Source organism: Rhipicephalus microplus, chromosome 5 (assembly GCF_043290135.1).
Source record: "Rhipicephalus microplus isolate Deutch F79 chromosome 5, USDA_Rmic, whole genome shotgun sequence".
Taxonomy (NCBI): domain Eukaryota; kingdom Metazoa; phylum Arthropoda; class Arachnida; order Ixodida; family Ixodidae; genus Rhipicephalus; species Rhipicephalus microplus.
Window position 1 is genome coordinate 165984657 of NC_134704.1, and position 72089 is coordinate 166056745.

Here is a 72089-nt window from a genome sequence, read left to right on the forward strand (position 1 = left end):
GCTAAGCTGAGGCAAAATCAGCTGTGCGAGTCAACTAGGTTCATAGCATCGTCTAGTTGAGTTTTAACTCCTGTGTCTGCACAGGAGTCAGGAGCGCATGCAGCATAACAAAGAGGAGATGAAATATCTCCCGTAGAAATAGGAGACGTTTTAGAAACTCTTAAAAACTAAAGTAGAGAAAATGCCTGGATAACTAAGGCAATGCCACAACAATTCGCAGGTTTGCAGTTGCAGCTTGAAGAAATAAAAGAAAGAATAGATAACATGAAAAGTCGACTAACAGTGGTGGAGAACACGCAAACAGGTTTAAGGTCTTTATTAGCAGGACTGGTTGATACTACTAATAAATCGTAGAATCAGGCCAATTATGGCCGAAGTAATCAAAGTTGCAGGGAAACGGTGGTTCCTAAACATGGCAAGACGTGACCAGTATACAATTAGGCAGTGTAATTGTCGCGGGTATCGCCAAAACGGATTAACTTACAAAAATTGATCACCTAAAAAGAGGCGCCTGACGCCATCACCTTCGTGCGAAGAAGCCTGACGGTGATAGATCATGATACATAAATCTGGGATGTCGATTTGTTCTTGTTGAATTGTGTGCATTGCAGAACAGTCATGACAGTTTATTCATAACAAAAAGCTATAGCAGCCCCAGGCAAAAGACCAAATGTAGGTCGCTTTTCAGAAAAATGATCAGCATTACAAAAACCGAGCACTTGGTATAGCAAGAGATTTTATTGCGTCGCATGCGGCGTGCGATTATGTCACAGAAATTATCCAAGGTAGATAGAAATCTCTGACTTGACACCCAACAAGGGGGCCTTAGCGATCCCTTTTGCCGACCGGAATAAAGACAGCGTATCTAAAGACACCTCTACAGACCTCACAATTTCTAAAAACATTATCCAACCTTCTTTGCTGAACGCACAAGAAAATATGCACAGTGAGCACTATACAGCAGAGACCACGTTTAAAGTGGATGCACGTAAAAGAAGAGGCAAATATTTAAAGATATTTGAATGGGACAGTTTTACAAAACCTTCAGGCTTGAGAGTTTCACAGAATGTTTTGAAATGACTTTTAGAGCTTGCCTGGAAACGCTAACCTCGCTTGCCTGAATTAATGGCAACGTTGCTTCCCTGTGGTGAAGTTGAGTTTTGCCTCGCGGAAGTGATAGAACTGGTGTGCCACTGCAGCGTCTGCTTGTCTGCTAAAGATTGTGTGGGTTTGTTCGGCGCTTTCTTGGTTTAGCATGCGATTTCTTTTTCGGTGTTGGTGGGTGTGCGATAGGTAATAAGCAGTGCTGCATTGTGAGCCATACACGATTCGCCATATATTCACCATAATAGCGTAAGTGCTTTAGCCGATTGCCGTGAACGGTGTGGGCAGAAAGTGTCTTTTAGTGGGCATTATGCGAATCGGGCAGGTTTCGGGCACCGTCGAGCAAATGATTGCATCAGACGGAGAAGCGCACTCAGTGGGGTATCGGTTTCGGTGTTGCAGTTTTTTGGCAATTAAAAAATATTTTTGAAGTTTAGAGCATTTCCGCTAAGGGCCCGTGACAAGGTTTTCTCAGGAACATAAAAGACCCATTATGCTGACATGGTCAAAAATCGCAGGAGGTGGCAAACTAATAAATTATCAACTAAGACCGTACCAAAGACAGAAGAAAGAGAAATCACTGACATTAGGCTCTTACATATGTGGAAGGCATAAAAGAGGCTAAAAAACAGTGAAAAACGTAAAAGCACAACAAATGCCTTAAAAAAGATAGGCACCCTCAGTAAAGAGATTGAGTATTGTAAGAAGCAACTATGTAGAGCTATATGGGTGGAAAAATGTAATGCGACGGTAAAACAAATAGGCTTCTCCAAAACATGGAGCCTGGGTAGATGTATGGTTGGCTCGGAAGCGAGCAAGGCAGCACAACGACAAATCTTTGCAAGACTTGCACATAAATAAATTGGTATGGACGAAGAACTGGGTGAAAAAGTCAGGCAGAGACACTCTGGGGACACAGCAAAAGAGCAACTAAGTTCCTACAAAGATGAAGGAAATTATTCTCTAGACTGACCAATATAAACACAGAGGTACCGAGGTACGTTCAGAACTCTTAAAACTGAACACAACATCTGCACTGGGCCCCGATGGGATCATGGATAAAACACTCAGGAAGACGACAAATTCATTAAAACGCTTACCAAATATATCAAGAAGTGTTCGGAAAAGTAAGATACCCAAATAATAAAGAAGGACAATAATTATATTGATTTCCAAACGAGCAGCAAATTAGATCTTGATAACATGAGGATTATTTACCTGACATCCCGTATAGGAAAGTCATTAGAGCATGTGATCGTCACTGGCCTGACAAGTTATATGGAAAACAAACAATAAGCTCTTTCCTCATGAAATGATAGGCTTCAGGGCAAACATGTACACACAGAACAGCATGATTAAAATTGAAACATCAAATAAATGATTCGGGTTTCAACACACAAGAGGCAAAGGGCATAGTTGCCTTACATCTTAAAAAAAGCCTTCGTTCATACATCACATAAAACTATACTTGCTAATCTTCGCGCATCAAGGAAAAGAGTATACAATTATGTAAAAACTACCAGAATGAAAGAAATTCCAGGAATCCACCGTCGCCTTTATGCAGATGACTTTACATTATGGATAGCAGAAGGCAGCGACGGATATATAGAGGAAACTTTTCAAACCTCAGTGAATATCGTAGAGGAATATGCAGCCCATAAAAAAATAAAATGCTTACTACAAAAATTGAGACTCCTTCTCTTCAACCCGACAAGTAGTAGTCGGAAAAGTATGCAGGAAAAGCCTATCAATAAAGTCGTTTTTTTTGGAAAAATCAAAACAAAAATAGTTACGTTCGAAAGCAAAGTAATTCAGGCACTCGCAATCAGTTTGAACCGGCTTAACAGACATGAGACTATATTACTGGAAGCCAGAGCACCTTATAATTTCTTAGGTTTTAGCACCACCCGAGAGAATCGGCTTTGCTTTCTACGCGGGCAGAAGTGCGCTCTGTCAATTATTTTTAAGTTCATCCCAGGAGGAATGTCTCAACCTATCACATCTACTTCTCTACTGACCATCTCGATAGTCTCGTTTATGACCGTGATCTGCTCCTGACTTCCTCCTACTTCTAGTTTATTGTAGAACTTGGTGCTCTTCATGAGTTTGAGCTTACTGGCTTAGCTGCTTGTAGAGTGTCACGCACATCTGTATTGACTAGTTTCTACAATAATCTCAATGAGCGAATTGTGAAGTGACTCCAAGTAAAAAAACATATTCATGCTACCCTAAAATTTAGCCTTTAGAACGCCCTGCAGAGACCCAGCTTGATATTGCTCTTGCTTGATACCGGAAAGATTTACGGATCATTGAGATCCACAGCTCTGCGAAAAAGCAGGAGGAGGAAGGAATGAACGTTAACGCAGTGCTATATTTTAAACATGCATTCGCATTTATATTACCATTTGTCGCTTTCGGGGTTGGTATTTTCATCAGAAAATAGGTCTGTGTGCTCAGAAAAATTGGCAATATTGATTTATAGAGGTAAATGGATTAATTGATTGTACTACCTTTAATGAAAGAACGGTATGACACAGCGTTAATACAACGCAAGCTAATACCAGCTGACGTTGTGACGCATGTATGCTCGCGTCTATATCAGCTGGGTCAAGAGATTGATGAGAAGTAACCCATTTACTGGGTCTAGATGTTTCGCGCAAATGTTTGTTCGTCTTTGGCCCATCAGCAGTTGATGTATGACAAGAGATCTACCGTATCAATCGAGCCTAACATCTAATATTCACTAACTTCTCGGCAACGCAGTATAGTGTGCCAAACAACAAAGGAACAAAAGCGTTTTTTTGCAGTGTCCTACGGCGTAGCTTGAAGAAACATACAAATAATGGTAATACTAACGCTATTACGTTATTGACTCATTGATTAACGTTCTTAGGTTTGCATTCACTGCTCGTACTTACAGTATGCCAGTAAAGGTAGGTGAAGTGCTGCAAGTAGGCCTATCACACAAAAGGCAGCCTTCATTCTTCCAGCGTGCCGCAGGTTTACTTGTTCTTGCACGTACGCTTTCTGGTAAGGGTCTTCGCGTTAGAGCGGAGGTTGTTGATAAAGGCTGCAGTTATTGACGCAGTGCCGTCATTTTGAGAAATTGCATGTCATTCACTGTCATGCTGGCAAATAGGTGTATGATGTCAAGGCTTCCTAAATCATGTGTGTACGTAAGATATGCACAATAACCTATATTCAAATAAGCTCTCGAAAATCTAGCTCTTGACAGGTAGGAAACAGTCTGATAACTCATTCTAGATGTATGAGGTGCTTGCCGAAGGACAGAAAGTTGGAAGCATCTTGCGTACGGTTGCTTCAGCTAAAGAAACAAATGTGCGGTCATTTCACGCAAGCCACCTGCCATACCTCGACGCTGTACCAAAAGCATTATAGTCCGATGAAAAAAAGCGACAGCAAACAATTATTGAGACGAGTAATAAATGCTAGTTTGGATTTAGTATTGGACTCAGTGAGCATATTCTGAGTTGCAGAAAAAACGTATTTGTTGAGGGTTACATGTTTACAGAAGTCTTAATATGCCAAAGTGGGAGCAATTTTTTGCATGACGTCAAAGAGTGTTTGGTATTTGCTGCAAGAAGGCAACAGAAACTTAGGTGAACCTTACGTTCATACCATCAAAAAACTACATGCGTTAGAATTTATAAAGTGACAGTGTTCAAAACTTCTTGTCGCAGAAATTTTGGTGTCACTGTCGATGTCGTTGGTTGTAAAAGTGAACTAGCTATGCTGCCCGAGGCTTGAAAATCGAGAATTATGCAAAGAAATTTGCTGGTAGAAGAAACCTTGGCTCAAGTCATGTTAAATATGGTTGCCTTCCCGTGGCCGCTTGTTATTGCATCTTCGACCGCGAAAAACACTCATGATAAATAGGAAAATGAAGCAGAGCACACAATTACAGTGAAGTTTTGGACTCATATAAGAAGAGCATATGCACAATGCATGTGAGATTCAAGAGGAAAAATGACCCGGCCTCCCCGAAGAGAACTGTGAGCGAATGCGAATGCACTTGTTGCCCCAAGTGTACACGGCGTAGTAATTTTAAGGACGTAATTTATGACGAGTTGAGGATTGGTATCTTATTTTTTTACACATTCATCAGCACCTACTTGTGTCGTGATTGTACCTTATGGTCATAATATAAGCCTTGTGGTCGCTAAAATATACAGTGAAAGGGTCTTTGAGAAACATGGGCACGTCAAAATTTCGGGTGAAGGTGATATCAATGCAACTTCCTTGAGTGGAAGTCGGACACTTGTCAGACTCGGCGGAGATACACTGCATAGAGTACTTTATCGGCATGTATTCCACCAACCACTCGTGGCTCTTCTTGATCACGTGCACGTGGAAGTAAAGAACCTAGAGTAAAGGGTCACATATTTTGGAGCGCACATGCACACTTTCCATAGCCGCGTCCAGTTGCGCGGCAACGGCGTCACAAGTGAAGTTCAGCCCTAGGTACAGTCACCACAACGACTCCATCTGCAGTGTAAGCAAGAATGTACAAGTCTTTGTACAGAGACGTGTCTCCAACGGGCGAGGTGGCAGCGTCATTTGATAGCTTCTCATACACGTTAGGAACGCTATTAACTATTAACGTCGCAATATTCACCATCCTTGCCACTGCCAGCAACTCATTGACAGCGTCGTCGGCACCATCGCCACACATGCCACTACTGACACTTAGGCGGACGCGGTGATGGAGCACAAAAAGCGATGACGGCCGTTGCTGTCGCAGTTCTTCGCTGAAGGCCAAGTAAGGTTTGAGAAACGCGTCCACACCTCCCACTCGGCGAGTGGCAACGGCGGGCACACATGCAGCAGTGTCGTACACTCGAACTACAGCGTCCTCAACTCAACTACGGGCAGCAGTGCCGTTATTTCAAGTTTCAGTGAGACACAGAGTGTCAACTTTGCCGAGCACAAGGCCTCTGGCAACGTCCAGCGCGTGGGTGGAGAAAGAAAGAACGTTTAGGAGCGCGAGCGTAAACTCTCTGGACCCGCCCTCGTATATTCGAGACAGTTCCTGTTCCTTCAAACGCGGCGAAGTATTGTTGCATGACGGTTTGCAGGCGGTGACGTTCGAGCCAGCGAAACTGGTTCTCCATGGGCTTGTCTGGGTCGGCATCACGTGTTCTTTGCTTCTAAGCCTTGTATTCGACTTCTTCTCCTTTGGTTGATGATGACGGTGAAGCTACTGCAGTGACGTCACCTCTAGCGAAAGGTGTAATGCTCGGGTTGGAGTGTGTTACACTTCTTGCTAGGGGTACCATTGCAGTAGTCAGACGTTCATTTTCACCGACTTCTGCCATCACTTTGAGAGGCGTCCAGCCAGCGAACAGTAGAGATTGAGGCACTCGCTTAACTCCATCGGACGGGAGAGTAGGGCACCGGGAGGAGAGAGACTGAACGGTGAGAGAAGGAGCGGCGAAGTATTGCACCTTTCATTGATTAACAAAACTTTACTAGTGCCCTGAAGTCCGGTATTTTTAGGGCCGCGTCTACGTCGGCACCATCAGGCTGAGCCTTGTGGCGTAATCGTGGACCGTTTGGACTGCCCGCAGGTGATCTTAATAAGACGCCCTTTGCATCATCTTCTGCCAAATAAGATATTGTTATTTGGAGTTGACAACAGTGTACACGACGGCCATAATGTCAGTGTCTCATCAACACAAGCCCTACACAAACGCTGGAAGCACAAATGCTACAAATATGATTCAAACGCATTCCGTTGAGGTGGTGGCCAGTCACGTACAACTCAAGGACGTGGGGGCTCGGGTTGTTAGGGGCGAGGATAAGAGCGCACGTCCACAGCTGTTGTTGACAGCTGCCGACGCCGCAACGTGACATGGTGGGTGCTCCACGATCACAGCTGTTGCTATGGTCGAGGGCTGTGGACGGATCCCGACACACACTTGACATAGCCCGACTAAAAAACGCATTCGCATTTAAAACAACATGAATGCAAAACATCTGCGCTTTGGCTTACACGGACTTTCAAAACGCACTATCTCAAAATACACAGGTATTCTTTATCCAGTAACTTGATACATGGTCCTCCCACGTAAGGCTATGCTGCCTCATTATCCAAGAAAGCTCCATCTTTTCGGTCTTTCAATGTTTCACTGCATCCTAAAATAATTTTACAGTCATGAAAAATACACGCACATTTTACTCATGCCAGTGGCTTGTATGGTGGCCACACAAATGCTCGCGCAAATGTTTGTGTACATATTCCCGTCATCTGAGTGATATACTAGGTCGTGGGTTGTATTGCGTGGTTCACACAAAACAAAAGCGCGCAAGTTTCCAGAGGCGAGTAATGTTCATTCCCACATACGTAACGGTGCATATCTTGTCCAGATGAGCCCACGCCAGGTTGAGGCGCAAGCCTTCTATTTGTTTCACTTGGCTGTGTATTGCTGACCTGGCGGAAACTACGGTGTTAGGCCAGGCAACACACCAACGTGCGATCTCTCCTATGAACTTTTACTCGAATAGGCAAGGCGATTTAAAATGTTTCTCCAGGTCAAATATTTTTTCGCATTATCAAGTATTTAGCGGCCTAGCTTGACCTTGACAAAGGTGATTTGGTATTGATATGTGGGGTTTAACGTCCCAAAACCACGATATGATTATGAGAAACCCCATAGTAGAGGGCTTCGGAAATTTACACCATTTGAAGTTCTTTAACGTGCACTCAAATCTGAGCACACGGGCCTGCAGCATTTCCGCCTTCATCGGAAAAGCAGCCGCTGCAGCCAGGATTCGATCCCGCGGCCTGCGGGTCAGCAGCCGAGATCTTTAGCTACAATACTACAACGGCAGGGCAAGGTGATTTGGTAACCCACCCGCAAACTTTACAGGAACTTCTTCGTTGTTCTTCGGATAACGTCCTTGGAGAGATGCACCGGGTAAAAGAAAAGCCTAAGCGTAACACAGCAGCCCTTCCACGTGTGGTTAAGATATCTGGTTCTGTTGTCTCACGGGCATACCTTTCGAAAGATTGTTGCCTCAGTTACGCTCAACCCGTCTGTGGCTGCTCACAGGCCACAATAGAGCATCTTAGGTGCTTTATGCCAAAGTTTCATAAGCATGGCACATCGTCTGATAATTTGCGCAGGTCTTCCAACTTAGCGCCCCCCAGACAGCAGCGCACTGGTGTTACCGGTATCCCAACGCTGATTGCAGCGTGCATGGAACATGGATCTGTGCATTGTTTGGCTTCCCACAGGAGTCAATTTTTGTGCTTATTTGAATGACTTTTATTATATAGCGGAGGGCGAGATTTTGATATAAAAGAAATAAAGAATCTCTACGTTGAATACCAAATAGGGCAGTGACATTGACTGGTTACTGAAAGGTAATAAATTTATTAGCGAAGAACAAAGGGTTATTGAAATGCCTCTTATTAAATGGTATACCTTAAACAGATCGTATATTGAACAGCACGGTTTGAAGCAAAATGCCACAGAACTGACTAGTAGTCGCCTTCACCATCCGGACAGAGGTCTCGACTGTGCGGGGGAGCGATGACGCCGCATGTGTCGACAAACTGGTCTATGCAGTGCTGTGGAACATTGTCCTTCACTGCTCTCTGTGTCCACAGAATACATTCTGTAACACAATGAAAAATTAACATTATTAAAAGATTTTCTAATGCTATATTAAGCTGGGTGAGTTGGTAAGAGGGAATACATGGTAGACGAAGCACAAACACCTGTGATAACACAAAACAAAAGTAAGGACGTGAAAATGCTGTAGTGTGCTATTGCGTTTGCTGTACATAGGCGTCACTGTTTGGTGTCCCACTTAAAATAATTTGTTGTCCACGCAATAACCACGGCTAAGAATATGCCGTCATGCAAGTAGGAAGCTTTGCGCAGGGTTGTTCTACCGCGGCATCAGAAAGAAAACCATGTCGATATCCGGCACTGATGTCAAAGGTACAGTGCGATTTGTATAAACATATGCTTTATAGACAAGACAGTGTTTTATGCTGCAGTACATAATAAATTCAGCGACGCATTACCACCACGGAAATGACCTGGGAAAAATACGCATGAACAGGAGACAAAGAAAAGTCGAATTCGAGGCCATGACTCGCGGTTGCGCGCCAACAGAGGCCAGGCACGCTATTCACTGCGTTACGGCTCTATTTTCAAATTCGAAGCATTTGTTAGCAAAGTTCGGCAACTTTGAGCGTATCGATCTATCTATCGAGCTGCCTATGACTTTTAGCTCAATAATGGTGTCGATACCAAACTTGGCATGACATAACAAGAATATATGAAGAACATATTTGACTAGTCATGTCATGCAAATCATGACATATATGTCATGAATGTCATGAATTACATTTCGTCGTCCTGTAGCTCTTGCGGTAGTTTCGTTTGCATGTCATGTTGCAAAACTGGTATGGTATGACATGAGTGCATGGCGAACACAGCAGAAAGACCCTAACATGAAAATCATGACATGCGTGTCATTTAGAGCGTCACATATACAAAATTTTTAATACGGTACCTGAATGGATAAAGGAGGTATGAGACTGGTGCAAATACGGTAATCATGACACGCGTGTCATGTAACAACGTGACTACATGCCAAAATTATGCACTCGCGGTCGTTTCGCTCAATTCACATATGCCAAATTTGGTATTACGTGACGCCAATAGATGACGAAGGTATGTGACTGGTGCAAACATAACAATCAAGAGATGCGTTTCTTGTGAGAACATGACTACATGCCACAGTCGTGGCGTCAATATATTTTGACGTGACGTGGTGCGCGTGCTCGCCGGCATTCATTTCGTCGCGCCATACCGGCGTTGCCACGCCAGGCGCCAGTCCTGCCATATACTCACAGGCGCACGCCATGCTGCGTTGCTTTGGCGCATGCGCGTTTCAGCATGTCCGGCGTCCCTCCGTCACGTTTAAAGGGAGGCGCAGTGTCATCTGGGTAACGCATCGGCACGAAATGCAGAATGTGGCATTTCGCACCGGTCGCCGTCGGGCCGCGCTGACGGACGCTGGTCGCACCGGTAGCGCCTGGCATCAGACTATAGAGTGCTCGCGTTTTACTAACGTAGCGTCGCTGTGCCCAGCGTGCGCGCGCGTCAACGCTACATTGGGGAATATTGGGCCCTTCATGATGCGCTCGTTGGCGTTTCGCTAGCTTCAAATATACCAAATATGGTGTTACGTGGTGTCTATGGATGACGAAATATATCACTGGTGCAAACATGATAATCCTGACTTAAATGTCATGTGAAAACATCACAGCATACCACTCTCATAGCGTGCTCGCGGGTGTTTCGCTAGCTCTAAATGTATTAAATATGGTATCACGTGACGTGAATAGATGAAGGTAAACGACAAATCGAAACTTGATAGTCATGACATGAAAGCCACGTACGGCATTATTTACGTCCACCTAGTAATAGTGTGCTGATTTTAAAGTGGTATATCAACATTTCTAATTAGTGCTTCGGACATCATCAATCCGCACTGTATGTTGGATCTGCTAAATTTTTTTAACTTAGAATTTCATCTTTTTTACTTTGTTTTCAGCGTTTGTGTGGCATTGTTTGTGACCGACGAAAGGCTGTGGTAATGTGTTTCTGAAAAAAAAAGATAAGTGCCTGTCTCATTAACCAGGCCTTTATTGTAGCGCCGACATGCACGTAATTCATCAATGAAAGATTTCTGCTGAACTCTTATTAAAAAATTTTACTGGTGCAAGAACATGTGCGTACACGGGGTAAACGCAGTTTAGCGCAAAGTGCCATGAGCCACTAAGCCTTCCTGAATAAACTTGTCGACTGTCCCACATTTCACAGTGAAGCGACTGAGAAAAAAAAATCATACGCGTATAAGGTGTGAACAATGCTGCTGAACAAATGGCACAGATATGCGTGATTTCTACGATCTTTCGTTCTCGCCCTTTTGTAGTATGCAGATGACTAAGATGTAAGTAAGTAGTTTAGTCACGCTACAGCAGTGCGTAGAAGGTGGAACACAAGCCACCCACGTACAAGCAAAGCTGCAAAGGTGTCATTTAGTTCGAAAGCGTGAAGAAAGGCACCCAGGGTGAGCATCCGTTTGAAAGGCAAAATGCGCTTTACTCGCGGGTAATGTTAGCGTTGCATAGGTGTCATGCACCGAGAAGAGCGTGAATAATAAAAGTAAACTGTAGTCAGCGCATTTTTCCGCCGCCAATCGGCCCAAACCACACGCAGTGAAGCGGCGCCGGTCGCTTATCCACACTTGCGTGGAGACGGTGCTGCCACCTATAGCCAGATCTCACCGCGAATAGTGTCTTGAATATATTTCTAGGCACTACGATTTTACCCGAAGTGTCGGCATCGCTGATAGTATCCATCCATACCAAATAGCTCTGGCTTTCGTCTAGCTTTGACCCGCGTTCTCAATGAACGCTCGCCCACTGACCGCCATTCTATCAGTGCACTTGCCCTGCAAACAATCGTAGCCGGCCAAGAAAAGACACCTAGTGCTTCACGTTCTTCTCGTCGAGTAGTGGTGTTTAACTTCAACGTGCCGCGAGTAGGCGACCTTAGGCAAAATTTGGCTTTGAATCTGTCACGCTCATCTGGCTGTCACATAGCTTTCTCATAGCCTCCCAGACTTCCCTTGCCTGCCGGATGACCGCGAAACGCCGGTCATCAATGGCGGCGCAGCCTACGTAGGGATAAAGGTCTTTGTACCTGGCCTTTGTGATCGGCAATTTTGGCGTTTGCTACTAATTTCAGGGGCTTTGCCTTGAAGAAGTTGACTGTTGAATGATGGCGTCACTTACGTAGTGTAATTATATTTACGTTTATATCTTCTTAAAATTTTTACGTCATTTTTGTTGCATATAAGTTCCAAAAACGTAAAAACTTATTTGAAAACACCCCTACTTAGGTGGCGACACCCCCATAGTTCCGATGACAGCCGCTTTAAAGGGACCGCCGATAATCCGACAGGCACGAGAAATCTAGGAGGCTGTCGCTTTCTGGTGTTCCGCACTCGCACAGGCACCTATGACCAAAAGGGTTTGTTTATTCATAATAGATTGATGTATATCCTCGGGATGGAGAGGTTTGACTAAACGGCAATGCTGGTGCATCCACGTTAAGCAGTGCTATAGCGATCAAACAACAATATACATTATGCAAGCTCTTTAAATCAAGGTAGAGTAAACAATATAGTTATTTTTAGGACACAATTTACTTTTTGCTTTTACCTATTCCTGTGATGGAGGAATCAACCATGTTTGTGTACCACAGTATCAGATGCTCTGCAAAAACACCTGATTATTTTTGGGACTGAGCAACCCACGAAATAATACACAAGACCATTCCACAAAGTTTGGCGTACGAGGAAACATGACGACGAACATTAAGGATATTCAAGAGTTATTGCAAAAAAACTAGGCGAAAATTGTGTAGAGTTAAACAATCTTGGAAAATACACGAATAATGTATTCCATTTAAAATGTATCACAAACTGACAACGTTATAGCTGCAGGTGCCAAAGCATATGAGCGGTGTCAATTAGAACACACACTGATTCAGCAGGCGCGCTGCTAACTTTTTCCATCGCAAGGTCTTTCATCTACAATGATAATATGTCAGTGTGGATGAAAACAACACTGTAATACTTGCTGGCGTGAAAGTCGTGTGTTCGACCTTAGCCACACCTCGGCGGCATCTTGATGGAGCTGAAATTCTTGAGACCAATGTACTGGGTGATATCAGTGCACCTTAAAGAGCACTGTTTGTAACGAAATTTCAAAGCCCCCTAATATGGCGAGTTTCATATTATTATCAAAGTGAAACCAGTACAAGGTTACGAAACGGACCTAAAAGAGGTCGTATATGACTTCCATGTCATATTTGTCATATATAGATGTGTCATTTATTTTCGTCCTTCATACACCTCACGTGTTACCAAACTTAGTAAATGTTGAGCAAGCGAAGGGGCCACGAGCACACTATGAGCGTTTCGGCGAGAACATACAATGGTAATTTTAACGCGTGAGCGTTACATCACGTAGTCATGTTGTCCATGACATGCATGTCATGATTATTATGGTGGGACGTGTCACTTACCTTCGTCAGTAATTCACGTAACGTAATACAAGGTTTGATAAATGTGGAGTTACTGAAACGGCCGCAAGTGCATCATGAGCAGAGTATGTTGTCACGTTGTTACATGCCACGCATTTTATGATCACCATGTTTGCAGCACTCATATATCTTCGCCATCCATTGACGTAACATAACACCAAATATGGTATATGTGAAGCTAGCGAAATGACCAGGAGCGCACTAAGAGGGTAGCAGGTAGTCATGTTTTACATGACAAGTTCATCATGATTATCAAGTTTGGACGTGTCATTTACCTTCGTCGTCAATTCACGTCCCATGAAACTCAATTTTGTATATGTGGAGCTGGCGAAACGGCCCCGAACACGCTATCAGCGTAGCATTTAGCGATGTCTTACATTTCATTTATTTATTTATTTATTGAGCTGACACGTACATCATGATTATAATATTTGGACGTGTCATTTACGTTTGTTGTCTATTTACGTCACATATTGCCAATTTTGGGATATGTGAAGCTGGTGAAATGGCCGCGAGCACATCCCGAGCTAGGTATGTTGTGAAGTTCTTACACAACACGCTTACTTTGCACGCATGTCATGAGTATAATGTTTGCACCAATCATATACTTTCGTCATCTATTGACATCACGTAACACTGAATTCGGTACATGGAAAGCTAGCGAAACGACGGCGAGCGCATCATGAATGTATACGTGAAGTCATGATTTGCATGTTATGATTTTCACGTTAGGGCCCGCCAGTTCTATTCCCCATTCAGTAATGTCATAGGATAACAGTTTTGCAATATGTCATGTGAATGAAATCACGGCAAGAGCACCAAGACAAGGAAATGTAAGTCTTGACATCCATGACATACATATTATAATTTTGTTGTTATCACTAGTCAAATATGCTCGTCAAGCGGTCATGTAGTATAATACTGATTTTGGTATCTATTCCAAGATCGAGACGGCCAGGAGAGCTAGAATTTGTAGATGGCTGGATACCTAGACAAACATGCTCAAAGCTGCCAAAGTTCGATAACAAATTATTAGCATTTAGAATTATTTATACATAAGACTTCAGCCACGTTCACCCTTAAGTTAGTTCACAGCCGCTGAATAAATAGAAGATGCGTCCTGCTACGTTCATTGAAGCCCAAGAGACTGCACAGCTAATACGCCTGTCGTCTACGCCGGCTAGTAGAAAGATTCTGTCCGTTCTAGGCCTCAGTCTGGTACTCGTAGAGAATCAACTACCAAATAAACAGCGAACTGCCATCCAGGTGTCTCCATTTCCGTGAAACGTCCATCCTCAGCATAACGTAGGAAGGCGCTGGGCTAGGACTATCACACTTCTGAAGAACATCAGGAACGATCCTCATTCAGTTTGTTTTGTCGATGCCACTCAGTACGGTCGCTCAGCTAGGTTTTCCGTTATTTCGGTCAATCATATGGGCTCTATTATCAATGCTGCGTCAGTTAGAGACTCTACTCCCTCAAGAGCCGAACAGTTGCTGTAGCCCTTGCCCTTTTGGATGACAGTAGATCGCAAATCTTCACCGACAGAAGGTTAGCGGTCAATGCTTTCACTTCTGGTTCCGTCTGTACTGAAGTATTTAAACTACTTGAAAACGGGACACAATATTCACATACCATTACCTGGTTTCCTGCACATCTCGAACTCCTACTGGACTCTCAAGTAAACCTGAATGACACTGCTCACTTCCGGGCGCGCGCAAAAACCCTCCGCGCTGGGGAGGACGTAGGTCCGCAAGTTGGCAGTGAGTTGTTCAGGGACGCTTTACTTACATTAAGTGAAGTGGCTAAACACTACCAGCTGAGTAGGCGGTCATTTGCTCCACCACGCAACAAGTTGTCTAGACCTCAAGCCATCATGCTTAGAATGCTCCAGACCAGGTCCTATCTAAGCCTATTTTTCCTCAACATAATCTCCACAGAGGCTTTTGACTCTACCTGTACTGGTTGTGGTGAGGTTAGTGACTTAGCACATATGCTCTGGCAGCGCCCATCGTTACGGGGCCCAAGTCAGCTCACAAAAGAAGATTGGAACTCAGCCTTACGAAGTTCATAGTTGCTACCACAACTACGGGCTGTCCAGAGAGCCCACGACGCGGTGGTGAGGGTAGGCCTCCCCGTTCCTTCGTGGGAGCGGCCCGCGACGTTGCTCTAAAGGAGCAGTGTTTCTCAGGATCCAATAAAGTTCTTTGTTTGTCTGTCTGTCTGTCTGTCTGTCTGTCTGTCTGTCTGTCTGTCCTGCTACATCGCGTCGCCGTCAGTGGGCGAGCACGTCTGGGCAGAGTTGAATGTTCTGGTTGCTTTAATTTGGGAGGGCCTTGACGCTCCACTCGTCAAACGGACAGCATCTTGTGTTTTATTGTGAATGCGTGAGCATTTGTGAGTGTCGTTTGCTTTTTCAGGTGCTTTCCATGCTTTTTTGTATGCGATCATGTGTGGGGGGCAGTTTGCTTCATGTTTCCTTAGCTTAAAGACAGTTTTTCTTGTTTGCACCAGGGCAGATGTTTTTAAATGCCAAGCAATTCTTAGCGAACTCCGGCGATTCTGAGCATATCTATCTATCTATCTATCTATCTATCTATCTATCTATCTATCTATCTATCTATCTATCTATCTATCTATCTATCTATCTATCTATCTATCTATCTATCTATCTATCTATCTATCTAGCTCATTAGGACTTTTAGCTCTCCTACCCATTTCAATAATGCTATCGGTACCAAACTTAGTATGTCATAACGTGACTATACAACGAATGTAAGGAACTTGTCCTAACATGAAAATCATGACATTTATGTCATGAAAGTCATAATTTACATTTCATGGTGTTGCAGCTCTTGCGGTGGTTTCGTTTACATGACATCTTGCAAAACTGGTATGGTATGACATGACTACATGGCGAACGCACTTGACAGACTCTAACGTAACGATCATGAACATGCATGTCATGTAAGTAATGAGTCATGACTACATGCCACGCTGATGGCGCGCTTGCGGTCGTTTCGCTAGCTTCACATATACCGAATTCGGTATTACGGGACGTAGAATGGATGACGAAGGTCTGTGAAGAGTGCAAACATGGTAATCATGAGATGCATGTCATGTAAGAACATGACTGCATGCCTCACTGAATGTACTGATACAATTCGACGGGACCTGGGGAGCGTGCGCGCCGGCCTTCGTTTTGTCGCGTCATGACGGCGATGCGACCCCAGGTGCCGATTTGCCTGCCCTATACTCGCAGGCGCGCGTCGCACTGTGTTGCTTAGACGCATGCGCGCGTGAACGCATCCCTCCGTCATAAAAAATAAAGAGAGGCTGACGCAGTGCTGTCTGCGTAGCGTCATGGGAGCGAAATGCACTATGTTGCATTTCGCGCCAGCTGCCACCTGACCGCGCCGAAGAACGCTGGTCGCACCGGTCGCGCCTGGCGTTAGACTAAAGAGTGCTCGTGTTGCAAACGCAGCGCTGCTGCGCCCAGCGTGCACGCGCGTCAACGTTACATCGGGGTGTATTGGGTCATTCATGATGCGCTTGTGTCCGTTTTACTAGCTTTCACACATGCTAAATTTAGTATCAGGTGACGTGAATAGATGACGAAGGTAAATAACACGTTCAAACAGGATAATCATGACAAGAAAGTCTTGTATGACTTAACTTACGACCGCCTCGTGACGTTGTGCTCATTTTGAAGTGACGTATCAACCATCCTCATTCCTGCGTCGCATATCGTGGATTCCCACTGTACATTGTATCTGCGAATTTTTTCATTTTGGTCCCAGATTGTGGCGCGCTATCTACGTTAGAACACATGCTCTGGCAGTGCCCCTCATCACGCGATTATCGGCACATGACCGAAGAAGGATGGAGCTCTGCACTAAGAGCTTCGATCTTGCACATCAAATCTGGGCTGTCCAGAGGGCCCACGACACGGCGGTGAGGCTCGGCCTACCCGTTCCGTCGTGGGAGCAGCCCGCTGCTCTACCTCCTTGAGGAAGTGTTCCTCAGGACCTTAACAAAGTTCTGTGTCTGTCTGCGCGATGCAACGATTCTGTTGTGTCGATGTGCAAGTAGAACGCGATAAGAGACGCTTTAGCTAGCAGTGCCAAGAATTTTCCTGAAATATACAGCGTTAGGAAGCCTGGCTGAAGAGTGATTCTCGACGAGGGCCGTCAGGGATAGGAAGAATGTCCGTGCTCCCGTACGCAAAGTAGACGTGGGTTCGTGCTGCAGTAGGGTCGCCGCAGGATTTATGAGCGTTCGTGTGCTTTGTCGCGTGGATTGTTTTTGCACGGCCACTGCTTTGCGTGACCGTGTAAGAGGGCAGCTAGACACAAGTTTTCTGGTTTTCTGTCCGGCAGTGCAATTTTTCTTGTGTGCGCGTTTGTAGCAGGTATTATATAGCGGTGTGATGCCGCGAAGCTGTTGTGTGCCCTTGTACAAGTCGAACGCGGGAAGAAACGTTACCTTGCAGTACCGTGAACTCCCATGCGATCTACAGCGTCGGGGTGATTGGCTGAAGAATATTTCTTCGTAGGGGTCTTCAGAGAGAAGAAGCAAGTGGAAGTCGAGTACATGTTAGGTCGTGTGCTCTTTAAAGTCTTTTTTATAGTCACTTTCAGTAAAATGTAGATTAGGCTTTTGCAACCAACGGCGTTCCCACTGTGTTTCGCGGTTATCCACACTACCTCCAAAATGACAACACTCAGCCAAAAAAAACAACGGCCAATAAATCTAGCTCGTGACGCAATAAATCACACAATTGACGCGCAATTGATTTGGCGAATGATTCATATTTAAGAACCTACTCAACCTGCCGTAGTTGTCATATTGCGCTCAGAACAGACACACAGGAAAAGCTACTTTCAAAATAAAGGGCTTCCGGGCCCTTCGGCCACATTCCTTAGTGCTTGCAAAATTTACTGATTTGACTTGGAAGAAGTAAAGCGACTGCTCAATGTTTTGGCAATTGAGTACTTATATAGAGTGCAGTTAAACCTAACGGGCCGCATTCATTTAGGCCTTTACTGTACGACATATTGTTCCTCCTAGCACAAACTGCTCACATATGTGGCGTAATAGGTGCTCTTAATAACGATTCAGAATAAAAACTGCGATGCAGAGCTACTAAACGCGTTGCTTACGGCCTACTGCCATGCGTAAAAACGCATGTGAAAGCGTTTCTCCTGGGAGAAGTCTTGGCACCAGAGCGTGCGCGAGTTGAAGTAGGACCATCCCGCCACTTCGACGGACGCAGCAGGCCGCACCTTTTTTTTTAAAGACAATAGTCTTTCTTGTAGCCCTTCGATGCAAAAAGCTTGTGCTGTGTGTCTGTCTGTCTGTCTGTTCACTCCTAACGGTACTTGAAACGGCTGACCCCATTCGTAGCGCCCACCAATGTTGCTACAGATTTAGCATCCACACTTGTGCGATTCTCAAATAAAAATAAAATATTGCGCATGTATGGGACACCATAACAACACGTATATATTGTGCATGTGCGTATTTTACAGAAAAAGGCATACATAAGTAATTTTAAAGACCATAGCGCTTATCACGCTGCGCTGACCATGCAGCGTTTGCACGAAAAGGTGAGTGTTTCCAACGCTTTGCTAAGACGAGACGGAGGTCGCACTTACCCGTCACCTTGCATTCTACGCCTTATCACCTTTGAGACAGATGCGTACACCCGTCTAAGAGCTACGCGTTTTGTTTTACAAGAAAACTGCCAATTGGCGCTCATGTCTCACGTGTGACGCGACTTGGTGCGCTCGTTCGCCTCCGCTGCACGCTCGAGGCACTCTAACGCAGCGTCTTCAGAACACCATTCACAGATGTTTTTTGTGTGGAAGATCAAATAAGTGTTTTGTTCATTCTCTTCGCACGCAAGACTATTGTTTTTCGATGGCAAATGCAGATTAAAATGCAGATGCGGGGCCAATTTTTTATCCAGCGGTCATGTCCGTGGCTCGTTAGTGGTACCAAAATGTCACATTTTCTACTATGTGAAATGGTTCCGTTGGTGATCAAGCTCCTACACCTGCTTTGAAACTAGAAGGATAAGACATATTTAAGCCCGTTCAGTAGCACTGACAGTTGGTTGAGTTCGTGTCGTTTCATGGTCAAGAACAGCAAAAAAAAAAGAACAGGACACAAAATGATGATAACACAAGGACGGGCGCCCGTCGTGTGTTCTCATAATTTTGTGTCGCGTGTTTTTTTTCAGCATTCTTATTTATCGTGAAACACATCATCACACTCAAAAAATTAACTGTGCACAGTTTTGAGAACATGACAAGGATTGAAACTTAAAAAAATTACCCGTTCAACATCGTAGGGGTGCTGACTTTAACGTTAGTCGTTACCATCACTATAGAGCAACAAAGAAGGTGACTGTACGCGAAACAGTGGGCACATTTCCTGTTCTCTCCACAAGTTTGCAAATATAATTGAACTACTTACGATGTCCGTGATATTCCATGTCCAGTACGACGCACGTCTTGTAGTCAGTGTAATAGTAGCGTCCCTCTCTAACAGTCGGGTCTGCGAAAAATGTAATTAATACTTCATGACTTGGCTGCTGTTATGTGGAAATTTGTCACCTAAAATACACCATTACAGACTTAGTCTGAGTGAAAATAACAGAACTACTAAATTAAATGTGGATAATTTTAAAGTATAAAAAACTTCATGTATTTCTTGCCCAACTTACGAATACAACGGCCTGCAGCGTTCATGAGAACATTGTGGAATGTGCAAATGATTACTATTTTAATAAACATTCATACATGATGGTTGTCTAGAACGTTACAGTATGGTTTAAACATCAGTAGGCGTGCTTTCTGAAGTCGTGGGTCATTTCGCTTCTTAGATTCAACCATGGTGAATCGGGAAACAAGTCTTTTGAAAAATGAGACAAATATTGGGGCCACCACTCTATTTCAGGAGAATTGTAGCACATTTGAAATACCACAAAACAGATGGTCAGTGTTATCAAAAAAGAAGGTGGTTGGGTGCAGTGAAATGACCATCCCGTAAGAAGTGCTCAATATGTCCATCATGAGTACTCCCTATGGATGTATTCTAAATAGAAGAAAACCACAAGAGTTTTTATCTGACGAAGATTGCAATCAATCTATAGAATTCAGATACCTTCACGCCTAAGTATGGCAATAACGGAATATAGAGTGCAACATACAAAAAATTTTTCTGGCGCAATGAGTACAAAGTAACATGTTCAGCTCTCGGCAATGAAATATTGGCGATTTGATTCTTTATCAGTTCGCCCATGTGGGCTTATGTGGAATAAATAAGAGGTTTCCTTTTGGACAACTCTACAAAATAACTTTGGCTGTCCACTTGCTAAATGGCTGCTGCCTGCCTGAGAAACTATGCGAATTTCACAGCGAAAGCTGTTATGAGATCACAACTCGGGTCACGCACAGTTGTCCACTTCCGCCGCCACCACCGCCGCCGGTGTCCTTAACCACATCACGCGAAATTAGAAAACAAACATGCTAGGCATGTGTGGAAAGTGCAACACAGTCACAGCAAAGCAAGAAGAACGGCATTTCGGAGCCTTTTAAGACACTCATTGGGTATCGGCGAAGCCTTTTGTCCTCAGTAACAAAGGAGGAGAAAAGGAGCATTTCCAACTGCGGGGTGAAGACTCGAGCTACAGGCAAGAGTGTGTGTCTACCGCCAGCGAGCGAAGACCCGTGGCAACAGCGGCGCGTGGGAAGCCGATGTGTTACCGGCGAAGAAGTTTGGAGCTTGGAGAGCGGCCAATTGAAGACGCGAGGTTTCCTGGAAGAGAAACTTCGGGGGCAGCAGAACGACAACAACGCTGGACTCTGAGTGAGTGATTCTCGGAAGAGTATCATTCAAACTTTTGTTCCAAGGACTTTGGACTGAATAAGTTTTCGAACTCTCCAGTCTTAAGGTGTCTTGGTGATTCGATGCATGCGACTGCATTGTAGTGCGTATTGTTGTTTGTGTCCGTTGTTTCGAGTGTGGCTGATTGTACTGTGTAGTACGTTGTTTGATTGATGACATATTGTATTCATCTATTGTCGAGTGTGCATATTTGTGTATCGTTTTGATCTGCCGTAATAGAGAATATAATTTTGTTCTGTTTATCAACTCTCGGCTCTGACTTGTTCTTTGGACCACAGCCGGCGTCCGCGGGCGCGCCAAATAGGACCACTTCTAAATTGTCCACACTTTCATGGTGCGGTTTGGGGAGCCGATACTTCGGCCCTTCGAACTAGCGCGGCGATCCCATCCCTAATAAACCGGACCCGTGACAAATAATCTGTCAACTGCAAGCACACTTGAATAATCGTTTTTTCGTTAGTAGGTCGGCATTCGCTATGCTGTTTTTCTTTATTCTTCGGAGAAATGTTGTATCCGCTAAACACTTGCAAGGAATTTTGTGCCAATTGTTCATGCAGTGGCTGACGACAATGAGGAAATATGGCTGAAGGGGGTATGCACCACAGTTATTAGGGGAAAAAGAACAAACTTTTTTGATAGGTTGGAGATTAGGACGACCCAATCGTTACGCTATTCGCGTTGTGCGACGAATGGTTGTTCGTTCGCTGTTTTAGCTTTATAAGTCGTACTAATGTGATTGCTTTTCCGACATCAAGCCTGTTTCAGGCAAGTTTGCCAAGCCACCAGCACCAGCGTAGTTCAGTTGTAGAATACTGCGCTTGAATGCAGCTGACCTGGGTTCGAGGCCCACTGTGTCTTTCGTGCTAGGTTTGCCAACACGTTTCAAGCACCGGCGCAGCTCAGTGGTAGAATACTGGGCTGGCACCTGGCAGACCTGGGTTTCGAGCACGTGTGTGTCTTTTGTGCTAGGTTTTTTTAAATGCGAAGCATTTCTTAGTGAACTTCGGCGACTTTGAGCGTATCTATCTATCTATCTATCTATCTATCTATCTATCTATCTATCTATCTATCTATCTATCTATCTATCTATCTATCTATCTATCTATCTATCTATCTATCTATCTATCTCTCTATCTATCTATCTATCTATCTATCTATCTATCTATCTATCTATCTATCTATCTATCTATCTATCTATCTATCTAGCCGCCTACGACTTCAAGCTCTCTTGGGCGTTTCGATAATGGTATCGATACCAAACTTGCTATGATATACATGAGTGTATGACGAACATAACTGAATAGCCGTAACACGGAAATCATGACATGCGTGTAATGAAAAACATGATTTACATTTTATGGCCCAGCAGTCTTGTGGTGGTTTCGTTCACATGTCATGTTGCAAAAGTGGTATGGTATGGCATAATTGTATGGCGAACGCAAGCGGTAGACCGTAACATGAAAATCGTGACATGCGTGTAATGCAACATGACAACATGGTACATTCATGATGCGCTCGCGGCCGTTTCGCTCGCGCCACATGTACCAAATTTGGTACTGCACTACGTGATTGTATGACGAATGTATGTGACTGGTGCAAACATGATAATCATGTGATGCATCTCATGTAACAACATGACTACATGCCACGCTCATGATGCGCTGGCGGCCGTTTCACCAGCTTTACTTATACACCATTAAGTATTACGGGATGTGCATGGATGACGAAGGTATGATACTGGTGCAAACATGATAAACATGAGATGCATGTCATGCGAGAACATGACTACATGCCACAGTCAAGACGCCAATGCATTTCGACTTGACGTGGTGCGCGTGCTCACCGGCGTTCAATTTGTCGCGTCCCGCCACCGTTGCCACGCTAGGCGCTGGTCCTGCCATATACTCGCAAACGCGCCACGCTGCGTTGTTTGACGCATGCGCGTTTCAGTGCGTCCGGCGTCCCTCCATAACGAGAAGAGGGAGACGCAGTGTTGTCTGGGTAGCGCCTCGGCACGAATTGCAGCATGTCGCGTTTCGCGTCGGGGGCCGTGGGGCCGCACCAACAGACGCTGGTCGCGCCTAGCGTCAGACCTTAGAATGCTCGCGTTTTGCTAACGTAGCGTTGCTGTGCCCAGCGTGCACGCGCGTCAACGCTACATTGCAGTATAATGGACCCTTCATGATGAGCTCGCGGCTCTTTTGCTAGCTCCACATATATAAATTTGGTGTTACGTGGCGTCAATGAATGACGAAGTATAAGACGGTTGCAAACATGATAATCCTGACACGCATGTCATGTAAGAACATGACAACATACCCCGCTCATAGCGTGCTCGCGGCCGGTCCGCTAGCTCCACATATACTAAATTTGGTATCACGAGACGCGAACAGATGGCGAAAGTAAACGATACATCCAAACCAGATAATCACGACATGGAACTCATGTACATCATCATTTACCTACTTCTCGTAACGTTGTGCTGATTTTAGAGTGACATATCAACATTTATCATTCGTGCTTCGCATATTAATTATTCCCACTGTACGTGGGATCTGTCAGTTTTTTTCCTAATTTCGCGTGATGTGGTTACAGACACCAGCGGCGGTGGCAGTGGACAACTGTGCGTGACCTGAGTTGTGATCTCATAACTGCTTTCGCTGTAAAAAAACTTCTCGGAGCACTGGTCCGAGAATGCTTCCTTGAGGTGCATTTGAAGTAATTACTTTGTGCCGAGATATGTTGCCTTGGATACAAACACATCACCTTATACGCTGCAGATGTGGTGTACCCCTAATTCCATATTTTTCAAATATTATGTCAGTGTCAAGTGGTTTATATGGTTGTATGCGTTGGAAAAAGTAATGTATATACCAGCTATAAAACTTCATAGTCGAAAGGTTTTAGATTGATTTTGTCGTATTACGAGGGCGAGTTTTGTTGATCTTTTTTTCTGAATCGAAATTAGGTAGGGCTGATTAAAATGTACTTTTTCATAAACCCAATTATTTTGGCATAAATGGTCTTTTCTGAGCCCTTCGAAAGCACGGGGAGTAGGGATAGCAGCATACTCTTTAAGAAGTAAAGGAGAAAAAAGGGTACCGAGGTTGCTCCTTTAGAGGAGTAGCTAACTTGCCACACCGATTGCACCATTTAGGGAGTAATTGCGAAAGAGTAACCATGCTCTCGGAGTTACTCCTTAAAGGAGCAACAAGTAGCATAAGAAAATTGAGGTTTCCTTTGGCTTAACCAGCCTTTTGAATTGCGTGCTGGCATTTCATTAGTTGTTTAATTGATAAGCAAGCATAATAATCAGAATTAAATATTGAAAACTTTGCAGCAAATGCCCGGGACTTGAACGCATGACCACTAAGTCAGCATGCGCGTACAGTAACCACTACACCACACAACACTACGACAACATCTGAAAAGAAACAGACTTGTGTAGGAACCGATGGGTCGTTTGCACAAGGCGCGAACATTCCTGCACTTACTCCAAAAAAAAAAGCGGGTGCTCTACTATATTTGCAATATTTTGAGTGCATATCGTCTTAAAAAGAGCAAAGAGCCCTTTTCTGGGGTAACTGCGCAGTTCTGCCACAAAACATTTTAGAGTGTAAAATTGATAAATTGATAAATTATTTGATGAATTGACTTTGATAACTTATTTACTTCACCATTTCTAAATGATGTATACAGTAACTTTTGCTATTTGCATTTTCTTCGAAAATCCACCTTTAGAGAGAGCAATATTTTAAATAAGCATAAGCTGAGGTAGTAGGGTGTCAAGAACATACTTGACTGGGCTTATTTGAATGTTGTCATTATCGCATGATAAACTGTTTTTGCTAGATCAATACACATTATTCATTGGACTTTCAGTTGTCGGGTACCTTTCTTGACGACAAGGAGGCCAAGTACATGCGTTTTACGATTACCAAAGTGGCACGTTTTCGAGCTAAGGATGAGTCCCGCATGGCGAATGCAGTCGAATACAACTTCACGTGGTTGGTTTTGCTCATGAAACGTCCTGCAATAGTTGACCACGTGGTCTATGTAGCACATGCATAATAAATGCGAAGCATTTCTTAGCAAATTTCAGCGACTTTGAGCTTATCTATCTATCTATCTATCTATCTATCTATCTATCTATCTATCTATCTATCTATCTATCTATCTATCTATCTATCTATCTATCTATCTAGCCGCTTGCAACTTTTAGCTCTCCTGGCCGTTTCAATAAGGCTATCGATACCAAACTTGGTAGGGCATAGCATGACTATATGAAAAATATATTTGATTAGTCATAACATGAAAATCATGAATTTTATGTCATAAATGTCATAATTTACATATCATGGTTCTGAAAATTTTGCGTTAGTTTTGTTCACATTGCATGTTACAAAACTGGTGTGGTATAACATGATTGCATGGCGAAGACAAGCGACAGGCCATCACATGAAAATCATGACATGCATGGCGTGTAACAACGTGACTAAATGCCACGCTCATGATGCGCTGGCGGCCGTTACGCTAGCTTCACTTATACCGATTGTGGTATTACGGGACATAAAATTGGAAAATCTACGCGAAGACGAACGAAGCAGAACAGTTACCATGCAGCTCGGTGAAAGGTGATTTATCCGACAACATACTTTTATTTATTTATTTATTTCAATACCCCAAAGGCCCAATTGGGCATTACATAGAGGGGATTTGAGTGAATACATACATTTCAAGCAACATGAACGGAAAACAGAATACCAAAAAGTAACAATAAAAAGGAAACAGCGAGTAAATCGAATCACAGCATCAAGTTAAGTACGTTCACCAACATAATTCGAGAACATATTCATTAGTACAATACTAATGAAAACACTTAAGAAAATTACATCGAAGAACACTGAAAAGGTATCGGGAGCAAAAACAGCAGATGAAACGAGGGCAATCAGACACAGGTCAGCCATGTTTTTCACTATGCAAATAGCCCTGAAGCATGGAGTTAAATATGGAAGGATCTGTAATTTCGGCGATGTTAGGTGGAAGAGAATTCCACTCGATTATGCATAATGATAGCGGTGAATTTTGAAACTTATTGGTCCTAGCAAAAATGGGGGCCACCTTGTGCGCATGATCAAGGCGGGGTGAAGTATGAGGGGCTGCAAAGATATGAGACTGGGCGAAGGATGAGTTGCTGTGATAAAGTGAGTGAAAGAACGATAGTCGAGTAAGTCGCCTGCGCATGGCAAGTGTGGTAAGGCCAAGGTCCTATTTTAGTAAAGAAACACTTATGTAACGCGAGTAGGATAATGAGATGAACCGAGCAGCTTTATTCTGTACCATTTCGAGCATGTTAGCAAGACCGATTTGGTGAGGATGCCATATGATTGAAGCGTATTCTAGGGATGGCCGAATCAATGAATTGAAAGCGCGCAGTCTTGTGTCCTTATTAGTGAAATGCAAGCGACGTTTAAGGAGGCCGAGTTTCTTGAGAGCCTTACGAGTAGTATACTCTATGTGAGCAGTCCAGCTTAGATCTGAAGTGAGTATTACGCCCAGATACTTAAATGACGTGACTTTTTCTATTATCGAATCGTTTATTTTATAAGAGCTATAGCATACAGAAGTGATATTACTAAACATTAGGTGCTTGGTTTTTTCGACATTAATTTCTATTTGCCATTTGCTGCAACATTTCTCTAACCTGGTAAGATCCTGCTGTAGTTCTGCAACGTCATCTGTGCAAGTTATTTTCCTATGAACAACGCAATCATCCGCGAAAAGACGAATTGATGAACTTATGTTAGATGCAATGTCATTAATGTATACTAAAAAGAGAAGAGGACCCAGCACACTGCCTTGTGGCACACCAGATGTTACTCGGGTAGGATGAGATATGTAGTTGTTAAGTTTAACTGACTGAGACTTGTTGTTTAGAAATTCTTGTATCCATGCAGTCGTTTTCTGGTCGAGGCTGAGGTGACGTATTTTTAACATTAGCCGGTTATGGGGAACAAGATCAAAAGCCTTAGAAAAGTCTATAAAAAGCGCGTCGATGCAGAGGGACATATGAAGAGCTGTGTGCAGGTCTGTCACGAGTTCGAAAAGTTGAGTCTGACATGATAATTTTTCTCGAAAACCATGTTGGATTTGAAGAAGTAAATTGTTACGGTTGAGGTGACGCATGACCTGGGAGTGTATGATGTGCTCTAGTAACTTACACGAAATGGACGTGAGTGAAATCGGCCTATAGTTGTTGGGGTGATTGCTGTTACCAGACTTAAAGATGGGTACCACATTAGCCAATTTCCAGTCATCTGGTATACAACCAGAGTCAAGGGGTTGCTGGAAAATGAATGCAAGCAACTTAGCTGAATGTTGACAGTTTAATTTAAGTAGTTTGGCGCTGATGCCATTGGGGCCGGGACTGGTTTTAAGGGGAAGTCGACTGATAGCGCTAGCTACACCGTGCTCTGTTATTAGGATTGCTGGAAAAGGGTATTCAATGGGCAGTTGTGACAGTGAAAGAGAATCATTCAGTGGAAGTTCGTCAGTGAATACCGTGGTGAAGTGTTTGTTGAATTTTTCAGCGGAGTGTTCTACCGATAAGGTGCTGCCGTCTTCCCTCATTAATACCGCTGTTGAGTGGGTGCTTTTGGGGTTCACGATATTCCAAAATTTTTTAGGGTCCGTTTTCATGAGGTTAGGTAGCGTTTCGTTAAAAAATTTATCTTTCGCTTGAAAAATGATGCTGTGTGTTTCAGCTGAAATGTTTTCGTAAGCTTCCCAATCTTGGGGACAGTTCGAGCGACTTGCTTTTCTGTAAACCGTTTTCTTCTTGTTCAGGGTGCGTTTTTCGTCTCGCGTGAACCATGGATCATCTGATCTAGAACTTATTGTTAGTTTAGGAACACAGGTAGCTTCAATTTCTTTAAGTTTATCTCGGAACAAACACCAGTTTTCATTAGTTGTACGGTCGTCAAAGGATTCGTAAAATTCCGCTGCGAAAGTGTGTAGCATACTGTTCATTTTTGTTATGTTGGTACGCGCATAGTTCAGCAACTGTTTTTTATTTTTGATTTCCTTGCAGTAGGAAGTGAAACCAAGCAATGGACAACCCTGTGATCACTGATTTCTTCTAGCACGCGTGTGCTACAGATTTCGGGGCTGGTAGTTAGGACCAAGTCTAAAACCCGATCCTTCCGCGTAGGTGTATGTACAAGTTGTGTTAAATTGTGATAAAGGAGCAGCTGAAGAAATCGAATACATTCAGATCGATTATTGTCATGAAGGGCAGACAGGGTGGACCAATCTATTTCTGGATAATTAAAGTCACCACCTAAGAATAAAAGTGAATTAGGAAATTTCTGTGTAACTTGTTCAATGGCATCACCAAGAAGTTCTGGAAACTCTGAATTGCTGTCGGGGGGTCGATAACAAGCGCCAATGACGCAAGCAACATGACCAGTGTGACATGATGCTCAGACTATTTCGAGAGGTGAGCCCACTGAAATTTGAGAGGGGTGGTATACCAAGCTCATACTTTGCTCACGGCCGTTTTGTTCGCTCCAGATATACCAAATTTGGTATCACGTGACGTTATCACGTGACGTCTATAGACGACGAAGGTAAATGACACATCCAAACCTGATATTCATGACACGGAAGCCATGTACGGCATCACTTACCTACACCTCGTAACGTTGTGCCGATTTTAAAGTGACATATCAACATTTCTCTTTGTGCTTTGTATATTGCCACGTTTCATTTCCCAAGTTTTGTGATTGTCCCAAAACACTACACAATTCTCAGCGCAAACCAGGCCTGCAGTTTTCGAGAAGCTTCCGGACTGTTTTAGATCATTTCGATAAGATCACGCCTACTCTGCGAATCGTACAGATTATTCTGGAATCTACGCCCCCGCAGGGGCGCCTGTGCAAGTAGGCGTTTGGTGTGTAGCGACACCACGAACCCGAGCTAACGGGGGGTTTTGGCTCCCTCCCACGCCTAGCCGTGCGTGGCTTTGCCGTGTCCGGGGAAAAGAGGATCCTGGGGGTTGAGCCGAGGCCGGGTGATTGGACCTTTAAGGCCCCCCGGTGGAGGCAACACACCTCTTTGGCGCCGGCTTCACGAAGACGGCACCCCGGGACTGACCCACCCAGGGGAAATCGCAGTCGCCTTTTCCTATCTCTTTCTCCCTACATCTTCGTCTTTATCTCTCACTATTTATCTGTCTTGTCTTCTACTCTGTTCTGTCTACTTCCAAACTTCCTGGCGGCTAGGGTTAACCCTGTGCAAAGAGCCTGCCTTGGTCTAGGTGCATTGGGTTATAGTAGCGTTGTATGGCGTATGCAAGTTTTAGCATCCGCAAACTTGTAGCGTCTCCTCGTTGGGCTCTGTGGTGGGTGGCCGCCAACGCTTCTGAAGAAAATTAAACTGGCATGCGTAGAGCATTTCCCTTATTAAGTGATCGTACCGCCTTAAAGCGCGTACGCACCGAAGACTTAGGCTTTTTCAACCGATCAAGTGAAAACTTCCCCCATTTTCATGTTATACTTAGTGAGATAAGCGGCAAGCAAGCCGGAACTGTATCCCCCTTTGTAGTAGCCTGATGTCTCACAGAAACTCTTGGAGCCGGGTACAAAGTTACCAAAATGGCCAGTGGAGACCTCCTCTTTAGAGTTCGAGAAAAAGAACAATTTGAAAAGCTACGGAATCTTTCTACTTTTGGTGACACTCCCATCACTGTAACGCCACACAGATCTATGAACACAACCCGTGGAGTAGTATCTGATGGTGATTTGCTCGGCTTGACTGAAGAGCAACTTCTGGAGGGGTGGAAGAGTCAGAATATGACCAACGTACAAAGTATCATCATTAGAAGAGACAACAAGGTAACACCAACGAAAGACCTAATACGTTCGCTTCCAGTAATCTGCCAGAAAGTATTCAAACAGGGTACACGAAGACGTCGATCAGACCATACATACCTTAGCCGCGTCGTTGTTTTAAATGCCAGAAGTATGGCCACGGCTCAGAAAGCTGTCGTGGTCACCATTTTTTTGCACAGTGTGGAGTGTCAGGCCACAATTCTGACAATTGCGAAGAACCATCACACTGTGTGAACTGTGGCGGAGATCATGCCGCATATTCACGGTCTTGCTCATATATAAAAAAAAGAAATCATCACACTGAAAATTAAAGAAAATATTACATTCAAGGAAGCAAGATGAAGAGTGTCGCCATTTTACGGTGCTACATATGCTGATGCGGTGCGTCAGGGGGAACGCCGCACCAGCCCTCGCCACTCCTTCGGCCAGCGCAGAGCGAGCCGTCGGCTGTGGCGCCTGCCCCCAAGGCGGCAGTAGTTCAGTCTACTCCGCCTCCTAGCGAATTGAGGCCGGAGATTCCAGGGTCCTCGTGTCTCAAGGCCTCCCCTCATCATGCGAGGCCTAAAATCCGAACCACCAGCTCGCATGTGCGGGCACCCAGTGCCTCTGAGGAGGCAATAGACACAACGGTACCCTTGGTACCAAAACTGCGGCGCGGCTCCTTGGAGCGCGCCAAGAAAAATAAAAAACGAATAACGGGGCCGGACGACCGTCCTGCCACCTGAATTAACGAGCTCACTCCAACACAGGATACTCTTTGTACACACAGCAGCATCTCTCTTGTTTAAATATGCCACAGAAATATTACAGTGGAACATCCGAGGCCTTCTTCGAAACCTCGATGACTTACAAGAACTCCTCCATGAACACAATCCAAGAGTGCTGTGTGTACAAGAGACACACTTAAAATGAACAAACACAAACTTTTTACGTAACTACGTAATCTTCCGAAAGGATAGAGATGATGCCATGCCACCATCCGGTGGTGTAGCGGTTATAGTTAGTCAAGGTATAGCATGCACACAATTACCCCTTCAAACTTCCCTCGAGGCGGTGGCTGTCCGAGCAGTAATTCTAAACAAACTTGTCACTGTCTGCTCTTTGTACATACCTTCGCACCACCGTCTTGAAAAACTTCAATTTCAGTCTTTAATAGACGAACTACCTGAACCTTAATTGGTCCTTGGGAACCTGACCGCACATAATGGTCTGTGGGGTGACTCTCGCTGTGATGCACGAGGTCGTCTCATTGAACAATTCCTCATTTCATCAGGTGCTTGCCTGTTGAATAGGAAAGAGGCAACATACTATAACCTTGCCAACAAAACTTACTCTTCCATAGACCTCAGTATCGCATCTCCTTCACTTGTACCATTACTTCAGTGGACAGTCATAAATAATTCATAGGTAAGTGACCATTTTCCTTTAGTTTTGGGTACACCAACAGTATATGAATGTCCTCCACATGTTTCTAAATGGCTAGTAAACAAAGCCGACTGGGAACAATTTCAAAAGATTACCCACTTAGGTTGGACTGACATATGTGGATTAGGCATAGATGAAGCTGTGCAACACTTCACGGCTTTTCTTAATGACGCAGCAGCCAAATGCTTTGGACAAACATCTGGACTTCCCGGCAAACGACACGTCCCGTGGTGAAACACTGAGTGTCAGAATGCGCGAAAGGAACAGAACAGGGCATGGAGGCTGCTGCGGAACTCGCCGACAGCGGAAAACCTTGCGATCTTTAAGAAAATAAAATCTAGAGGCAGGAGAACGCGTCGGCAGGCCAGAAGAGAAAGCTGACACAAGTTTTTATCAGGGATAAATTCATATACACGAGGCCAAAGTCTGGAACATGGTTCCTAGGGTAGCAGGAAAAAAAGTACACTCAATCCCACTCGTAAACACTCAGGGTGATACCTTGGAAGATCAGGCAAACTTCCTCGGTGCACAAACTTCCTCGGTACACGAGTATCCAGCTCGTCCCACTATACTGACACTTTCCAAAAATACAGAACAAGAATAGAAAAGCAGAAACTCGAACACAAATCCACTAGATACGAGGCATAGAACCAAGCTTTCAGTCTAGCTGAGCTCCGAAAATCTCTAAACTCCTGCAGTACTTCTGCCCCAGGTTCTGACCGTGTGGTGTATGAAATGTTAAAAAACCTACCAGCCGAAACACGAAAAAGCTTACTTTGTTTGTACAATGCTATGTGGTTTTCTGGCACTATCCCTACCTCCTGGAAAGAGGCTATTATTATTCCACTTTTGAAAGAGGGCAAGGACCCTTCTTTAGCTTCAAACTATAGGCCTATTGCACTTACAAACTAAGGGCAGCAACCGATGGAGGTGCGGTTGCTGTGCGACGAACTACCGAAGATCCTCCGACGACGATGACGCCGCGACAGAGCTTTTCGAACACAACGCCAACCAGGCAAAGTCCTGACGGCAAAACCTCACTTACCGAAAGTGACCTGACGACGCAACATGGAAGCAGTGGAACAAGCCGACGCAGCCGTGACCCGACGCCACGCCCTAACTGTAATGCGAGACGGAGAACTAGCGACGTCGACGTTCTTATCGACGGCCACAGTGTGACCGCTCTCATCGATACTGGAGCTGACTACTCCGTCATCAGTGAGTCGTTCGCCGCAAAGTTAAAGAAAGTTAGGACAGCTTGGGAAGGCCCTGAAATCTGCTCAGCCGGAAGTCACCTCGTAACGCCTGCAGGAATCTGCACAGCGAGAGTCACCATTAACGGCCATATTTTTCCTACAGACTTCGTAGTCCTACAGCGTTGCTCGAGAGATGTCATCCTTGGCATGGACTTCTTATGCCTCCTTGGTGCTGTCATCAACCTAAAAACAAAGTCGATAACGTTAACCAGAGAAGAAGCACTACCGCCGCGCACACCGTCAGGAAACCATGCCTTGAATGTGCTGGAAGAACAAGTCACCATTCCGCCTCGCTCAAGCGTCATTATTTCAGTCGGTGCTCCTAAATCACCTGACTTGGAAGGCGTCGTTGAAGGCAGTCAGCATCTGTTGGTCACCCGAAATATTTGCGTCGCAAGAGGAATTGCAGAGCTGCGGGGAGGCAAAGCAACAGTTATGCTCATGAATTTCAGCAATGAGTACAAACATCTGAACAAAGGAACAACGGTCGCATACATAGAAGAAACTGTCGAAGCCACCAGTGCTTTCGCCCTCGCCGATTCTGCGGAACCTGCTCAGAGGAACCAAGCCCCTCCTACAGCTTTCGATGTCAATCCCAGACTTCTGAACCATAAGCAAGAACAGCTCAAGGCCCTGCTCCTGCAATACGAAGATTGCTTTTCGTCGTCATCAAAAATTTGGTAGACCCCAATTGCGAAACATCGCATCATAACCGAAGAAAATGCCAGACCACTCCGCCAGATTCCGTACAGAGTTTCGACGCGAGAACGAGAGGCCATAAAGAGACAAGTTGATGAAATTCTCTGGAGTGACATTATCTAGCCATCCAAGAGTCCATGGGCGTCCACCGTGGTGTTAGTGAAGAAAAATGATGGGACCGTACGTTTCTGCGTTGATTATCGCCGCCAGAACAAATTCACAAGAAAGGACGTGTATCCTCTCCCATGAATAGACGACGCACTTGATCGGCTCTAACGCGCCAAGTACTTTTCGTCAATGGACCTCAAGACTTGCTATAGGCGAATCGAAGTCGCAAAAGAGACCGAGAGAAGACGGCGTTTATAACACCGAGACGGCCTCTTCGAGTTTAGGGTGGTGCCCTTCGGTTTTTGCTCAGTGCCTGCTACTTTTCAACGCGTTATGCATACAGTATTGGCAGAATTGAAGTGGCAGACTTGCCTTGTGTATTTGGACGATGTCGTCGTGTTTTTCTCGAGTTTCGACGAGCATCTTCAGCGCCTTGAAGCTGTACTTCAAGCCATAAAGACGTCCGGACTCACACTGAAGCCAGAAAAGTGCAGATTTGCGTACGAGGAGCTCTTGTTTCTGGGGTTCGTTGTTAGCAAGTCTGGAGTTCATCCTGATCCACGGAAAACAGCCGCCATCGCCGGCTCCCCGTCGCCCACTGACAAGAAGGCGGAGCGCCGATTTCTGGGCCTGTGCGCCTAATATACGCGGTTCGTGAAAAACTTCGCCCGCATCGCCGATGCTCTCACTAACTTTACCAAGGCCGACGTGGAGTTCAAGTGGTAAACGCTGCAGGAACACGCTTTCGAGGAGCTTAAACATCGCCTCCAGACGCCTCCGTTACTCGCCCATTTCGACGAATTAGCCGAGACAGAAATACACATTGACGCAAGCAGCGTAGGTCTTGGCGCCGTCATTGTGCAGAGGGCTGACGGACTTGAAAGGTTTATTAGTTACGCCAGCCGATCGCTATCCAAAACAGAAGCCAATTATTCCACAACAGAAAAGGCGTGCCTCGCCATCATCTGGGCTACGTCGAAATTTCGCCCCTACCTCTAGGCCAGGCCCTTCAAAGTTGTAAGCGACCACCACGCCTTGTGTTGGCTAGCCACCTTGAAGGACCCTTCAGGTCGTCTCGCACAATGGAGCCTGACACTTCGAGAATATGACATTAATGTCATTTACAAGTCCGGCAAGAAACACTCCGACGGCGACTGTCTCTCGTGCGCCTGTCGACCAACCACCACCCGACGACCCGAATGATGACTACTTCTTGAGAACGATAACTACCGACGACTTCGCTGAACGACAGCGGGCCGACCCGGAACTTAAGGCCCTCGAAGGCCGGACCGCCGATGTCCTGAAGGTATTCAAGCGCACTTCTTCGTTCTTCCTGCGAAACGGTCTTCTATAAAAGAAAAACTTTTCACCACTTCGAGCTAGGTACCTCCTTGTGGTGCCTTCAGCTTTGCGACCAGAACTTCTGCAGGCCCTGCACGACGATCCGACGGCAGGCTACCTCCGTGTTTTTCGCACGCTCGCGAAGATAGAAGAAAGGTACTACTGGCCACGTCTTACCACCGACGTAGCTCGTTATGTGAGGACATGCCAGGACTGTCAGTGACGCAAGGCACCGCCGACAAGGCCAGCGGGACTTCTGCAGCCAATTGAACCACCTTGCCTACCTTTTCAGCAGATTGGTATGGACCTACTGGGGCCGTCCCGACGTCGGCTTTCGGAAACAAGTAGATCGTGGTAGCTACCGACTACCTCACCCACTACGCCGAGACAAGAGCCCTTCCCAAAGGCATTGCATCCGAGATAGCTAAGATCTTCGTCGAAAATATTGTCCTACGTCACGGCGCCCCGGAGGTCCTTATCACCGACAGAGGAACGGCATTTACTGCCGAGTTAACTCAAGCGATCTTGGCATACAGCCAGACAAACCACCGCCGGACGACAGCGTATCACCTACAGACCAACGGCCTCACTGAGCGGCCTAACAAGACGATCGTCGACATGCTTGCAATGTACGTCGATGTCGAACACAAGACGTGGGATGCCATTCTTCCGTACGTGACCTTCGCATACAACACACTGGTGCAGACGACAACGCAGATATCTCCGTACAAATTGGTCTACGGAAGAAGCCCGGCAACGACGCTCAATGCCATGTTACCCAACGTCACCGACGAAAAAAACCTCGATGTGAGTGAGTACCTTCAACGCGCCGAAGAAGCCCGACAACTCGCGCGTCTCCGTATCAAGAATCAACAGACGACCGACAGCCGCCATTACAGAATTCGACGACGCTTTGTGGAATACCAGCCCGGTGAACGTGTTTGGGTGTGGACGCCGATACGCCGACGTGGACTAAGTAAAAAGCTTCTGCGACGGTACTTCGGTCCGTACAGGGTGGTTAGACTTCTCGGCCCACTAGATTACGATGTGGTCCCCGACGGCATCACGAATTCTCAACGACGCCGATCGCGACCTGAAGTCGTCCATGTCGCGCGCCTCAAGCCGTTTCATGCGCGTTGACAAACTGAAACAGTGTTTTTTGTGTTATTATTGTATCGTATTTTATTCATTGTACTTTCTTGCAATATTGTTGTACCACCATCTTTAGTTAAAGCATCGGGACAATGCCTTTTTCAGATTGGGGCAACGCCACGTTCTATTTCCCAAGTTTTGTTATCGTCCCAAACAACTACACAATTCTCAGCGCAATCCACGCCTGCAGTTTTTGAGAAGCTTCCGGACTGTTTTAGATCATTTCCATAAGATCACGCCTACTCTGCGAACTGTACAGATTATTCTGGGACCTACGCCACTGCCAGCGATAACGCTAGAACATTCGACGGTAAGAGTATAAATGCCGACGCGCTTCGCCACTTGTCAGTAGTTGACCGACGGCCGACGCTCCGTTCACTGCTATCTGTGCAACACTGCTACTGTAATCGAACTTTCCGTTTACCGGGCACAGGTTCACCAAAATAAACAGTTAAATCCCAACATAAAGTCTCCTGTCTACGGCCACGTCACGACCCCGTGACAATATCATCGATTCCCACTTTACGTGTGATCTGCCAATTTTTGCCCATCAGAGTCTCGAAGGATCGTGTCTATGAACCACTCAAAGGTCACCGGATCATTACACAAACCAAAGGGCTTCACGTCAAACTAAAACAAGGCCACAGGGGTAATAAAAACGGTCTTCTCTTTGTTTTGTGGATTCATAGGTGTCTGCCAGTAATGTGAGCACGAATCGACGGATGATAAGTACGAAGTGAAGTGCAAGCAGCTTAAGGCATCGTCTATTCGTGGAAGTAGATAGACGTTTTTTTAGTTACTGCGTTCAGACGTCTGTAGGTGATGTAGAATCAACATGCATCATTTTTCTTCTTAACAAATATAACGGGAACAGCCAAAGGACTACAGGACCCTTAAATGACACCCTTCTGTAGCATATACTTTAGTTGTTCATCGAATACTTTCTTTTTGGCGGGAAAAACGAGATAAGTCTTTTGTCAAATGGGAGCCGCAGCTTCGGTATCAATGCAGTAGTGCACTCGGAATTGTGGTGGTGTACGCTGACGTTCTGATTGGGAAAAATTGAAGATGGCAGAATAGCGCATAAGAAGTTTTTGGAGAGTGAGTTGGTCGGGACGAGGGGAGCGGTTTGTTTATTATGCCATTGAGCTTCGACGTGTGGTCAGACGGAGACGACGTTTTGTTGGTCGTCACAGCAACTGCACGAATATTCACAGCTTTATCTTTTTCAAAGTACGCTTTCTTAAACCCAGCAGGTAGGAGAACCAACTTGGATGACACATTTACCACCCATACTTGAGAAAAGCCGCCAAAAAGGTTGACAAGTGAACGAGGCACAATAGCCTGCTTTTTCAACGTTTTTGACTAGACTGACTCTCTCAATCTACATGACAGACCTTCATGGGGGCGATATGAAATCACTTGGCCCGACGTTCTCTTTCAGCATGCAAAAGCACATCATCTAATAAGGAAAATGGCTCAACTCAAGCAGATGACACATCGTCGAAAGCATGCGGCAGTCTATTAGCACTCACAGTAAATTCACCAGCTCTACAGTAAGGTGTCACTCCACAGGTGCACTAAAACTCAATACTAAGCACTTGCTAGTACGGTATATTCAGCTTGAAACGCATGTTCATTCACGGTAACCAAAACTGAACACACTTCGACAGGTTGCAACAGCTCACCACCCACTCCCCGAAACATAAAGTACCTGTTCCAAAAAAAAAACTTCACTTTCTGTCCCAGTCGATTTTTGAAAGAAAAGGACATCACAGACAGAGAAGCACAAGTATCTAACAAATCTACAATTGTAACGTCATCAACACAAATATCCACTTTGTTCTTTGACGTGTTAACAGGCGGCGAAATGTTGCCGCCGCCTGTTATGTCTATGTTAAAATCTCCACCAGCATTAGCACTATGTCGTCGTAGCTTACATATTTCGATAGACCTTCTAAAGATGCAATGAATTGTTCGGCAATTAAACCTGAACGGTGGTATATGACAGTTATGATATATTACTGCGGTACATTATGCGTTATACAACCTAGTTCAGGAATTAGGTCACGAGCAATGCACTTTTTCATATTTATTAGTGCTCCAACACCACGGTGGTTCTTGTTGTTTAGGCAAAAAGTGTGATAACTCTCATTAATTATGACATCAGAGTCTGAACTCAACCACGTTTCAGTTAACACATTTATGTCCAATTCCAAAGAAAATTGGTCGAAGAAAATGTTAAGCAAGTGCTGTTTATGATGAGCAGACCTAATGTTTAGCGGAAAGCCTGATAGTCCACTAATGATTTTAAAACTTTAAGTCTGTTTGCGTATTTAGGTGGCACTGCCATTTTGGCTATAAGTACTGGTAAAAGACATATATCCTTCAATAAAAATATTATTGCGATGTCACTGGTCTGTACGTCCTTGCGAGAAGAGACCTTCCCATTGTTGATCCAAACGAACTATTAGCATGCCTTTTTCTTGCTGATTGCCATCCCAAGCAAACGTTTGAGGGCAAGGCAGAGATGCTCGTGAACAAATACTCGCTCATTTGTTGAGTGAGCAATGCCGTTTGTTGACAGCCTAGTTTTCCTTGCCTTGAGCAATGCAACACGCTTTTTGCGACTCTAACTGCATGATGATGTTCGATCAGGAAACATTGTTTTTTTGTTTTAACTCCAAGGCAATTCGTCAATGTTACTTGCTGTTATTGGCTCATTCAGAACTTAACAGATTTGACAGAGCATTGCCTGCAAGCTCCTATGATAACTTCCTACGTGTTCTTCATTTCCCCGTTGCGACTTCACGAGTATAGTTTCAAATTAGCGATTCCTATTTTAAGGTGATTCAGCTGTTTTTTACATTTACTACTTTCTTCTTTCAGGGCTAGATTCTCTCTTTAGAGGACCTCATTTTCTTTTCGCAGTATTTTGTTTCTCTGTTTTTTCTAATCAAATCGCTTACTCAAGAATTGAAGACTTCTCTGACTTCCCTCAACTTCTTTCTGACTTCACGCCCAGTTTTATATTTGCGCTCTCTCGATTCTTTCCTCATCAAACAAGTTGACAAGGATTGACAGAAAAATGAGGGCAGTAGAGAGTTATGTTAGCAGGCAATAGACACAAAAAAACTAAAAAATAATTATATGGGGGCAACATCCAACCTGTGACGATAAAAACCACGTATTTTAAGACGTGTTCCTTGCCACCTACGCTACTGCCAAGCGATCCCATTCACGATAGTGTCCGGCCTATATAGGCTTCAAATTGCTCCTGGCGGATGAACAATGATGTGGCTTCTAGCAGATACTGTTGCCCCACCTCCAACTTAGGTACGTGGATACGCAGCAGGTGCAGCTTTGTCGTCGTTAATTGCATTATGAGCGATGATAAAAAGGACGTACTCTCACACGTGTTGCTCACTGCCAGTGGTGCGGCTGAATCGCTCGACCTTGCGACATGCTCAAAACAACGCCTCAAGAAGCATCGAAAGTGAGCCATAAGATTCGCAGACGCTTTTTTCCGGTGGGTGAGATGAAGTAAGCACACTTTTTTTTTCACCGAGCGACTCCAAACATCAGAAATATAGATCCGCTGCCCCGATATATAGCTGCACAACAACATTGTCACTGGTGAATCTATTGAGACCATTTTGCCTCCTCCTTATATGTAGTCTTTTTTGTGCCAGTAATGTTCAGAATCCAGAGCTCCGGCCTGAACCTGTCAGACAGCTCGCTGGAGTTCGTCTCTGATCAGCGAGCGAAACATGGGAAGCCGCCGCTTTCAGCGTAACCCGACTTGTGGCACGCATGACCTGCGTGTACAGATTGAAGTTTTTAGCACCGTCGTCCCCGGGTGGCCGCCACTGCCAACGTGGAAAAATAGACAGACCGGGCCGTTTCTTGCTGGTTGATACCGGTTGCGCCAAATGGCTGCCCAAAGGAACTAGTGGTTGTGGCTTGAAGGAGGCAGTTCACCGTGAAACTTCGGATGATGGATCATCGCATACAGTGACCGACCTGGGCTGTGGTTTATAGCAGTTTTGCTGACTCAGTACGTGGTTAAGCGCGCTGGATTGTATGTATTGAAATGGTGCTGTTAATACAGACGGCACTGGGCGACCGTTTCGGCTACGGTCATAGAGGAGAGTTGTGAGCGGGTAAGTGCGATAACTACAGTGATAGATGTTTTACCCGAAGGCAAAGGGTTGCTCGAGAAACTCTCGCTGAAAGCGGAACTTTCCTTCAACGAACGCGCTCGCATTTGAACGAGACATCGTGACCGTGTCATAAAGGCAGCGGCGCTTGTTCTATGTGGTGTTGTTGCAGAGGTTTGACATCACGAGTTAAGTCGGTGGCGTGTGTTTGCAGAGTCTACCCGCCACCCAAGCCTGCATTTACGTTTGCAATTCAGCGTGGCTTGGGAGTCTGCCACGCCATCGGTACGCAGATCTTGCCGGCACTCGGTCTCCTGAGCCTGCTTGTGGACCCAGAGTGCACCATCGGCCCGGCGCATCCGATCTCTTTCACGTTTATACTGTGGGCGATCTTCTAGAGTTGCCCTGGCTTGCACATGTGCGAGGCTTCAGTAGCAACTGACACTCATACTCTGCGCCCGGCTGCGAACAGAAGGACGGCGTCCCTCACAACAGAGCCAATTTCGCGCGAGCTGGCGTACGACGCTGAGGACGCCGTAACTGATATTACGTTCAATGAAGAATGCTCGTGACACCACTGGTAAGCAGTTTTTTGTTTACTGCTTAGACTGTAAAGCTGTGCCTGTACCATCGCTTGCAACTCTATAGGACGTTGATGCCGTCTCTTACGGAATAAAACTAGATACAATACGCTTGTTTAACGAGCATTGCTACCAACACTGCACAGAAGAACACGTACTGACAGATTGCAAACAAGAAAAAATATAATAGAGGGAAAAGTCTTATCCCAGGGCACCAAACCAGCAGCCTTTCTATCTCCTGCACGCTGCAATAAGCACTAATTAGGACATGAAGCATGCGTTGTCAAAGGATCTGGAAACAAACTATTTATTCATACCATATACTGTTTGGCGATCACAGAGCTCCGAACATCAGCGCATTTTTGTAATCAGTAGTGAGATGGCACGAAGGTGTGGTGGCGCAAGCGCCAATTGATGGCCAAAGAGGGCACGAAGGTGTGGTTCCGTGCGTTCTCTGAAGGTCGTAGCCTTTAGAGCTTAGATAAGCGCCAGCCCCATAAAACGTTGTCTCACTTGCAAGCACTTTTATCAGACTGGTGATTCTAGAGCACGAAGGTCGCTTCGCTCGCTACTGCAGCCGCGTTCATGAAAGAAGCACGCTGCCCATCACACAAGAAGTACAAATTGGGAAATTTCACACTTGTCCGGTGTATTCGTGTTGACTTTGGTTTCGCATGATTTTTTTTTGTTTCTATAGCATTCTTTAGGTGTCGAGCTGTGACAGTTGTTAGTTCATACACGTCCTGTGTATGCTCATTTCGAGCATGCTTGCTTCTTGAGTTATGGGCTGCGACATCCAGCTGATGATTGTTCTTCGCGTGCCTTTACAATTCGTTGCTGTAGCATTCAATCATTCGCCCATGTGGTGACGCAATGCACACTAAACGCTCAACTACCTCTATGAGGACACATTCCCTTCCGTGTGATACCGATTCCTAGGAAGGCGGATCAGCCACGTTTTTGTAAAGACAATGGTTTTTTTTTAATACCTTCGGCGTCAAAATTTTGGTCTCTCTGTCTGTAGTTTTGTTTATCTGTCTGTACATTTGTCTGCTTGTGTGCGCTAACGATACCCTAAATGGCCCCAACGGCACCTCAAACGGCCAACCCCATCCGCAGCGCCCACCTATATTGCTAAAGTTTCGGCTATAATACTTGTGCAATTGTCAATTGAAAAGCAACTGTTGCGCATATCTGAGGCACCATAACAACAAGTTGATATTTTGTAAATGTGTCTTCATACTAAAGAAGGCACACATAAGCAATTCTAAGGACCGTGGAGTTTATCAAGCTGCGCTGACAGTGCAACGCGATGCTCAGAAAGGTGAATGTTTTCAAGGCTTTGCTAAGACGAAACGGTGGTGGCACCTGCCCGTAGCTTTGCGTTCTACACCTTATCGCCTCCGAGACAGGCGCTCTTTTTCCACGGGCGTGCACGCCTTCCTTCGCTTTTGAAGATAGCTGCCAGAAGGCACTCGTGTCGAACGTGCCTCGATGCGCTCACTCACCTTCGCTGCACAGATGGAGACTCTCTAACGCAGTGCTTCCAGAATACAACTCACCGATTATCTCACGCAGAACATCAAATAAACGTTTTGCTCACTCTCTCCATACGCAAGACCATCGTCTTTGAATGACATTTGCTGTGATACATGCAGATACGAGCCATTTTTTTTCTTTAGAGTCAAAAGATTTTGTGCCTGCTCCGTGTAGTATTAGTTTTGTAGGGCTCTTTGGCTGACTGGGAGTGGTTATATTTTTGAAACGTGTTTGATTTATTTATGTACGACACCTTATTTGTCTCACAGGAATACTGCGTAAAGGGGGCCAGACAGCGCACTACAAACGTAAACGAGCGTAGGCAGGTAGGTAAGCAACCTTATTGATCCCCGGTAGAGTCATGTGAGGAGTGGTGTGGCAGGGGAACTGGAAGCAGGATCACGGTGGGCCCTCCAGCCGCTGTAGGTGGCCGAACACTGCTGCGCTTTGGCGACCCTTCAGGCACAGTTGACTGTACGGAGCTCTAACCCTGGTGGCGAGCTGGGCAGAGCATCTTTTCATCGCTCCCGTTGTTCTGACTCTTGCCACAGAGGCCTAGGGTTGCTCAGAAAATTTAAAAATACGTGATGGAAATCGGCTTTGGTGCTAACACATAGGTTGCAATGAGGAGAGGTTTCGCCATGCGTGAAAACAGAAAGAAGAAAAGGAGTCGACGTGGCCGTTAAAATTATGCGCCACAAAACCTGGTCACTTCTGGAAAGAGATTTATGCAGTGGGGCGTACGTTAGGTGGAAGTTTTCGTAAAATAGCGTCACATCGTGATAGCTGAGGAGTCGATGCCTGGCACCTCGAAGCAAAGGCAGGTCGCTGTGAGCCCGGTTGGCGAGTGCTCGGGGCTTGGGTGTGAGCGGCCATTTTGCCTGGGTGTCCACTGTGCGCATGAACCCAGAGGAGAATGGTGATGCAATCGGGTGGAGGAGAGAATTCGAGCGGTTTAGCAGCCAGAGAATGTTTTTTCAGAGTGGCGTAATTAAGAATTGCAGTTTTTGAATCTAAAAAATAATACTCAGCGGCAGAGTGGACAATGGCTAAAACCATTGCCGCCTCCTCCGCTTCCAATGATTCTGCCGAATCTGGAAGGGACGCACAAGCGACCAGTTTGTGAAATCCGTCTACAACAGCTATGGCAAAAGCTGGATGATCTGCATATTCAGCCGTGTCTACATAAACTTCAGAAGAATCAAGAGGGAAGCGCTTGTGAAGGGCTGTGGCTCTAGCTTCCCGTTGCACTCGATTATGTTCTGGGTGAGTGTTTTTGGGGAGTAGCGCGATTAAACAGTTGCTGCTAACAGCGACTGGAACTGCGTGCGTGGCCACGGCGTGACAAGCAACGTTGATTGCAAGTCGGCGCAGAAGTACTTGACCTGTTTCTGTAAACGATAGTCTTCGATACTGACTGAAAAGATGCGCCTCTATTAGCTTTCGCAGAGTGTTGTGCACACCAAGTTGAAGTCATTTCTTCGTTGATGATAATTTAGGGAGATGAAGAGCAGCTTTATAGGATGTGCAAATAAGTCTGTTAAGTTGCTCGGTCTCCGTGGTTGTGAGATAGAGATAGGGGATGGAATAAGTGATTCGGCATAGGCCAAAGGCCTGAATGAGGCGGCGTGTGTGTGCTGCTCTCTTGCCGCGATGACGATTGGAAATGCGCCTAATGAGGGAAGCTGCAATATGAACTGGAGTGTGGACTAACTTTATGGTGTTGGCGTTGGAACCATTGTAAGAACTATTAAGGCCTAAAATTTTGATTTTATTGACCCTGCGAATTGGTGAGTCATGAAGGATGACTTGAACATCTCATGTATCTTGGTTTTGAAAGTCAATTACTAGGAGTTCCGATTTAGCCGCCGAACAGGTGAGCCGAATACTGCTGGCGTACTTAATAACAGTGTCAGCGGCCAACTGAAGCTTTGATTCGATTTGCCCTGGTTGCTGGAATGTACCCAGATGATGATGTCATCCACGTACAAAAAGTGATTTATGGAAGGTAGTTCGGCAAGTTTCGGCGCTAGTGGGATGAGAGTAACGTTGAAAAGGAATGAGACAAATCCTATCTGTGGGGAGTTCCCTTCTAACCAAGGTTTTGAAAGTGCCTCATTGTAGGCGGATTGACCTGCTGCTGAGAAATGCAGTGACATACCTGTGCACCCGAGAGCCTACGTTTAGTACGCTAAGAGATTGTAAAATTGAGGATTGAGGAACGTTATCGAAAGTCTTTCTCAGGTCCAATGCAAGGATGGCTCAGTATATGTGTGGGAAAGTAGGATTGAGCACATCCTCCTTAAGCTGCAGCATGACATTCTGAGTGGAGGGTCCCGCTCGGAAGCCGTATATGGTGGAGGGAAGATGTTTTCTTGTTCCAAATAGCGGCTAAGGCGATTTAGAATTACATGCTCCCTCAGTATTCCTGTGCATGAGGTAAGAGACATCGGTCTCAAATTATTATGGTCATAAGGCTTATGATGTTTGGGTATGAAAATCACCTTAGCTGATTTCCATTCCTGGGGCAGCGTGCTCTGCTCCCTTTGTCGCTTCATGTAATCGGTAAGAGCGGCCACTGACTCGGAGTTTATAATTCGGAGGGATTTGTTCGTAATTTTATATAGTCCTAGAGCAGACGTATGCGAAGTTTGCTTAGTGCAGCCCGAATTTCCGCCTCTGCAATCGATGCAAGCAAGTCTGGATTGGGAGCTTCATTGTAGGTAGTAACGATTCTCGCCTTGGGCCAAGAAAATACCTAGTTTTAGGAGCAGTTTCAGTGTCTTGTCCTTGTTTTGCTACTACAAAGAAGAGTTTAGTAATTTGCTTATCACATTCATATCGCGAGGAGCATCTGTCTGACATATGGTGAAGCAGGGGCCAGGAAACCTTCATATGTAAAGTGCCGTCAACACCTAAATATCTGGTTATATTGCTGTGATGAAAACTCGGCCGCGTGTTCAGTTACAAGCTGGGGCGTTTGTGCCAATTTTTGTTTAAGTTCGCGATTATATTTTTGCTTGAGCCATCGTTCCTTCAAGCTCTGATAGGCCTCCCTTAAGTGGAGTAGCCTGCTGTCTACTGGATCGCGGATATGTGCTGCTGTGACTACATTTTCGCTAGGAAGTACAGCCTTTTTAAGCTGAGACGCCCAATCTTTGTAGTTCTAAAGTTCTTTTTTTGGGTTTCGGTCTCGGATTGCGCAAAATTTCTCTCAGTCGACGATAGGTTTCAAATGAAACTGTGGACGATAATTGGCATGGGACAGCGTAATTGTTAAGGTGTAATGAGCACTGGTGAGGTTGCTCCACTGTGTGTCCAGTTAGCTTGTCGCACCTTCTTAGGGAAAGTAAGATCTGGGGTGGTATTTCTGCTCACACTGTTGCCAATGCGTGTTTCTTGCATGCAATCAGTGACTAGGGTGCACATGTTTCGCTGATTGTATTGAAAAAGACTGGTGCCCTTCCAAGTGTTTATGCAGTAACCCCAATCTACGTGCGGAGCATTAGAATCACCCGTTACAACTATGGGAGCAGACCTCACTATATGAATGGCCCTATCGATTGCTTCAAAAACAGCAGTGAGACCATCTCCAGGATGAGAATAAATATTGAGAATAAAATATGTGCCTTGTCCTGCATGACACCGGAGAAGTTCAAGAAGAATGCAGTCACTGCAATGAGCAGAGAGATCGTGCGCTATAAACGAGATATTCCTGCGTATATATGCAATAGCCCACGGAGAGCTATAGGATGCGAATGTACAGCATGATAGCCGAGAATTTTGCATGCGTTGAAAGACTGCTGTACGGAGATGACATCAAGGGTGCGTGTAGACCGTTTTATATAAAGTGAGAGGTTGTCTCTCTTGTTTATTATTTCATGGCGATGTCATTGCCATATGCAGAGTGAAGAGGGTGAAGATGAGGCAAGATTGCAGGAGGGGGTTATGGCTGCGGAGGTGCTGAAGAGTGTTGAGATTGAAGAAGAAACTCGAGCCGAGAAAATAACACGTCTAGAATACTCTTTATCTTAGTGAAGCGTTCAGAGAATTGCGTAAAGCCTAGATCAACCTTTGTTGAAGTTGCCGGTGTTCTTTCCGAATTTTTTGACAGCTGTATATAAAATCATCTTCTGATGACTCAGGCTGCTCTCTTCTTTTCTTTTTTGTTGGCTGTGGGGACGAATCTATATTATCGATCTCTGACTTTGCTGCCATATCAGGCTCTATGATAGAGGGGGAGATGAATAGGGGTGTAGAAGACGCAGGTGGGGAAGCCGTCAGTGTATTTAAACGTTCCAGCACCAGAGCCAACTGTTGCTTTAGCTCTTGATTCTGACGCTCTAAACGTTCATATGTCACCTAAGTTTTAAAATTTTCCTTAGCGTCTGAGAGCACGCAACATGAGCAGGAGCTTTGCTTTGCTCAGATCACCTTTTCGGGTTCGGTGCCGGGCTTTGTGATGCATTTAATCCATGGCTTTTGCTTTTGCTGCTGTGGTTTCGTCCAGGACACTTGTTTCTACTGCTACGATTTCCATAATCGATGCTTGGAAAAAAACTCCTTCTCGAGCTAGAACTCGGGCTGCTGTTGCTGGAACTCGGGTTGCTGTTGTGCCCTGTGTCGTGAGCGAGAGGGACGGCTGAAGCCACGCTGGTAGCGTTGCTTGTATGCCCTGTCGCTCGTCTTGTGAGCGCCCCCACAGATGACGCACTGTGGAGTGCATGGGTAGTCCTACGGGTGATTCTGTTGAAGCTTGAGCAAGTAAGGCAATTTGGCTAGGGACATACATCTCGTCGCTGGCTGACTTGTACGCAATTTAGGCACTCTTTCAGCTTCGGTCGAAAGTTGAAAACAGCGTAAAGCATGCCAAACATTTTCACTGATGGACGAAGTTCCTCAGTCATGAAATGAATGAGCACAGTGCATGAGGTATGCCCCATGACCCTTGCTTGGACCATTGGTAGGAGAGGATTCGACCGACGTAATTCTTGCAGCAAGTCCTGCGATGATTCCCCATTCCAAGCTTGGTAGATAACCCCTGTGCATGCCCCATCCGGGGGAGCTATGTGCGCATGAAACACCAGGTTCGTTTACCACGTAGCGTGAGTTCTCAAATTTTTGCACAGTTGGCGACTCGGTCAGCGCAAGAAGTGGACACGGTGAAAATATTCTTGGCCAGGTTGGTGCACACAGGATTCTCCTCGGCAACCACGGAGTGCAGTCCGCGGTTGGCGGCTACAGCCACTCGTAACTCTCCATCGTTGTATTGGGTCAGATCTACGCCCACACTCGGACGAAAGACAATCTTGAAGTCATCGGCTGGCAACCATGGCAGGTGTTTTAGGCGAGGATGCACAGCTGTGTCGTCGAGCTGTGAGAGAAGGCTGGGTGCTGGTTCCGTTTTGCGTGGTGGCGTTTGGTCAGGTGACGCCGCTTTACTTGATTGCGTTCTTTCAGTTTCTTTTGACAGTTGTCGAAGTGAGCGTTGTCCGACATTCAAAATACAATCCATTCTTTTAGGTTGAATTCTGTGGCAGGTAGGTTCATGCCACTCACCTTGTACGCCATTGCGTGGCCGAATGACCTTTTTCATGCGCTTCGAAGCGCGAGCGCGACGCCGGTGCCGGTGGCGTTAAAACTAACGTAGCGGCGTTCCTCCGCTCAGCAAGAGTGGAGGTTTGCAAAGCTCCTCGAGAAAAAAAAGGTTTGAGGCACTCACCAGTAGCGTCGTCAACTTGCTGAAGTTCAAGAGAGACTACTGTTAGCACCAACAAAGCAGTCTTGGTTGAAGAAAAACTGCGTAGAATACGGAGCCCATGCGAGGCATGCCAGCTTTGCCTGGCCCCCTAGCAAGAGTCGAGCGTAGTACCAACGCAAAAACAACGTGAAATACATAGTGGTAAGTACAAAGCAGTAAAAACAAGGGAGGGGGAGCATTGCTGATTAACTAGAAAAAGTAACTGTATTTAAAGATACCAGCGTCATGTTTGTAAATGTAACTTCATGCAAAATATATTCGATTCAACAGCAGTGTGAACGCAGCCAGCTTGCAAAGCCATACGTACGGCGAGAAATCATCCCTTGCAAGCCAACTATCGCCAAATTATTTCACTCAGTGCCAGAATACAATATTTGCATTTTGAAAAGAGCATCCTATGCCCCATAAAAATTGAAAATGTAGTTCTGATTTTTTAACAACGTACACATAAAGAATAGGCTTATTATCAGTTTACCTCACTCTTTGCGTGATATTATCGTTATGTTCTCAATGTTTCTGGTGGATTTCACAAGGTAGCTGCAATATCAAGAAAGGGAAACAGACAACCATCCCTCATTATAGCACGAAGCCACGAGGTGTCATGCACAAAGAGGTGGTAAGTCATTTGACTATCCTTAGCTATATCTGTGACAAAAAAATTGGCACACCCTACGTAGAGTGCGATTCGATGATATGTGAAGCACGAAGCACGAATTAGCAAACTTTACATGTCACTTTAAAATCAGCACTACGTTATGATGCGGATGTAAACTGTGCCGCACATAGCTTCCATATCATGAATGTCATGTATCGACGTATCGTTTACTTTTGTCGTCTATTCAGCTCACATGATACTAAATTAGGTATATGTGAAGCTAACCGAATGACCGAGAGCATGCTATGAGCGTAACGTGTAGACATGTTTTACAGGACACGCATATCATATTTACCATGTTCGAATGTGTGATTTACCTTCGTCATCTATTGATGTCACGCAATACCAAATTTGGTATATGCGCAAGTAGCGAAACGGCCGGGAGCACGCTATGAGCATTGCATGCAGTCATGTTTTACATTACATGCATGTCATGTTCATTATGTTTTGACATGTCTTTTGCGTCCGTCGATTCACGTCACTTTCTAGCAAGTTTGGTATATGTGAACTTAGCGAAATGGCCGCGAGCGCATCATGAGCGTGGTATGTCGTCACGTTCTTGAATGAGACACATGACATGATTATCATGTTTCCACCAGTCCTATACCTACGTCATTCACTGGCGTCACGAAGAACCAAATTTGGTGTGAATAAAGCTAGCGGAACGATCGCGAGTACACTATGGACGTGTCATGTATTCATGTTTTACGTGACACACGTGTCATGATTATACCGTTTGCACGTGCCGTTTACCTTCGTCGTCTATTCCCGTCACATATACCAAATTTGGCATATGTAGAAGTAGCGAAAGGCCCATGAGCCCGCTATGAACGTAGAATGCAGTCATAATTTGCGTGACACGCCTATCATGAGTATCATGTTTTGGTGTGTCATTTTTCTTGTTCGTCGAATCACTTTACGCAATATCAAATTTGACATATGTTAAGCTAGCGAAACAGCCGCGAGTGCATCATGAGCATGGTATGTTGTCAAGCTCTTACTTGACACGCATCTCATGATTATCATGTTTGCATAAGTCATATACCTTCGTCATCCATTCAGATCACGTAGCACAAAAAATGGCGAATGTCAAGCCAGTGACGCGTCCACGAATGCACAAAGAGCGTAGCATGTAGTCAGGTTTTACATGATATGCATGCAAGGATTATCACGTTCGAACGTGTCATTTACCTTCGTCGTCCGTTCGCGTCACGAAATACTAAATCAGGCATAAGTGAAGCTCGCGAAACAAACAAGAGCGCACCATGAGCGTGGAGAGTAGTCATTACTTACATGACATGCGTGTGATGATTTACACGTTAGGGCCTGCCTCTTATGTTCGCCATGTAGACATTTCATACCTTACTAGTTTTGCAATACATCATGTGAATGGAACCATCGCAAGAACAATAAACACAGAAATGTAAATCATGACATTGGTGGCATACGTATGATAATTTTCATGTTATGGCTAATCACATATGCTTAGCATACAGTCATGCTATGCCAAACCAGTTTTTGTATTGATATCATTATCGAAAAGGCCTGGAGAGGTAAAAGTTGTAGGTACCTAGATAGGTAGATAGATGCATAGATAGATAGATACATAAATCGATAGATAGATAGATAGATGAATAGATTGATAGATACGCTGAAATTTATTGAAGATCACTAAGAAATGCTTCGCATTTACACTCCTCTTATTGTCGATTGCATAGGAGTATTTGATGTTGCCATGATAAATTGTCTTACCATTTTACGACGTCTTAATTCACGTTCGATACTTTTGCATAGGAGCTGATACAAGGTACATCAGGTAATCGCTCCGCGCGGAGAATGTGTGCAATATGCGGCAGACGCCACTATGCTTTGGCACCATTCATGTCTTTTTTTCTTGTGAAATATCATAGTTGAATTTCATTCATTACCGCCTTCTATGGTGAACAGCAGCGTTCCAGGTTCTTCGCCGGTCTTAACGTAGAAAGGAATATTCTGCCTGCAAATGAGCAAAAAAAAAGAACAGCAGTTTATGTGATCTTCAGCTGGAGGTGTTCAGGAGTTCTTGAAAAATATATGGGCAACTCCCTAATTTATCACGCTACTGCGAAACATCTCAGATACTTTGCTCCACCCATCAGAGGAATATTGCCACGTGCTAGCAGAAAGAAAGACGATGGTAGTGATGCATGTGCTATGAAGGACTTCAGAAGTCACGACGAAGAACTTATTCTAGAACAAGAAGAACTTGTTCAAGAAATAGAACGTGTTCTATTTGGAAAAGCAAGATACTTGTGGTATCTCTCTATCCCTGTGATAACACCTATATTTTGACGTCGTGACAGCATGAAGCACCATGATTTCTGCAAGCAAAATGACATTGCCTATCTTGAAGAGAATATCTAGTTTACGAGAGCGATTTGTGCAGGCCACTTCCTCTCCTCGGCGCGCATTGTTGTAGACAACCACGGCAACTATTTCTGACTGGACACACAACGGCGGATTATCGGTGGTGGCATTACGTTAACAAGCACGTAGGAAGTAGTTAGAATTCTGCCGCGCCTACACGTCAACGGAAGGCGAAAAAAAAACATGCGCGCACTTAATTTACGTACTCGTTAAAGAAGTGCACATGGTCAAAGTTTATCCGGAGACCTCCTTCTCATTGTGTGTCATCATAAAGCTGTAGGCGTAGAGTATGAGGTACTATGCTTTATTTCTGTCCAGTTTGCATCAGGTCGGCATTCGCCGCATGCATAATTTTGGTGTTTTCAGAATGGCGTCGTAGCTTGAGAAAGAAGATCAAAAGGACTCCTTTTCCTCCACATGGCAACTTCTTTACGTGTTACTGCCACGCAAAATAACCCAAGCGTCACACGAAGGGTGTGACACAAAGGGCTTCGGTGACAATTCATGATAAAGACTTACCTAGTACAACTACCTGGTATTACACAGTACGACGAGCTGTATGCTTTTTTGCGCTGAGCAAGGCCCTTGGAAAAATTGAGGACCCAGGTTCAGACTGCATCTTTAATAAATGCGTATACCTTTATTTTTGAATGGCCGTTGAACTGCGCTGGTGCAGAGACAGAATTGAGCAGCTTCCACATGGCAGCACTCTTTTAATTCATTCAACGTAGCTCTCTAACCACAACTATGCTATTCAACAACCACCCTTTCAGGCAGCGAGAGCGCGAGAGAAACGAAGGAATTGGCAGGGACGTTAACCAAGCTTGGCTAAGTTGGCTTCCCTACTCGGGTAGTGGTAAAAAGGCTACCAAGGTTTAAGTCGCTGACTTACGCAGCAATGTGAGTCATGTTGCTGAAGTTTGTAGTGAAAGCGGTTTGAATGAGTTTGCTATTCTACATAGGTAACATGCTTATGTAGCTCTCGTATGCCGTCATAAGCATAACGACATTGTTGTGTCATCATCTTTCAAGCATTCTCTCTCATATTAATGTAGTCAACATACAACTTGAAATCTCAGTGGTTATCGTCCTCAGCTTTCCCTCTACCTTTCTTTCTATATATAAGGCGGTGAAGGTGAATGCACACAAGACTAGCTGGTCTCGATAGAAACCTTATTCAAGAGCACTGACGGAGGCAGGTATCATAAATAGTACTATGCCTTGTATTCTGCACAAGAAAGATGACGCGTAAAATAATCTAATACAGAGAGGAAGATTGAAACGTTGCATTGTGTGCTTTTTAACTCAGAGGCTTTTTCTGCAAGCTCCACTATTTAATTACTATGCGCTAGCAGGTACCCGAATTTTATGAATACTTACAATGTCTTGCAATGGAAATCTATATGAAAGTGTTTAGACCTGCGTTCCATAAAAGAGAATATTTTGACAAGAGGATTATTATATCTCTGGGTAGGGCCATTGGATTTATATTTTGACAGTACGAATGGTAGAGACATCTAGAGGTTAGAGCATAAGTACTCCTTCAACAAACCGTCATACTCAAGTGGCATCATGTCACCGCTCAGGACGCTGATGTCGCAGTAAGAGTAGAATAAATTGTTTCACCACATAGTCGCTGTATCTTGGGGAAGAGGTGACAGAATATTTGCTATGGTTACGGGAACGCTTTGAGTAATACATGGTTTTGCACGGCACATAGCATTGATGCACAAGCGTGTTTCACAGCAGTAGCCGTAGCCCGACCTCCACTGGTGCGTCACTTTCAGCAACTATAGATCCTTCACAAGAGCCTATGCGCCCTTTCGTTGACGAATTAATTTGTGCAGTGGAGCTATTGTCAATTGATCGACGTAATCCAGCACAACGCGAAACATGTTCAATGACTCAAAGGGGGCGCAATACTAAATAGGACTTGCAGAGCTTTGCGCCAACTCTGCTGAGATTTCAAAGGATGTAATACCTTTGCACGTGTCATGCGTTGAAATTTGGCACATAAACAGACAAGTCTTTTTCTTCACAGTTTCTGAGGCGTCTAAACAACAGCCCTAGAGAAATTCACAACATACTTTGGAGAGTTCTCGTTCCCTTGAAAGAGCCACACGAAAGTAGCTGTTTGGGCCTCCGGGTCAATCTCTGTTCTGTTTGCGGCCACACATTCAAACATGGTGTCGTTGTCCGAGTCTGAGATGGCTACGGTGTACGGGAAGTTCTCAATAACCTGCAAAATAACATTTCCTAATTAGGGCAGGGAAGCTCTAATTTTGGTAGTGTCAACCATTCTTACACACAATGAGAATCTTTGCTACTCAATGCAGTTCATAAAGATAGCCGTATGGCGCAATGCTTAACACTGATTTTAGTGTTAATAGTGTGACTAGCTATGCAAAGATGATAGTCATGCGTATGACATTAGCTTACCGGGTACGTCGACTGCTGTTTGGCACATGAAGCGTGTAGTGCAGCGCGATAGTGAATTACCGTGCGTACATAGGTGCTACTTCTGCCGATGACAGATGGGAACTTCGATGAGCTCTCGTGGGTATGGTAATCAGCACATGCTATTGGTAGTAAGCATCCTTGAGTACTAGCAGAGGCTCACCAATGATAAGATAATACTAGCGTATATAATGAAAACCAGCACGCAGTGGGCAAAACTAGTTAGTAGGTAGGGATCATTAACCAAGAGGTGGTAAGCATAAGCTAGAGTGAACTAGCGCATGGCCAGCCGATAATCAATAGAAACAAAATCAGTCTATGCTAGCTAAAGAGAGCAAGCGCTAGATAATGCTATCTGACAGCTAGCAAATCTCATCTGAATCTAGAAAGCAGTGAGCCACCATTTTTTGCAGACATCTTCCATAAGGCATCTCAGGCCTTCACGCTGGCAGGATAAATTCGCCTTTCCCAGCACATTCACTGCATCAGGAGGCCATTACAGTAGTCAGCCTCATACCGCACATGCACTGACTACGGGGAAACGCCTGGCATGGGTAGAATTTGCAACATATTTTTACATTTTATCCTAGAAATGTTTGCGTGTTTGATTTACAAAAAGAACTTTCATAGTGAGATCACCTAACGACATATTTTCAGAGACAGGGCTTGCGTAGGAGAAACAACGTTTCATTGTAGTTTTCTATCAGAAAGCCTACTGAATTTTCTTCGTTTGAAGACATTACACCAGAGCAGGGCGAGCATAAAAAGAGAGGAAATGCAGAATGGTGAAACAAAGGTATATGTGGTTTGCTATTCTGCGCTGTAGAAAGGGGGTGAAAAAGATGAAAAAGAAAGTAACATAGACAGGAGAACACACAAATAACACTGCTTCATTTCATTGTACTGTACGCAGGATCACATGCGCATTACGTTCCACTGACGAAATTCAAGAATTTGATCAGAAGTATTCAGCATGAAACGCCCTACCACGTGTTCTGGTGAAGTGTATGGCAGTTTCAGGTTGCCGAAGAACGCGTGAAGTGTAATTACCAGTTACTGAAGCACAATGATAATTGGTTTGCGTTCTGACAACCACATTCAAGAACTTTTGAATTTATTTATTTCAATTACGTACGCAGATTGCAAGGACATTAAGCAAGGAGCACAAGAGAAAGCTAGCAACTGCCATGTGCCAAGGCACAGGACCTGCCTATTTTGTCCGGAGTAAAAAAGAGATAGAGGGAAGCAAGATAGAAGGAAATAAGGAATTGACAGAAGAAAGAAGTAAAGAAAACAGTGGTGAAAGTTTGCGAATCAGAAGTGAAATAGAAATAGGAAAACGTCTATAAACAGGAAGCCAGGTTTGTTGGTTAATAATTTCTGTAGGGCTTGATACCTGTCAGAAGGGCCTGGTCACATTGGGAACACAACCTCTCGGGAAGAGAAAATCGCCTATAATCAGGCACATAAACCCCAGGAGTTTATGCCCATTTATCCACAAAGCCCAATGCGTAGTAATTAAGGGACATTGTACTATAAGACGATCATGTGCATTACAAGAATCACAGGCTGTGCACAAGTGACTGTCAACATGCCTTTCATGGTGTGAGCGTTCGCGCACCAACACTGAGCCAGCTCTTGTTTATATAACAGTGCTCTGGGATGACGAGCAAGCAAGGACCACGAACACGGGGAGAGAATGATTAGTACACTGCATATTGGCCTGGGTACTGCACTAGGAAGCCTCAGTACATAAGCAGATGAGCGTTGTCCTTCATATATAAAACTTCTGGGCAGTTACAATCATCACAGTTAAAAGACAAAGCAAGTTGGTCAACCTTTTCATTTCCAGCAATGCCCACGTGTAGAGGTACCGATTGGCAGCTACGAAGTTATCCTGAGAAATAGTCAAAACACAAGCAGATGCGAGCAATATAAGTAGCTATGGAAGATACACCTAAAGGCTCTCGCGGTAATAGGAGTGCGGTGACGGCAAATATGAGTCCCACATGCTGCGCGTAGCCATGCCAATGCCACCGAGCAAAATGTACAACTTCTTAGTTTTTAGGAGCATTTCTATATTTTTTATTTATACTTTCCTTTATACATTCATACAAGCACATGGCAGGTTCCAATTGGAACACTACATGAGGAGAGTTGTGGGCGCGAAAAATTGCAGCAAAACAGAGCACGTATAGTTGAATCGCCAAAAACGTAGGTTGTGGAAAGTGAACGCCAAATACAGATATTTTTAACATGGTTAACGTATCGTTTAGTAGCTATGCGGCCAAGAATGCCTCAGTCAATACACAATAAAAGTACTTTATTAGGAGACAGATCTGCACTCTAATAGACCACACCATTTAAAACATAGCGCTAGACCCTTGCACAAGCCGGAACATCTTTATACAATTTCTCTACGTTTGAGACATCGAAAGAAAGAATAAGTAGAGTGAAAAAAATGTTATAGACTCATCATTTGAAGCTCTCGTTTGAAGACCCCAGAGCCCTGTAAATAAACTACTCTAAGTATTTATTCGTTTATTTATTTGCCTATTTAAAATTACCATACAGGCCCTAGATGCATTGTGTGAGGGGGGTCATACAAAAAGTATTTCGAACGTGTACTGCGTACAAAAATATCACAAATATATGAGAACAACGTAAGAAATGTTATCGTAACACAAGTGGGAATTCATTATGTAATGTGATTGCGCTATGTTCTACACAACAAAAAGAGGCAGAATTATAATTTCCCTGAATACAGCTCATTTACACAAGAATTACTGAGCGCATGCCCCATCAGGTGTGTAAAGTGAAATTGCATACAAAAGGCAATAAGAGATAAAAAACAATAATAGTGTTGTTAAATAAAAAATATTTTAACAAACGTGAGTTTATTATATGCTTACAGTTTTCTTGGTTATTATCGGAATCAATGGTGTTAACATGGTCGTTCCAAAGGCGAACGGCTTTAGGAAGAGCAGAATAGTTAATTGAATCAGTTTTTCGGTTCATGCGCATGAAGGTAAAATGATTGTATAAACGTTGTGACATATATGGGAGAGTTTGAAGCCTTAAAATCATGAGGGCGCAATAAATATGTATTTCTGAGATAATGTTAGCAGTTATCAATGATATCTGGAAGATCATTCAAATGCTAAATGACACCGAATGACGCCGATTAAGTAGAAGGATTTGTTTGTCTGAGCAGACGTTGTAAACTTCAGTTATTTCGAAGACAATGAGATATACAGCGCATTTGACAAAGCAGTAGTATAGATGCATGATAATTGCAGAAAATGTTATTGATATATATGTGGGGGGTTTACTTTGAAAACACCATATGATATTGAGACCACCGCAGTAGAGGGCTCTGGAAATGCCGACCACCTGGGTTTTTCAACGTGCACCAAAATCTGAGCACACGGGCCAACAGCATTTTCGCCTCCATCGAAAATGCAGCCGCCGCAGCCGGGTTTCGATCCCGAGACCTGAGGGTCAGCAGCCGAATACCTTAGCCACTAGACCACCGCGCTGGGGCTACAGAAAATGTTATAAGGATGCCGATGAATCAGTGTTCCTATGTGGCTCCTTGGATCGAAGCGAAAGCGACTTCATATCAGACGGGCGTGATGCTTGCTTGTAGTTGCTGTGGTGAAACGAGCCGCACGATTTTGTATGGACTCGAGTGAATTCACCAGGTATGCTTATTGTGTGGCCATATAGATGACGCAAATAGCAGTTGCGAAAAGAGAAAAAGAATGATAGATTAGTGTTCGTATAGCGGATGGTGCCTCAAGAAGATTTTGTTTTTAGTAATCAAGTTTCCAGATGCCCTTTTGTCTACTTGGACGGCTGATGTGAGAGAGATACTTTATTATTTGCACATAAATGTTTCACTAACAAATGGACTGCTAAGCGAATAACAAAACGTCGAGTTGGCATGTTTATCAGTGAAAGATACTTGCATTGATCCGCGGTGAGGGCCGTTGGCCAAGACGAACGGGACAGATTCGCAATTTTAAAATGTATATAGAGGTGCTGGCAACAAGCTCAGCTTATCTACCGTCGTTCAAGCATGCCATTACAGTCATTTAATGACCATGGCCTGCTGTAGGTATATGTTTGAGAAAATAGGCTGTGCTAAATCTTCTCTTATTCGTTAGTGAAATGTTAAGGTGTGTCCGAGAAAACCTCAGCTTTTATACCTACGCAACATGAATGCGATAAATGTAAAGGTGCAGTTGTTTCAAAACCATGATAACTTTTTCGTTAAGCCAAGTTGACAGCCATCCAATTCGCGATTGTTATCTCAACATCTCAAAAACATTCAAAGAAAAGTCACGCTGGCATATTGCGTTGAAAACACTGAACAGCTCGATCATTTTGGAGAGAGCTTCGTCAATTGAGAGCCTTCCAATCTGCCCTGAATGTCATCTGGGTGTTGTAGGTTAGAAAATTTATTCTAGAAGTATCCTTTCTTGTTGAGACACCAAACAGAGCTTGCATATTAGGCAGAAATTCTATTTTAACACGTTTCAAACTAATTGACAATACTACAATTATTTTATGCACGCCCCGGAACTTTTAGCAAGACGTCTTCTTAAGTTTCAATTTTTCTATCGAAATATTACGCCTTGTGTGAATATTATATAAAGTTCATTTTATAATGTAATCCTTGCATATGCATATTAGGGTGGAACAATTCTAGTAATAATATTTGCTTCCAGGCAAATTCCCCAAACAGATTTACTTCATACGTAAACCTACTTTGGTACGGAAACGTGGAAAGACACATTTAAATAAATTTCTTATGTAAAACAGGAAGACGACATTGTGATGGATATGGAAGTCTCTAACAAGACAATATTTTTTGAAGTTCACAGCTTTGAATTCTATAGATCTGCATGATAATTGTTAATAAATTCTTCATGGTCACCTAAATTTCTTGTGGGCATGACACGGAATGACCTAACGTTATTTAAATTATAACCTACTTACTTCACTTTTACGAAAATACTTACAAAGTAGAAACACGGATAGTGAATGAAATCCGAATCGATTACGAACGAGAGCACAAATACCATTTCTAGAGGCTACTCAAAGCAGTCGAAGTAAAACACCAAATGCACCAGTTTTTCAAATACATAGCAATAAAAATGGTAAAAATGAATTCTACGCGTCCGTTTTAGGTTATGGTTTCTTGAATATACGCTGTGGTTATAAGTAAAGAAACCACTGCATATTTCTTCTGTATTACAACGTTGGGCAAAAACTACTGCCACGTGGAAGTGAATATATACCCTTTGTGTACATTTTAGCAGAACTTTAGCACATTGCGAAGTTACTTCAAATTTGAAAGTCCAATTTGTAATTTAAATAAGAAAGGTTTCGAGAAAGTTAGATGAGTTGGTGGTCTTGCATGATGTTGATTCAACACTGTTTCTGACGCACGATAACGTAAAAAGACGTGACACACAAAGCACTAACCTAAAATTGGGCTTATTCTACAAAACAAAGCCTTAAAATGAAACTAAACCTTTCAACTGAAAGCGTCCACATTATATACTCATCGGAATTACTGCCGTTATGGGCATAATTAACCTGCCAAGAACCCTACCTATTTTTTTCACACTAATTTTCTCCATATAAAAGCACGCAAGTGTGTGACCACAGGTAGCTTCATAAACACAAGAAGAAGTTTCAATAGCTGTGCTAAAATTCTGGTGAATATTATACCTTAAAACTGTCGGCAATCTCCTGGTGCAGCTTACGGGGACCACCGGGTGATCCGAGCTTCCCTAGTACACATGCCGAGCACCACAGCGCAGCGAGTGCAAACGATGCGATTCTTGCCATATTGAGCACTTACGCCGCCCCTGTTGACCTGTCTTTTTAAGACCCTCGCGAACTCATTAACTCGGACCACACGATGTACGCGTGATTTTGCTCGTCTGAGAGTGAGACCATTGGATCTAGCTGCCAAAGTCGGGTAGACAGATGTCATACTGCATGTCAAAACACCGCAACAAGAACACTCACTATCGCTTCGCGGGCATATTGCGTAGATGAGGGACTGTTGTGTCACGACATTTAAGCAATTATTAGGTGCCACGATATGATGCTATACCTACATCGAATAGGAAAAATATTGCAGTAGAGTTGGGTGGCCCATTTTGCTTATCCTGATTTTTTATTTGTTTCTTTTTCGCTTTCTTTCGTTTTCTACTCGTTTACTCTACTCAATTTTTGTACCTGTTTCTTTTCGCTTCTTTTCTTTGTAGTATCCATCACTCTATTTATTTCCTTTTTTTTCACGCTCTTTTTACAACGTCCTCTTTTTCTATCTCTCATTCTGTCTGACTGTCTTTCATTTTAATGATCCACTCCGTTTTTCTCTGGCTATAGGCTTTTAGGAACCTATTTCTTTCAAGCACTTTACATCACCATCTTTGTTTCTCTCTGTCTTCTATCTTTTTATCTTTTCATTCCCAATTTCCCTCTTTGTCTTCCTTTCTCTTTTTAACCACCCTGTTCTGTCTATCACTTTTTTCATATTTTCTCGCCTTCCAAAGTTGTTTGCTTCGTTTTTCTTTCACGTGTTTGAAGTGCTCCGCCGGTCGAAGTGTCTCTAATGTTGATACCTGCTGTACTTGGTTGTATTACTAGCCTAATTTGTTCGCTGTATACCAAGTGATTTCTAATACTAAAGCGAAAAATTTCCATTCAGAGACATGAAAATTCCCTAATTCGGGGTTGTGTTTCTGCAAACGTTGACAAAATTCGCGGCGAAATTCTCTACACAACAATACTAACTTCTGCCCCCATCCACGCACACACGTACTACGTATCTGTGTGCGTGGACCGGCTCTTGATTAGGTAGGCCGTTTGGCACATGTATGTCCGATTTGACTGATGTTGCGTGGTTATGCGCAGATTCTGTTTTCCTATATAGTCAGTGGGATTGCAATTAACTTTGGTTGGTAATTCAGCGCTCTGTTCTCGGCTCTTCTATCCCATCCTCAGTCGTTTTCGCTGTTAGGCACTTTCTTCATCTACCATACTACGTGTTTCATGTACTGGTGACTTTTGAAATCATCGACTACCCCCTCCACTGCCGCGCAACAAAAGCATGACTATCAATTAATATACTGTTAGTACACTTCACACGGTGGGCTTCAAGTTTACACCAACAGTGAACTAGAAATCGCTCCACGTAAAGATCAGAAACAAAGTCGAAGGGCTATGCTTGCGTGGTGAATGCGTCAGAGCAGATTACAGCAGATGAAGGTGCACTGTGACTGCGAATTATCGATAATCAGAGGATAGTTTAACCTCTCCTGAAATTCCCTGCAATATCAAAAAGATTCCTTTTTTCCTTTCGGCTCAAAATGACAGGCGAAAATTTCTCAAAAAACGAAAAATTCTGTGCACGGAACATAACTGTGTTTAAATACCTGTTTCACGTTGGACACCTTACGGTAAGCTTAAACAACTGCTGCATAAACGCCCACTCCAAATTGTAGCACGTCATGAATACCTGAAGAACCATTTGAGTACCCGTAGGTCTACACATCAATTTGTTTTTTGTTTCTGACTCGTCTGCATTCACATTTTCAGCAGTGCATGTGGTAATGAACCAAAGAAGCCAAGGATAAGCTCATGACAAGGCAAAAAGAGGAATTCAAAGACACCGCTTGACTCACGTTTTCATTCAGCTGCCGGGAAAAAGGTGTCGTGCACAGACGAATATATTGGTCAGCCCAGTGAGCTGGCGGCCTGAAGGGCAAAGCGTAATATGTCTATAACGCAACTAAAGTATTTCGTTTCTTGTGTTGAAATATATTCTTTGTCGCATAATAATCACTATATGGGAGTGAGGCTTGAGATGATGTTGCTCGCCTGTATTGCATTGGCGACTACGCGCCGCCAATGCAATACAGGCGTTCAGAGTATACTTGTTGCTTTGAATATGGTTCAGAAACTCCACTGTGTTGAGTGAGTGGTGAGTTCGATCTTGAGTTGTGTAAATGTGTGCTTTCCTTGCTCAGGGGAACCACACAATCTTCTGAAACGAACGTCTCCTAAAACACACAGGCATTTTACCCTCTGAACATTATGTCATGAGATCGTGATGCTGACGAAGGTAGCAATCGGTGGCTTCAAAACTGAACTTTTTTGGGTGCACTGGGGCCGAGTAAATGAAAATGCATCGAGTTCTAGCCGTTACCTCATAGCGAAGTGAACAGTCGTCAACCGTCGCGTATTCTGATGTGCGGTAAGACACGTCGGCATTTACACATGCGGCATCGAACATAGAAGCGTTATCGCCAGCGGCTGTGTTAGTTCTGAAAGTAACTCAAGTGTGAGTTTTTTGTGCTCCAACCTAAGAAAACATTCTGAAGCAATCTAAAACGTTCTCGGCCATTCGGGCAAACTTTGTGTGTTGAATACATGAAGAATGGGTCGGCAACATAGAAACATGCATTGCCCTGTCTGAAATGGCAATGCCTATATGTTTTAATGAAAGTGGATACAGCAGGCAAGTGCAATATTAAAGCAAAAAGTAAACTAATGTGCCATAACTTTAGAATGCCTAGAGCACGTAGCGCGTTGTATGACTCCAAGTATCATCGAAAAATTATTTCACAAAATAAGCGTATCGGCGTCCAGGTCCAGAGACAGTCGCTGGGGAGGTGGATTCAATGAGGCATCGTCGAAGGTTGTAGCGATGGCTGTCAGTATTTTGCTTAACCTGGATGCAGGGACGGGAAAATTGCCTGGCTTCTTGGGCACGCTGAAGTAAGATGATGACGTCGAAGTTTTCATCTTGAGTGATGTGCGGTAGCAGGGTGCCCAACATCACTGCGGGATTCCTTCTGTCGACCAACCTGTATAGGATATTATGGCGTTTAAAGCACGCCAGTGGTATATACGAATGTTACGTACGAAAGATGACATCCCAATTTTGGACCTTAACGTCGACTAGCGTACATGGGCAGTATGTCAGCAATGACCTTGTTTAGACACTTGGTAAAGCTATTTATTTGTCTGTGGCTGGTAGGCGACAATCCGGCAGTAGAAGTCTGGCTGTGTCACAAAATCACCTAAGTGTAATCAACAGTAAAGGCCGCACTTCTGTGAGTTATAAAAGCTTATGGGGCACCAATACCAGGGGATTGGCTACCTCGGTTGCACAGCCTTTGGACACAGCCGTTGTTTTGGCGTAGTGCAGGATGCAGTGAGTAGCTGCGATAATCCATTAGTTTCCGGAAGCCGACGTTCAGAACGGTTCCTGTTGGTCCATCATTTTTTTCTGGAACCATCAGTGGGGGTACTCGATCGGCTGAAGAAAGATGATTGGTCTTGTCACCTATAGTTTTCGTCACTGAAAATCTCTACCTGTACTTACGTATCGAGAAACCTCGGTGGCAAGGCGCGACTATTAGTACCTCTCCTGTATTCTCCAGGGCGTGGCGGAAACGCCATGGTGTCTAATCGTATGGTCTTGTATGGCATAAGAAATTGCAATGCTGAAGGTCCAACAAAGAGGTAGTTGGCTTAAAGTGACGAATTCGCTTTTAAGAGAACGCTGTTCTGCACAAAAGTGAAGCCAGTGAAGCCAGTGAGGTACAAGATAAGGTTTATAAGTTCTGCGTCAGCTTACTGTCTTTCAGCGAAGTCAGCGGCAATTATGGTTCTAAAGAAGCAGTCTTAATCCTGGCCATCTTGTGCCGACGGGTCAATGTACGCGCGAGACAGGCAGTGGTCAGCGGAGTGCTCTCTTCAGGGCTTTTAAATGATGTTGATTCCCAATTTTTTCCCTCGCAGACACAACTTTGTGAGGCGACCAGTGAGGTCCTTCAAGTTAGCTGGCCAACAGAAGTGGTGATTGGCGCTAACAATTTTCAAGATTCCACTCTAAGTGTAGAGGCGAAAAGTACACGTCGCCCATATGAAGTCAAGCCACTCTCTTTCTACTAATAAATAATTGGATTCTGCCTTGAAAGGTGACATACTACCTTTACTGATAAGGCTTTGCAGTCCGTTAGTGCTCTAAGCAAAGACAGTGCCTAGTTCTATGCTGCTGGCGTGAGTGCTTATTTTCTGACTGGTGTATGCGTCGAAATGCGTGACTACGCAAGGTACCTGGAGGTATCTTTCAGTTCTTGAAGCACTTTGGTTTGTACCGATTTACACTTAAGTTGGACGTCAGTCTTTATGAGGTACATAGGGGAGTTTGGTACATTTTGTAAGCGCTCTAGTGCAGCTGATGGACAAATTCTTCTGTTTTGATGCAGTGCACAGCAAGTTGTGGTTTCCCAACGTATCTACACGGCAATAAACGGCATTTGTATTCCTACATAAGGCGGCAGAGCTATTGCTGCAAGGGGAGCGGAAAGACTCAGAATTGGTGTGTTGACGCTATTGCTGCAGTTTTGTCAGTATCTGAAAAGGCAAACGCATTGCTCACGCCCGCGATTGCTCAAATGTTTGGAAGCAGTGTACACCTGCTGAGATGTGTCTATTAATTGCGAAGCATTTCTCAGTGAACTTCGGCGACTTTGAGCGTATCTATCTATCTATCTATCTATCTATCTATCTATCTATCTATCTATCTATCTATCTATCTATCTATCTATCTATCTATCTATCTATCTATCTATCTATCTATCTATCTATCTATCTATCTATTTATCTATCTATCTATCTATCTATCTATCTATCTATCTATCCAGCCGCCTATGACTTTTAGCTCTCCTGGCCATTTGGATAATGGTATCGATACCAAACTTAGTGTGGCGTAACATGATTCTATGGAGAGCATATATGAGTACTCATAACGTGAAAATCATGACATGTATGTCATTAATGTCGTGATTTACATTTGCTGGTCTTGCTGCTCCAGCGGTGATTTCGTTCATACGACATGTTGCAAAACTGGTATGGTATGATATGATTCCATGGCGAACACAAGCGACAGACCCTAACCCAAAATTATAACATGCGTGTCATGTAACAACATGACTACATGCCACGCCCATGATGAACTCACGGCCATTTCGCTAGCGTCACGTGTACAAAATTTGTACTATGGTATGCGAATGGATGACGAAGGTATGTGACTGGTGCAAACATAATAATCATTAGATGCGTGTCGTGTAACAGCATGACTATACATGCCATGCTCATGATGCGCTGGCGGCCGTTTTGCTAGCGTCACTTATAGCATATTTGGTATTACGGGTCTTGAATAGATGGCAAAGGTATGAGATTGGTGCAAGCATGACAAACATGAGAAGCGTGTCATGTACCAACATGACTAAATACTACACTCATGATGCACTCGCAGCCGTTGTGCTAGTTTCACATGTACCAAATTCAGTATTACGTGACGCGAAAGGATGGCATAGGTAAACTACACATTCTAATATGATAATCACGATGACTAAATGCCACACTCATGATGCGTTCGCGGCCGTTTCGCTAGTTTCACGTATGCCCAATTAGGTATTACGTTACGTCAATGGATGACCAAAGTATGTGACTGGTGCAAACGTGATAATCATGAAATGCGTGTCATGTCACAAAATGACCACATGCCACAGTCAAGACGCCAATACACTTCGACGTGACAGGGCGTGCGTGTGCGTCAGCGTTCATTTTGTCGCGTCATGCCGGTGTGGCCACACCAGGCGCCGGCCCTGCCACATACTCGCAGGCACGCCGTGCTGCGTTGCTTTGACGCATGCGCGTCTCCTGTGTAACAAACCTGAGACCATTGAACATGTGTTTATTGATTGTAAGAACGCTATTTTCTTTTGGGACATTTTACAGAGAACTTTAAAAAAAGATTTACCTCTTACTTCATATGGAATTCGTTTTTTGCCTTGTGATAGTTCTGTGCAAAATTTGGATGTTATATTTGTACTTGGTCTTCATTCGGTTTGGCGTAGTATGCTATCGTACAGACACTGTGATGTGAGAGTTCTATCCGTTAATGAGTGTTTCGTGGAAGCTGTTATAAAAGTGCGAGATGTGTATAAGACTACCGACTGTAATGAAGATGTAATATCTTTGTTTGACGCGTTGTCTTGCATGAAACACGTGTAATAGTGATTGTCATATTAGCTTGACCTGTAGTCAAGAAGGCAATAAAGAAAAAAAAAGTGTTTCAGCGCGTCTGGCGTCCGTCCGTCCGGAAAAGAGGCAGACGCAATGCTGTCTGGGTAACGCATTGGCACGAAATGCAGCATGTCACATTTCGCGCCGGTTGCCATCGGGCCGCCAGGCAGACGCTGGTCACGCCCAGAGTTAGACTATAGAGTTCCCGCGTTTTGCATCACGAATAGCGCCACTGTGCCCGGCATGCGCGCGCGTCAAGGTCACATTGGAGTATAATGGGCCCTTCATGATGCACTCGCGGCCGTTTCGCTAGCTCCACATATACCAAACTTAGTGTTACGTGACAATGTATGACGAAGGTATATGACTGGTGCACGCATGATAACCATGACACGCGTGTCATGCAAGATCATGACAACATACCACGTTTATAGCGTTCTCGCTGCCGTTTCGCTAGCTTCACAGATACTAAATTTGGCATCACGTGACTAGAATATATGACCAAGGTAAACCACACATCCAAACATGCCTCAAGCAATCCGGATTTCAATGCCTTTCAAAAGTGCTTTATCTTTCCCAAACGTCCCCGCAGGGGCGTCTGCACAAACAAGGGTTTCGTGCGTAGCGACATTACGGACTCAAGCTAACGGGGGTGTTACAACTCCCTCCCACGCCTAGCCGCGCATTGCTGAGCCATTTCCGGGTAAAAGGGGATCCTGGGGGTTGGATCGTTACGGCTCCCCAGTGGAGGCAACACACCCCTTTGGTCTCGGCTTCCCGTAGATGGCCCCCCTGGGCTGACCCACTCAAGGAAAATCGGCAATCGCCTTTTCCTGTCTCTGTATCTCCTTATATTCGTCTTTTTCTTTCTTTAGGTCCTTCCTGTCATCTTCATACTCCTGTTTACTTTCATCTTGCAGGCGGAAAGGGTTAACCTTGCGCATGCATATGCCCTCTCTTGGTGACAATAATGGGTTATAGTGGCCTCGTACAGCTGGCGCTGGCATGCCTTTTTATAATTGCGTTGCCGCGTTCTCATGTTAGGCTCCATGGTGTGTGGCTAGCATGGCTGCTGAATTCATATACATTATGGCCTTTTTTTCATCCCCCAAACAGTGTGATCACCCTCCCTCTAAGAGGGGGCGCAACGAAGCAGCACTGCATGTCTTCATAAAGTTAAAAGAAATTTGCTTGCACTTCAATGTGAATCACTCCTAAACACAAGAAGACCTTTTTCGTTGGTTGGTTCGAAATGCCTCACCAATACCCTTGGCCCAGGCTATCAAGCTGCACGTATTGCTAGTGGGGACCTTCTTATGGAAGTCTGAAGCAAGGCCCATTATAAAAACTTGACAAAACTCATCTTTTTGGAACCACGCCTGTACCTATCACACCAAACTGTTCCGTGTACAGTTTCCCTGTAGATCAAGATCTAATTATTCTGACAGACAGCGAGGTCCTTGAGGGATAGAACGAACACCAAGTAATGCATCTACAGAGAATAAGATTAGGCGTGGCAACAAAGAAACTCCGAAAAAGCACCTGATTCTTACATTTTGCACAATCACACTTCCAGAAAGTATCGAAACAGGCTACTTGAAGTTAAAGGTCCAACCCTGCATTACCAACTCCCGACGTTGTTTCAAGTGCCAGTGTTCCGGCAACGGCTGTCAGAACTGCCGCGGCCGTCAAACCTGTGCAAAGTGTAGTTCACACGAAATCCTTGCTGACAACTGTCTAGAAACTCCCCGCTGCTCAAACAAACTGCGACGATGGGCACCCCGCTTACTCCCCTTCACATGTACTACATGGAAACATGAAAAACAAATACACTCAAAGTAAATAAACCATTTCGTCTTGTTTAAGGAGGCACGCAGTCGTCTTTCGTTAAAAGGTCCTTCGTTCGCGGATGTGGCATAAAAGAGGTAGTGCCAACAATATCTGAAACGCCTGCACGTACCACACAGAGTGGATGGGTAGTAGCGCCATTCACCCCCTCAACGAAAGCAGCGCAAGCTCTTCCACCACCAAAGAACATGCAGGCCTCTGAAACTGCAGCCCCATAGCATTCTGTTTTGACAGATAGCCCTAAGTTGTATTCCCCCACGCGTGAGCCGCGAGCAGGCATCCCGCACCTTTTCCGAGATGATGGACGCAACAGCAAGCCCAACGGTGTCTCTTAAGCTGAAGAGGAGGCACGACTCGCTAGAGCACGCCAGAAAGTAAAAAAAAATGGCAGCATATCCACGGAGTGAATGATGGAGAGTGGGGCGAAAAATTCGTCCGTCCATTCGTTCTTGCTTCCGTCCGTCCATGCGTCCGTTAGTGTGACCGTCCATGCGTCCATCAGCCCGTCCTTGCGTGCGTCCGTCTTGCGTTCGTCCATGTAGCCGTCCCTGCGTCCCTTCATGCGTCCATCCATGCATCTGTCTATGTGACCGTTCTTCCATATATTCAACACTCCAAGTACCACCATCTCGCATCTTCTCATCACATATTCCACATATAGAAGCACCGCCATCCAGCGGACATTCGAAGGACAAAACGAGGGGTGGCACACGCACACTTTCTTGTGGCTTGCGCTTCGGGTCCACTTCCCACCTTTAACCACCTCGAGTTCATGGTATATACTAGTTCACTGTATTCATGGCACTGCAACCGAACGCTCGCCAAACCTTTCGAAAACTAAGGAGGTTACGCCCAGCGACTATGACGTAGCAAACTTTTTCAGTCAGATAGTGCTCAATGTACATGCCGATGGCTGCTAATGGGAAATGAGAGGCGTCGAATTCGGCATTTACTTTCTTACGGCTTGCGCTTCGTAACTACTTCCCATTTTTAACCACCTCGAGTTCATTCATAGTATATACAAGTTCATTGTATTCATGGCACTGCGGCTCAACGCTCGCTAAACCTTTCTGAAGCTAAGGAGGTTACACCCAGCGAGTATAACGTAGCAACCCTTTCTTGTCAGATAGTGCTCAATGTACATGCCAATGGCTGCGAATGGGGATCGCAGCCTGCGCGTTAACCAAAAGCCGAATGCTTCTGTCTCTCATTCCCCATTAGCAGCCATTGACATGTACATTGAGCCCTATTTTTTATTGTTTAACAACGAACTGGAGAAGTCTCTCACCGGCACCACCTTGGAAGTCAAAATGTTGTACTTGTTACATTCTACAAGGGACGAACGGGTGCTGCTATAAGGAGCTTCGCTCCTAAAAAGCATCACCTGGCTTGACAAGGGCTCCCTTACTTAACAAAATACCTCTGTTTGTACACGCAGCACACCTTTACGCGCATGATGGATATGAAAATTATACAATGGAAAGTCAGAGAACTGCTTAGACACCTCGACGATATTCAAAAACTCATCCACAAACATTCACCAAAAGTGCTGTGTGTACAAGTCACACAGTTGAAATACAAAAACACGTATTTTTTTTCTCATAATGTAATATTCAGTAAGAACCAGGACCATGGTGGTAATGTAGTGCCATTTGGTGGGGTGACTATTATAGGTAATATACTATAGCACAAATACACTTTCTCAGAATTCTTTACCGATGATTCGAAGTTTCTAACTTCTGCGTCCTATGCTGCCGTTGGTTCATGTTTTTCAGATGTAGGTGTTCTGCACCCCAGTGCAAACTTGTTCACTGCAGAGGCATACGCGATACTACCGGCCGTAAAACATATAAAAGAAATAAATTTGGCAGAAGTTGCCATGTCTACTGATTCTTTGAGCGTGGTAACTACCATAAAAACATTTAAAAACAAACAAACCAGGCCCATACCTTTGTTTACTCAGTTTTATGCACGGTCTACACGCAGAAACAGTTGGATGCAGTCTCCTAGGTGCCAAGACACCACGAGACTCAGGGAAACATGTTGGCGGAATAACTACCTGTTTCAGGCCCACAAGAATGCCACCGCCAATACATCTACAGCTGTCCTTGCACTTGACCTCAAATCATTCCTTGAAATAAACCTCAAGTATTATTGGCCGCTTGTATGGGATAGGCAAGCGCAAGATAAGCTGCACCTCATCACGCCACATCTCGCGAATCGACGGCGAATGTCCAAGTGGTGCTACACAGAAGTTACACTTACCAGGTTATGAATAGTTCATACACACACGTGACACTCACACCTTTTGTCCAGTTATGATCCACCTCCACGCGTTAAACGCGATGAACCACTCACCGTGCTTCATGATTATTAAAGTGCAAGGAATTAGATACACTTATAAAAACACTACAATACCTCAAAGACTCAAATAAAGAGGTCGGGTCAGATCAGAGTAGGTTCAACACTGCTGATGCCAGTTGTTTCTTAACGATCGCGTGTTACGATTACCAATGTGTGTTCTTGTCGTTTCAGGGTACATATGAACTATCAATCACTTGTAGCCCATTCCCGCACACCTTTGGCACATACCCATCTTCGAGTACATTCCGCAACCGCAACGGGAATGTAGCAATATTCATGTCATGACGAGCAAACCATATTCGTCAAATCATCTTACCCTCCGATACTAATTTTGACTTACTTTAAGTTAAGTGGGTGATCACGAAAGCACCCAAACGCAATCGGAGAGACAGACAGACAGACAGACAGACAGGCATAGAGAAAGGCAGACAGACAGATAGATAGATAGATAGATAGATAGATAGATAGATAGATAGATAGATAGATAGGTAGGTAATCAAGGGGGCTGCAGTAGGGGAAAAACACTTGTTATTTGAACATAATTATAGTCCGCCAGCGCTATTTATTATGGTTACGAATTGCTGCTCTTCGCCCGCCGACGATGCTGGAAGCATGTAAACTAAACAATATATTGCAAAAGATGGCATGAAATTGCAATAAAATTCCAATGTCAGCTGAAAATTTCGATAAGCAGCTGATGTCATAAGCTCTTTTCATACTGCGTCATAAGCACAAGGACACGGCTAATAGAATATTTCAGCATCTGCATAGTCACTTCGGAGATCCGGGAGTGGCTGGTGCAGAGCTCTGTAGGGCGACAATACGCAGTAGAACTATCACGGCGTGCAGAGGACAACACAGAAATTGACGTGCGAGTGACGCGCCGGCACATATTTTTGCAGCCGGTGCAGCATGCGTCCTCGGACATCATTGTGTAAATTTTAGCGCGCTCACTGGTACGAAAGAAAAAAAAGAAGCAAATTGCATAAAGCCAAGAACAGTTGTCTCTTAGTTTGCTCTTGTGGAAAGGACTATGGAAATATTCACCGCAGTTGATTGGTGAGCAAATAGAGACTGCTGGACAACTCATTGTAATATTGGTTACACAAGTGTCACAGTGACTGTTCTGGCCTGAGCTAGTTTTTATTTTTTTGCACAAGAAAAGTCCAGATGTTTGCAAAACTTTAAATGGTCAGTAGTGCATTCGCCTAAGACCACTACAAAGCAATAGTCACCTTGGTATTTTTTGAGCTTGTCTGCGCCATCTATTTTATTGACACCCCCACCTTTCCTGAAAACTTCACGTGGTTCTCGGCTCCGGGATCAACCTATCCTTGACGAAGCGACCACGTCGGGAAGGAAAATAATGTTGGAACGTCATCATGATGTCACGAATTGTGACCATCCATGACCTAGCAAAGTTCATTTTTTCGTGAGGCGCCTAGGAACTGCGAACTAAAAGCTAAAGTTGCCTGTTCAACTATTCTCTCACGTGCACAATGATACCCCGCCGCAGTGGTCTAGTGGCTAAGGTACTCGGCTGCTGACCCGCAGGTCGCGGGTTCAAATCCCGGCTGCGGCGGCTGCATTTCCGATGGAGGCGGAAATGTTGTATGCCTGTGTCTCAGATTTGGGTGCACGTTAAAGAACCACAGGTGGTCAAAATTTCCGGAGCCCTCCACTACGGCGTCTCTCATAATCATATGGTGGTTTTGGGACGTTAAACCCCACAAATCTAACGTGCACAATGATAGTAACGAGCGTCGTACAAAGACATGCACTGCTCATGCGAAAACGTATTTCATGAGTGCGATATGAAAGAGAGACAACAAATGCGTTAGCCGTCACACTTGGTTGATTCTTTTGCAATCGTGGCTTTAGCCGTGGGGTCTCTCAACGATAAGCCTTCTGTCAGATAGCCGGCGCGTACAATAAACAACATTCCACAATCGTTATCTACCTGCAAGCTGGCTCAAGTCCGCTCTTGTGCAGACATTCTACCAGATGAGGAGGCATTAAAGGAGGAGGAAGGAAAGGCGGAAAGGCAAACCAGACGCGCATCCAGTTTTCTACCTTACGCGGGGGTAATGGAATTACGGGAGCAATATATTATCACGGAGTCATGACGTGCATGAAGAAA

The 72089-nt window shown here is 44.5% G+C and overlaps 1 protein-coding gene across 1 annotated transcript; it reads right to left on the reverse strand.

Annotated features, from left to right (window-relative positions):
- Window positions 1-8481: 8481 nt before the first annotated feature.
- On the reverse strand, window positions 8482-59547 carry LOC119174136 (uncharacterized). The gene is made up of 5 exons (XM_037424951.2): window positions 59351-59547; window positions 53239-53390; window positions 50674-50741; window positions 19744-19824; window positions 8482-8745 (listed from the first exon to the last, which is right to left on the reverse strand). Exons 1-5 carry the CDS (start codon window positions 59468-59470, stop codon window positions 8609-8611), a joined length of 558 nt encoding a protein of 185 aa, XP_037280848.2. The 5' UTR covers window positions 59471-59547; the 3' UTR covers window positions 8482-8608.
- Window positions 59548-72089: the final 12542 nt, after the last annotated feature.

What these genes read in the sequence shown, in the direction of transcription:
- LOC119174136 (XM_037424951.2), bottom strand. Translation starts at nt 59,470, where the DNA reads ATGGCAAGAATCGCATCGTTTGCACTCGCTGCGCTGTGGTGCTCGGCA. An exon ending in GGGAACGAGAACTCTCCAAA is followed by an intron (nt 50,742 to 53,238) that starts GTATGTTGTGAA and finishes GCTCATTTGCAG; the next exon opens with GCAGAATATTCCTTTCTACG. An exon ending in GCTGTTCACCATAGAAGGCG is followed by an intron (nt 19,825 to 50,673) that starts GTAATGAATGAA and finishes CATTTTTCGCAG; the next exon opens with ACCCGACTGTTAGAGAGGGA.